Source organism: Nothoprocta perdicaria, unplaced genomic scaffold (genome assembly GCF_003342845.1).
Source record: "Nothoprocta perdicaria isolate Ctin4 unplaced genomic scaffold, notPer1 scaffold_312, whole genome shotgun sequence".
NCBI classification, from domain to species: Eukaryota; Metazoa; Chordata; class Aves; order Tinamiformes; family Tinamidae; genus Nothoprocta; species Nothoprocta perdicaria.
In genome coordinates, this window is record NW_020455547.1 from 614,830 (window position 1) to 686,003 (window position 71,174).

The window sequence follows — 71,174 nt, forward strand, 5'->3', positions numbered from 1 at the left end:
TTACTGTTTTATGAGATTACTTTACACTTATTTCCATTTAGCCATAGCAGTTCAGTAGTAACGTCAACTCTCTCTGTTGTGTTTCTGTATGTGTGGAAGAATCACCAAATTGACTGGCTTGCTGTCAGATTCTTCCATGTGATAATAAGAACTAGACCTTTTCAGGRCTGAAGGTCTCAGTAGTTACTCCCAGTGTTTTAATACAGAAAATCTGGAATATAGAAGCCAAATTTGCAATAGGTTTAAGGGGTATATCTGGGATATTTAACTGTTTGCACAGTTATGTTTCATGGTATGTTTCTAAATRGCCTGTAAGCTTCTCAAGATAAATTTTGCTTTAGGGTGCAATGATAATAGGGGAACAGGAATTTCATTTAGCTTCTTAAGTGCTGCCAGTAGGTAGTTTATTGTCTGACACTTGTCCAGCTTGGATTTTGGAGTACTCCTCATACGCAGGCTGACTGATAAAGGAGCATCATGCTGTGCATTCCTGACAGGATGGGGGCTGTTGAATTAACAGCTCTTCAATGTCTTTATCCTTTTTTTTTTTTTTTTTTTTTTTTTTTTCCGAGGAATGGGAAGGTTTAGTTGTAAGCAGTGGTATCTGCTAGGAGACAAGCTGATAGAAGTGGATGAACCTTTCAGCAGTCCTTCCAGCAGCGTTTTGTCCACCTGAAGCTGCCTGTATTTCAAGCAGACACAGATGATGCTTTATTTAATCAGTCCAATCATCTGTGCCCTGTATGTGGTAAAGAATGAACGCAGGCTGCTCTGCAGCTTTCTCCACTTACAGAGTGAATTGACAGTCAAGGCAGCATGAGCATGAGGAGAAGAGTGAAACTGGGTCTAGTGAACTGGTATTTTCAGTAAAATTTTCAAGTCAACCATGGAATACAGTAGATAAAAGTAGATGTAGTTTTCATGAATTCGTCTACAGTCGATGTGGTTTTCATGAACTTACGAGAAAATCTTCATAATGAAATGATTTTTTAAGATGCTATCAATGTGATTGAATTGATAGACTGGCATGGTTTCAGATGACATTGTGAAGAACTACTACTACTTTGGACATGCAGGTAGAAACTTCTATACCGTCAAAAATTAAGGCTATGTGAACACCTAAACCCTCTCGTTACCTAATCACTCAGCTGTGTTTTTGCAAATGTACCAAGAGGATATGCAACCTKTGAGTTTATTTCGGAACAGATGGACCTCAGTTTTATAATCCCTTTTTTACCAGGTGTGATTTTGCTCTGTGGTCCCTCTTGGCTGTAGACACTTTTTTACACCAATAATCATTTATTTTGATACTTCTTTCCTTGATGCCTTTTTGACCTAACTTAGGGTTAAAAGCATTATCCTAAGACCATTAGAAAGTCTTCCCAAGTGCTTAACCATTACCACAAATGTATAGCTTTTTTCCTACTTCCCCTTTAGAATAAGAGTAGTCATTATGTTCCATAAAGCTCCTGGGAAAATAGGAACTTGGACTTGTGCGTATAGCCTGAAAAGGTCTGCATGATGGGTTTGATTTGTTAAGTATCTGAGCAGGTGTTTCTAAAGAGTGCCTCTGTTAGGAGGCAAGGCTTTCTGCTGCCGCTTCATTAGAGAGAGAGTTTGTTTGATTCGCACACCTTTCCACAGGCCTATTAGTCTCATTCTGGCATCTTCTCTGCAGTGAAATACAGAGTGTATTTTTCCTTTGATTTTTGTGGGCTTTGACAGTTTTCCACTTCCCACCAGCGTAGCAAGAGGAATCTGTGTCACTAGGACAGCATAAAGAGCAGTAGTGGAGCATATGTTTCTGAGATTAGAGAAAAAATGTGTGTGTGTATATATGTACACATAATATGTAATTACTGTGCAGGCTTGGAGAAGAGCTTTGGGGCTGAGCTGGAGCAGAAGGTGGGACTCCTGGTTGTGAAAAGTTAACAGAAAACTTCTACGTGATTCACCTAATGAGGTTAGCAGTATCTAGCATATGSTGTGCACCAAATCCTGTGGAAGGGTAGAAAATACGTAGAAAACTTGCCCTGAAATAGGTGCCTCAACAGAAAATAGGGATTATACATGGCGGTAGAGCAACAGCTAGTCTCGTAGTTGGAGTCTGTGGTAGCAGGGGAGCGCGCGTGTCCCTGGGTCTGCCCATGGGCCTCAGCCACGTCATGACCTCCCTGAAGGAGGAGCTCGACGTGCGTCACCTTCCCTCCTGAGCCTTGGGTTTCTCAGAAAGGAAATGCACTCGTGTGGGCTGGAAGGGAGATGCTCTGCACTCTAGTTAGGTGGCGGTCTGGACCGTTAGTGTAGCACTCACATGGGCTGCCTCCCATCCCTTGGGCTAAATGCAGAAATGAAAAACGAAACCATCTTTAATGGCTAAAGAGCATCATGAAGTGCCCTGAAAAACTGTTGGATCTTGATGGAAGCGTGTTTTCCCAAGATTTGTGATGGGCTTGAGGGGCCAGTTCCTATGGTTTTATGCAAGTTATTATCCCCATTTGGGCACTAGGAACACTGAATATCAAACCAATGGAGAGCCCTTTCTTGGGCAGAGTGTCAGAAGAATATGAAATATTTCCGACCGAGACCATGCTGTTTGTTTAAATGCTTGTAAGCATTATTATTTTGTTCATGTTATGGTGATGCTTAGGCACAAGTGAAATCCAAATCCACTGTTTTTGCTGGAGGTTCGTGAGATCTGATTTTCTATTTCTGCAACTCTAAAAGTGATTTGCAAAGAGACAAGACGGAGAGCATAGCAGCAGGAAGAATATAACTGCTTTTTCTCTGGGGCAAGTAGAACTACACTCTTGTGAAGGAAAAGACAAATGTCTCAGAAATTTATTTGGGTTTGAAATTATTTGATCCATAAGTTCTTCCTATTTGTGTATGACCATTTCTTTTTACTCATCAGTAAAAAGTTCAGGAAATTGAAACAACTTGTGATCGTGTAGTCAGAGGTTTCTGAAAGGACCACAATGATCTGATTAGAGTTTATTTTCTTGGTATATTTTTACRATCTTGATAGAAAGTAGTAAGTCTATTAAACCACAGAGTCATAGTTTAAACTGCATGCAAGTTTTGCACAAAGTGTGTACCTATTTTGGATGATTTGCTTTTTCAGTAGCTAGAGATGAAGATCAGTAGACTGATGTCTACTTTTGTGGAAAGTGAAGCTGAAATCTTAAGTGCCAAGTTCTTACCTGCTGTCTGGAGTTTCTTATTGACAAATTTGGCAGTGGAAGCAAAAGCGATGGAGAAATTTGCTTGTGTATTGGTCTTCCCACCATTATTCAAATTACTGTACTTTTTACTTTCCGTATCTTACTGAAGGAAAGATTGACAGTGATTTATTGGTGGCAAATGCATCACAGCAGCTGAAGTCATATATTCCATAGCTGAATGCATGAGAGACCGAGCTCAGTTTTGTCCCCCAGTTCAGATCTGAGCTTGAAGATTTTAGTAATATAAAGGTTTTGATATAAATAAATAGGAGCACAGAGACCCTTAAACATGCCATTTCTTTGCTGTTGGAATTCAGAGCTTTTAAGGAAAGAAAGATCTTTTAGATTTGTTCCTTAGTGGCTGCACAGCGGCTGCACAGCTTCTGTGAAAGCCCGGCTTCCGTGAGATAAAGTGGGGAGCCATRAATGTTTGATCAGCAAAAAGTTCCCTTTCTAACCGCAGAGGATGCCATTCACTGCAGCAAGTATAAAAATGACTCGAGCTTGTGAGGTTACTTGATYGAGACTTAGTCTATGGGATGAGCTGTCAATGGAATGGACCTGACATTTGCATCCAAGTGTTAAGGCATTGCAATCCTGCGGCAGAAATGAAACCTTAAAGTGGGGGGAAAACTGAACAAAAAACGCTATGTATACAGATAACAAGGCACTCTGTTCCTTTGGAAAAAGGAAAAGCAAAGACATGGGATATTCCATGGAATATGGCCCGCTAATACTGCAAACRTACATAGGACACAGCTTTGTTGAGACACATGAGGATTTTGTGTAAGGGAGACTGCACTTCAGATGCTCAATGCATGAAACCACTGCCACACATAATTACAGTAATGACAAGGACAATAATGTCTTCAGTGCATTAACTCTAGAACATGGCTAGAGAAAGGAGTAAACACGTAATATTGTCATTGTGCTGACTATTGGAAGCAATTCACTATTATTTTTCTGCTGAATTTATATAATCTTTTAATTGCACCATCATTCTTTAATGATTTTTGTTTTCAGATTTGAATGAACCTAAAACAAAGCATATATTCCTAAAGTGATGTTTTAAAATTTGAGCCAGATGTTAAAATCAAGTAGCTGACTCTTGCCACTGGCTTATAGTCTAATAYATACTTTGCTAAATCTTCTTATACGTTTTCTGAAAAATGGAAGGCTTTGATCAAGTTTTTGAGTGGCCAGGGAAAATTCTTGGTATTTTCAAATGGAAATTACATCTGTGAAATAGAGAGATTTAGTGTCTAGATGTGCTGTGGTATGACTTAACTTATAACGATATCTTAGTTAATTTATAGTTATCTTATAGTTATCTTAAAAAAAAAATCTTAAGGAAAATAAGACACATTGAATGGATCTGAGCAACTAATTTCGGAGGCAAAGGAGCTTATGCAAGAAGCATAAGCAGTGGGATACATAAGGGCATTCCCTGCAGGCTGTTATTTCTTAGGCTGCAACAGCTAGAGGAAAGTGAGAGGCAGCTTTACTTTTTTTTAACTTCTAAAACTCCATCCTTTGCTTTATAGGAGGTGCAGAACTGGGCTAAGGATTTTTAGGATTTGTCCAAATTGTTTACCACTTTTTTTCCGCATGTGTAGGAATTGTGGCAAGATTTTACTTCAGTCACTGCTGAGCACCATTCCCACCACCGAATGTTAGTTTGTAAGGGGGACAGCTTACCAAATGTGAGGCAAATGCTGCAGAAGATACTGGGTAGTAAAATACTTGGATCTTCAGCAAGCTTTTTTTAAAAAATGTTTGCTGTGTAACATCCATGCAAGTTACAGAAACTCACAATAGAATTTTTTGGGGAAGCATTCCTAAATAAAAGCATTTTGCTCCTCTGAAAATACCAGTTTAGGAAGGATTTAAGATTTTAAGAAAAGTTAAGAAGCCCCTCTGCTTTTTAAGCTATGTCACCATCCAGTCAGCTTTGTCACCAGGGCATTGAAGACCCCTGTTGAGAAATTTAAGTTCRTATCACACAGGATATAGAAATGCAGAACTTTGGTATGTAGCAAAAATTTGAATCAAATTTCAGCTGGAGATTCTTAACTGGAATCTTTTTTGTGCTTGAAACAGTACATTTCTCCACACATTAAGATGTTCCTTCATGCTATTAATAATAATACTCTTAGGAAGCCCATTTAGAAGGCCAATCAGCATATAAGTAGTGTGGGAATGGAATGCAACTTCAAGGTGAATTGTTTTAACAAGATAATAGAGATTAAATTTTTATAGACYATGTTTTTGAAAGACAAAATCACCCATCTTAAATCACAGCCTGTACAATGAGAAGTAGAGATTAGCCTAGCAGTGTTTGTGATGAACAGGCTTGCCGGGGTACGCTATATCTTAAGCATTTGTTATTCTTAAATAAAGATAGTGGTATGTGGTCATAGGCCCTGTGTCCCAGGGCCTTCACAGGGATGGACAGGTGAATGGGAGGGAGATCACGGACTTCCGGATCTGGTAATATAAGTACTTCTAGTACAAAGAAAGCTTTGTTGCTTTTTCCCTGTGTATTTTAAGTCCCACATCTTTCCCGGACTTAAGTTGAAGATTTTGKTTAGTTTGGAAGACTTTTATGATTAGGACATGTCAGAGATTGTCTCACAAACCTAATACACACTGTCACTGTGCTTGTAGATTTCTTGTAGAGTGTGAGAAGCAGTAACCATTTTGACCCCATTTCTTACCTTCTTAATCAAAAAAAAAGTTTGTCAGTATGAACACAGAACACCCTTTGTGGTTTTGGTTATAATTTCATTATTAACAAGGGTGATTCATGTGTAGAATGTAGGGGGTTCCCCTTACGGTGTATAGTGTATCCCTGCTTGTGGTAATTCAGGGTTTTTCCTCTCATGCCTGTGTCATTGGGCATATAGTCTAATTCTTCCTCGTCTCCTAGATGTCTCTAGAATAATTTCTTCCTTTCTGTCCAATCCTGACAGGTTTGTGCAGGATTACCTGGCGGGGAGACATGAGATCCTCAGCAGAGATGTGGTTTAGAGACCAAGATGATGTCACTCTGGTAATGACATTGCCTCCGCCTGTTACCTGAGCAAGTTGCTGACTTCTGCTTTAATCTTCCTCATGACTAAATGAGAATGAAATTTCACCTCTCTTTTTTGCAGGAACTTTGTGCCTGCTTCTGAATAATCCAGTTGTAATCCTGATCTCATTGAAACCAAGAGGTGCTTTGCATTGATGATTTGTTTCGTTTTGACATTCAGCTTTGGAAAGCTTATTTTACTGGTATCTCCAAACCTTGGCTCTATTTTTTTTCCCTGAGATTCAGTAGTAAAATCCACTTTGATTAATGGCAGTACTAAGGGTGATGCACCTGAAAATAGGTACTCCTCATCTCTGAAGAAAGTCTGTCTTCATTCCCCATGTAATTTTATTACTGTTTTACATTTAATTTCTGGATTGCCACAGTAAAACTGTGTCTTAGACACTAGAATCTAATATTAACCTGGTTGCATTTTATTATTCCAGCAACCAGGCACTGGTCTGATTCCCCAGCACTGGGTAGTTTGCGTAACCCTATAAAGAGTTCTTTTAGAGTAGAAATCTCTGAAGTGTATGTCAGGATCCAAGGCTAAAGTCCAGCTGATAGCCCAAGAGGAGGAGAGGGTGTATGATATTTTACTGAAGGCTATTGCAATGTGTAAGGGTGGAAAAATGAGTATTGTGCAGAATAGTCTTTATAATGGCATTTCTCATATTTGAGATTAGGCTTTTAGCTTAAGGGTTGGAGGCTTGGCAGTCTGTTTTTCTGTTGATCTCTGTCTCTCTCCCCATAGCTTTTCTTGATATTCAGGATTCTGTTTTGAAAGCTCCTGGTCTGATGTCTACAYTTTATTCAAACAAATGCCCTGAGCTTTGTGGTGAAGGTGGAGGGAAGGTGGGTTTCCTAGGCTGGCTGCTGAGCCTCTTGCTCTGCAGCGTTTTACTGAGGGTGAGAAAACTCTTCACCGCTAGGAGTGCTCACACAGTTGCACGTGTTTGTGGCACCGCTCTGTGCTGACTGTGCCACAAGCCTCTCATGTGGTGAGACCACTCATACTGTCCTGGTTCAGCGAGCTGGGTATCTCCATCTTCACACTGTGAGCGGGCTCTTTTCAAGTGAGAGCTTAATACCACACTCGGGGCACACTGGTTGGGGATGGCACAGCTGCTGCTTCCCGCTCGAGGTCTTGTGCCATTGGCAAGGGCACTGCTTTCAGAGGTAGCCTGTTAAAATCATGGCCCTTGCAGCCAGTCCTATGAGGCTTCCTTGCAAGGGAGGATTTTTTTTCGAGTCCTGTTGGTTCAGTCAGAACTGACATTATAGAGCATAGCACCTGTGTCATTAATTACATTTATCTATAGTGTATGTGGTTACTGCTTAGGGAAAGAATGGGGAAATCCACTTGATCAATATTTCTGCAAGGCCTAATTCTCCAGTTACTGCCTGACACCTAAGGAGACCTTGTGTCTATGAAAACCATTCAGAAATGTTTTTTATGAGAATTCTCCTTGCAGAGTAACTGGAATAATATCTTACAAGACATGGTATATTTCTGTGACATATCTCAGAGAGCAGTTTTATTACTGTGCCTTCAATAGTCCTAGCTGCATCTGTYTAAACAAAAATGTCAAAAGATTCCATTTAAATGCCTAAGAAAAAGACYGAGATTGAAACTGAGATCTGGGGGAGACAAATTTCCGATGTTAAACAGGAAGTATTTGCATTCAGCACAAGTGTTAGCCAAAGCATCATAAATAACTCTGTAGATGTGTGTGTGTTGATCTCCAGGCGTTTTCCCAACCATTGCCCATTTGTTTATGGGCATCTTAAGGATAATCATGACTGAAGTCTTATTTTAAAACTTCAAACTGCAGAGCTAAAAATAATTAAATAATGCTTTTTTCCCCTCTCTGTTTCTTGGAGGGAAACAAAGGTTAATTCACTGTCCAGTGAGGCAGACATTTAGTTTAGTCAGTGTAGCTACTGCTAAGAGAAAAAAAATAAAAGGGGGGGATGGTATTTACTCATGGCCTGGTTCAGCACTAATAATATGTCATGTTTGCATTGCACAAATAGCTTCTTGTAGCATCTTTTTGCTCTGGTACTAACGCACTAATACCCAACTCTTGAATGGCAGTTTTGACTAKTAAATCCGAAAGCATTTTACCACTGAGATCAGTAGCAGTTTTTATCTTTTCYGTATGTAAAAATTTGAGAGGTGAAATAACTTTCTGAAATGCCAGCAACAAAATTGGGACTCRCCGTTCTGTGTAGTCTGCTGCTGTACCTCTGATGTGCTGTTGTGTCCTTTRTATGGAAGCAGGGGATTTTGTGTATCCTGTAGAAATGTAAGCTGTTGGTAACTTCTTATACTTGAGAATATTCCCTCTTAAACTGACCACTTCTATGGAGGGGAACATCAGTGAATTTTAGTATTGAATGATTGAGATTGGAACAAYGTGACAGTAAATGCATGGGAATCTGGAATAGGAAGATGTAATACAGTTGAAACAAAAAAAAGTTATGGCATCAGAATTTGTTGGCAGTTTTGCCATGGAAAACCCTGTTTAAGTCTCTAGAATGCYCTTGTCTTAGTGGAGCTGTACCTGAAGTGGAAATGGTAATTCTCTTCGCTATTTAGGCAGTGTGAGGCAAATCTCAAGTAACTGAAGTTAACAATATTTTTACTTGCTAGAGCTGTTGTGAGGCCTTGGTCTTGTTAGTTGTAATTTTGCTACCTATAAATTGCTTGGCCTGGAGAGCTAAACAAGGCTCATGTATTATAAAAGCGGAGTTGCTAATGGAGAGATTCTGTGTGATTCATTGAACCTGCAGGCCCTACAGGATCAATACGGTGTGAGAAATCTGTGCAGACTTTGAGAGGGCAAGCAAAAATAAGGCTGCCATTTGTCAAAGATAGGGCCACGGCAAAGTATTGCACTGTCTTGCGACTATGCTAATAGATGAACTTTTTTTTTTATAAGCCATAAAGCAGAAATTCCTAAATTAAAATCCAGACACAAAATAAAACAGGCAGCCCACTCCCTCCAAAAATTGCTTAGCACCAACAAGAAGTTGTTTTCAATGTTTTTAAGGCCAGTGAATTGAAAAATAAGCTGCTGTTTCATGCTGTTTCATGTGCCTCCTGAGGCCTGCTGAGATGCAGGAGGTTGCAGAGCAGAACAGACAAGGTCAGAGACTGGGTAGCGAAGGGCTCGGAGAAGGCGAGACTGGAGGAGGAAGCGGTGCTAGAGCAGAGGGTGCAGAACGAGGAGGGCAGCGGCGCGGGCCTGGTGCCAGCACCGGGATGCTCCCCGGCCCCTACAGCCCCTAGGAGACGCACAGAGCTGAAGCAGCTTGTTAGGGTCTAGTGGATGTAGCCATTTCTCTGGCTCCTCCATTTCTCTGGAACCTCAGGGAATTAAAGCCCTTAAAATAGGTCTGCGCAAGAAAGGATTTCAGGCAGTCAGTAATATTTTGAGTTCTCTCACATCTTTAATCATTTTAATACTCTTTAATGTTCTTTTTTTTTTCTATGCACTTCATTACTTGTAAAATACCATGGAATCCCCGAGAAGCTGAGGAAATGGAAATTATTAATTTTTAACACTTTAAAATACATTAAAATGTATCTCAGATAACTTGTTGTATCTATAGTTTGAAACTCAAAGGCCAGGTCCTTTGCATATTAGTTTTAAAATAGTTTGCTTTTTTTCTTGCTGGTGCAGTACACACAGAGAGCCAAACATGCATTTTAAACTTGTATGAAACCAGTTGTTCTCTGTAAATTGATAAAAGTAGAGAGAAAACAGACATGGCAAGAAGAAGCTCGTTGGATTTGGGAGAGCTCCAGATGTACCACATGGTGCACAGAGAAGCGTTTCTTCTGCAGCTATAGGTGGTGCCCTGTGCGCAGCGTCTCGCGTTGCAGTGCCTGTGAGAGTCCTGATTTCGAAGTAGAAGTGAAAGGGCTTACTTTTACTTGTGTAAGAAACTGATCTGATGTTTTTTTTCCATCCAGAAAATGATTGAAAGTTTGTAAAGAGAAAAGAACAAAAGAAGGAGAAATCGGAGGAAGAAAATGAGTAGGACTTGACTCAAGCTTTTATAATATTTAAAAAGTACAGGTACATTAGTCATATTCTCTAAAGGATTTCTTGTAAAGCAGCTTTACTGTTTGTAAGCTTTTCCTGTAATTATTTTTTTAATAAAAATACTTTCTCAAATTAAATGAATTGGTACTTTGGAAATTGATAACCATGGAAACTGAAATGATGTGCTCCTGACTTTCAGGGACACTCGCTGCTAAGCGAGCTCGCAGAGAGCCGTGCAGAGGAAGCTGGTTTTGCTGGGGTGGAACCAGCACGGGGCCGGCAGACTTGGAGATGACAAAAGTACCTGTTCTGGGGCACCATCTGCTGGTGCCTTGTTGTGTGACTGCCCCATGTGGATACACAACATATGCAGGATATAGTCTATATGATAAAGTATCTGTTTAGCAGAGAGTACCTWCGATTCTGGAAGGGGTCACAATTGGGGTAAGAAGCCAGGTARGACTTTTAACCATAGTGATGCAGATAGAGACAGAAAGGAAAAGACGTTGCTGCCTAAGAACAATTATAATGAGCTTGTAGTACCAGGCAGTGGAGTTTGAAATGGTAGATTTGGAATCTCACATTGTAAAATCTTTGTATTCTTGCTTTGTGACAGCCTGCAGGACTCGAGAAGCGTACGCTGCTTTTATGCCAGGACAGCAGTCTGTTGAGCTCTTGTGCTCCCTGAAATCTAAGGAAACCCTGAATCTGAGACCGTGCACATTCCTAACACTTCACCCACAGCTGTAGATGGGAACAAGCTTCCTTGGGCAGTAGGATGCTCTACCTCCTTGACTGAAAGGTAAGCTGCTTCAATCTTCAGGGTAGAGGCGTATGTGAGAGCAGGCAGCCTGCACTTTCCTTACAGTTCTATTGTCTACAGTGAATATAAGCTCTTTGGCTCTTTGGACCTTATACACTTTTCCTGGAAGAATCTGTTACCTCCTTGGTTGGCCAGGTGTCACTGCCTGTGTTCATTTAATATCTAGGATGGAAATGAAGGTTGCTGTAGTAGACCAGTCTAAGCTGTGTTTTCTGGGCAGCTGAGATTAGGCCAGTKTGCTCTACTTCTTTCACTGGTGGCCAGTGCAAGTTTCTTTTCTGAAATGCTGGCAGGATGCRTCTGGTTGGCCAGTGAAGGCTGATTCCGGTCTGTCTTCAAGTCTCACATGGTAAGGTAGAAATTACAGACCTTATGGTGCAAAGGAAGGCTRAATGTAGAGTAGTTCTTAAAGTTGGTTTATGTAGGCTAGATGATAACAACAGTGAGTTTTCTTATCTGTTAGTACTCATGTAACAGTGAAGTTGATTGAAAGGTGGTTTATCCTTCACTGAAGGTATAAGGGGACATTCACAGATGGAGTCTAAACACGCCTGACACCCTACCACACTGCAGGCTTAGGCAGCTCCAGCGTGTATGCACGCAGTGAGAGAAAGGCAGTTGGACATTTCTTCTGACTCTCAGTCCTAGGTGTTGTAAAAAACTGCTGATAGATATGGTGCMCTTGCTGAGATGCCAAGGTATAGCAGGGATGCAGGATGCATAAAACATCCATTATTTCTTTGCRTCCGTGCCTGTTATTCCAAGACTGTCTGCATCTGTATTTACGCAGTCTCAGGCTCACGTGTTTTTCTATAATTAGTCTAGATTGGTGGAAACATTGCTCCTTTGCTGATTAGAATACAAGTACAGCACAGGACTGTGATAAATGGCTGAAAGCATCAAGCTTCCTCCGTCTCTGAACTGCTGCTAGTTGGTAACCTGTACTTTTGATAAAGAAAAATAAAATCACTTAAAACTTTTCTGGAAATAACACACATTTTTCATCAGTTGACAGACTTCTCTGTTAAATGTGAACATTCCTTTATCAGCTTGGTGTGCAGCGATAGCAGTAATGCAGTCCTTTMATATACGTACTGCTAGAGGAGACAAAGGAGTAAGACAGCCTTGGTCTCTCAGTGGATACCTGGTGCTGTTTGGTGGTGTTCTTATGTAAGGTATGGCAGGAACCACGCTAGTTTTAGTGTTCTCTTCTGTTCTTTAGTGTCTTCGTGCAGCTAGTGATATGCATGCTGTTACTTTTGTGTTGTGATGACTCATCACACATCCCTGGGTAATTTTTGATACATGAGCAACATTCAGATAGAAAGAACCATATGGTCATCATTAAAATGTAAAATACTTAGTATATGCATGAAGTTAAAGATTTGTCTGAAACTTACGTTACTTGAAATATGCATATTATGGTTTTTGAAACATAAATTATTGTTCCTTTGTCTGGAAAACTGAGCCTGAGTTATTCAAAGTCATGTGGTTGCTGATAGCTGGCTATTAGTGTAATTTCATTGAAGTGAATTAATTGCATTGGTGCTTCATCTTGGTGGAAAATAAGGAGATCTGTGTGGGCTGGGAAAACACCGCCGGGGCTTTGATGGTGAGATGGGTTATTGATGGATCAATATTCATACAGAAACTTCCATAGAGGGAGAAGGCCTAAATGAGATTACTCTCCATTTTTGTTCTCCCATGACTTTTCAACTTAGAATTTCTCTTATTGCATGAAGGTGTTTGCAGTTTGCAGTAATACGTCTGCAGCTCTCCTCCGTCTGACCTTTGTCTCTGTACCACCCACTGATTTTTGCTTAAAGGGTAAATAAGGTTCAAGCATCAGGCTGGGAAATTTGCCCAAGAATTGTCTCAAGCACTCAGACAACATATAGGAGAGCTAAGGAGAGCAAGCCTGAAAATATTTTCCCATCTTATCGAAATGTCCACTTTTGAATATTCGTCACCATCTCTTCTTTCCCCTCTACACCCCAGCATAGTCAGATGGAACTGGAGACTTTCAGTTTTTTTTCTGGATTGTTTCTCATGGAAGAGAAAGGCTAATTCTGAACAGTTGAGAGCCTCCTGTGGCCGCCCCAGCAACCTGCTGGCTGCTCTGCTCTTGTGTTCTTGCTTTTAGCAGAAATTCCACCCTGGACCTGAGAAACGGCTTTTAGTGAAAGTTTTGTCAAACTGTTTCAGTGAAAGTTGCAAAGAAAAGTTTCAGTTTCAGTAAATTATTATTTTCCAATGGAAAAAACATTTCACTGAAAAATTCCCAGACAGTCTGCTTCTGAGTTTACCCTGTATATCATCTGTTTTTTTTTTTGAAATTCTTACTAAGTTGCTGAACATTCATGCTTGAGGAAGACTGGTATTAATGCCAGCTCTTGGTTAATCATCAGTGAATCCAGGTGAGGTACTTGCCTGTGTGTGCTGAGTGCCACGGCCAGCAGCCTGAGGTGGCCTAGGCGCTGCGGGCACCGGCCCTGGCTGGGGTCTCACAGCTAGTGATCATCCTCCTGGCTGGCTTGAAAGAATAAGGAAACAAACAAACCAACCTAAGGAAAAAAACAGTCTTTCTCCTGTTGTAAGATGGCACTGTGGGTGCCATCTTTTTAATGTGAGTTATTTCAGAAGTGTGATTTGAAGAGCAATACCCTAGGTATAGATGCTTAGCTAAGACATCAGTGAAGGTTTGGGACTGAGCGATTAGAAAGGGTGGAGGACAGGGAAAGAAACAGGAATTTCTGAAGCTAGTTTCAGCAAGCAAAACATTATTTCATGTGTTTATCTGAAAATATTCCTGTAAAAGTAAGGGATGAAAAGTAACACTAGAGTTCCTGTTAGGAGGTGGAGTGCAGCAGCCATCTACCAGGACATAGCACACCTGAAGAGACCAGAAATCAACACCAAAATGTTGCCTCCATGGAGAAGGAGGCAGCAAGCTGGTAAGGAACAATAGTAGTTTTTATCCACAAGTGATAGGTTGGTACTGCAGAAAGGGGACCCAGCTCGCAGGCCAGGAGAGCAGCGTGGGGTGCGTGGGGAGCGTGGCCGTGGGGAGCGCCTGGGGGACGGGCTTGGTGCCCAAGGGAGGAGCGTGGGGTCTCCCCACCTTCCTGCCAGCTCCCCCGGGCGGCTGCTGCAGGGAGACTCTGCTAGAAGCAAGGAAGGAGAGTGTAACTCTCCCAGAAATAACCAAGAGACAGTGAGGTTTTCTCTGCTTACTCCATGGTTTTTATGCATTTTTATTTTAAGGGCTGGAAGGGATATTTCTCCTACAGGGTGGCACTGATGTGTTTGAACTTTCACCAGTAGATTTCAAAATATGAATGGCTTTTGCCTTTTTATGATTACTGACTGGACTGTATTTGCTGAGATTCTAGCAGCAGTTCTGATTTTCTTCTAACTGATCTGCCATCCTTTCAGATAACAGTTCAGATGTACCTGCTTTACTTTCTGCCTGAATTTAAGAATTACTCAGTGCATGTTATTTGAGCAGGGTGTCTCATTCCTTTGTCAAAACATCAGTAAGATGCTGCGTGAGCTACTAGGAGATTGGTAAATGCTTTGCGTCATGCCAAAGACCTCATACACGTCTAGCAAAGCCATTGGATCAGATTTGACATGCTTCTGATACAGAGTTCGTATACATCTTTGCAAAAGCTGTTGAACTACTTGCATTATTAACCTGTTTATTAAGTAAAGCATTATACTACTGAGGAGGAGGTAAATAATTCATGAGGCTCTCAAGCATGATGATAGTAGGACTTACAAAAATGTGATACGTAGAAGTTCTTTTCTAATAGTTGGCTTTGTCCCTGTTTTTAACATATTGCAGTTAGTTTTCTCTGTGCAGACGTTATCCTCTTAATCACAGAGAATTCTCTTCAGGACTGATCAGATGTTACCGCATTTAGACCATTGTCAGTTAAATGTTGGAGTTTCTTCCTAAGCAAGAGGTTGTTGAACTCTAAAATTGTGTTTCTTTTCAGTTGAAAAAATCATAATACAATGAACAATTTTGTAATTTTGATCATGAAGCCTTTTTCAGAAATGGGGGTGTTATAGGTTTTGTTTTTGTTCTTTTTAAGCTTCGGAGGGGTGGAATGTTTCTCAGTTGTTTGCTGCCCTCTTGTGCCGTGATTTGGTCTTTCCATCAATTATTTTGCCATCTGTAAATCTTGCTACCCAATTTGGTGTGTCAACCTGACACACTTGTCCGTATTTCCCTCTTGTGCAGACACTGTGCTCCATTTGCTCCTCTTCTAATGCAAACCTATTCTGCTGCGATGCAGCTGAAAATGCCTTAGCAGTGATTTATCCACAGGTTTCCCGTTGTCTGCTGGGGTGTTGAACTGAGGGAGCTGATGCTGGTGCAGAAGAGGTTGTTGTCCATATGTGGAAGCTGCCTGCTCTCCACTGCTGCAGACCTTGTGCTTAACTGGTTTGGTGTGGGCAGGTGCCCTGGTGACAGAGGAGGTTTGTGGCTCCTCAGTTGCATCGTGTAGGGGGTGAGCGTGGGGAATAGGCTTGCGGTGACCGTAGCTGTGGAGGAAATGGGCTTCCCAGTCTGGCTGCTGGTGAAACCAGTGTTTATAGGTTGTGCCAGTGACTTCTGTCTGGTGCTGTATGAAGAATTCCAGGCAAGGTTTCTGGACACAGACTTGACCAAGGGCCTAAAGGCAGGGTATGAAAAATATCTGGTATCTATATTGCTGTACAAGCTGGAATCTGCCTTGTAAACCCTTCATCCTGTACGAGGTACCCCTGCCACTTGGATACTGGCAGAAGAGGTGTGGAAGATGATGCTGAGCTGATGGTGCTCCATAATACATAAATAAGTGTAAATGTGGGAGGCAAATATGAGTTTCATTTTAGATCAGAGGGAAAAAGAGAGTTCTGTGAGAAATAAGCAAATTCTCCTCGAGAGTCATGGCTCTGTCTGGGGTTTTCAGGATCCCTGAAGCCTAGGAAATGGGAACTTCTTAGCAATAATATTTCAGTTGCTTTTGTTCTAGATCTTTTAAGCATAACAATCTTAGAGCAGTAACACGGAAGGGTATTAGGAATGTCTACAGCAGTGTAAATAGAAAAAGTGAAAACAAAATGGGAAGCAAAGGATTTAGTTATTAACCATGCAGTGTACCTCAAAGAATCCTGTCCTGCAAATGATTTTTTTTTTTTTCCCCCCTTACTAAGAACCATTTTGAATTTCTATATAGTTATCAATAGATGGCAGTGCAGCAATTCAAATCATTAGTTTGGGCAAAGAAGATGTGTGAGTAGGAAGAGCTGGCTTTCAACTTGCCTCTTTTTCCAGCCAGAATTCGTCTGTCCTAGTGAAAAGCAGGAACGCAGTAGGACAGCCTTTGCTGCCGCAGGTGTTGGGACAGTACACAGGGGAAGAGGGAGGAAGAGCATGGAAAACTTGTACGATAGGAACGTTGTATTTGACCTGTACCAGTTGTGAGGCAGTGCAGCACGCGGCACGTGCAGCCGCATCGGCGCACAGAGCTCTGGGTCAGTGTGGGCATAAGCGTGCCGAGACTTCTCAGCAGCCCTGTGGGTTTGAGTTATTCTCGTGTTAGCGGAGTTGTCCTTGGTTTGGCGAGCTCTGTGTTGTGCTCTGTTGCCCCTGCAGATATCCATGCAATACATAGTGTATCTGTTKTGCTGCAGCAGATACATGGGAATATCCCAGCAGCTGAGAGCCCCGTGTTGAAGCTTGTGGGAGATGGATCCACCTCAGCTTGTCTGACATCCATAGTGTTGTCATTGGTGTTGCAAGAGTGTGTTTGCAYGGTGCTCTGTCCTGGTGCCTGGCCACACCACTTCTAGGTCTGTCCCTTGGTTGCCTGCAGTGTGCTATCAAGGTACTTGTTCACATGCTGATAGTTGCAGACAGAAGAAAGGCTGTTGGATCATCCCCTAGTCATACCTTCAAAATCATAATCATAAATATTTGCATTTTTTTCTGATTTGCTAAGACTTTAGCAGCACAGAACTGATATATCCGAATATATGCTGTATTTTCTAATGTRTCTGTAGGTGGAATTCTGGGGAGAGATGAAAGTATGACATAAAAGCAGTGTATGTGTATTTTGTGAAGGGTATGTATGTGTATTTAGTACATATGTGCTTGGAACAATGGGTCAGCTGCAGAATGTTTTCCAGGCACTTAGACTGACACCTAAATCTTGGATAGTTTGATAGCAGGCAGAGCAGGGCAGCCTGCCTGTCTTCTAGACCAAAAACCATAGCAGTCATGTCCTGTGTGCTGCCTCTGCCCTAGGCGTTGGATCAACTTATGCATGAAGTGTCATGGGCTTATGATGTTTTCTTTTCTTTAATTTTAATCTGCTTTCTAAGGAAGCAGATCCAAAGAAATATAGGAGATATTTGAAGACAGGAAAAATGTTGCAAGCAGATACTATTTGAGTGCATGTTATTGAAACAGGTGAAAAAGGAGGTTATTGAAGTTACTGTGTTCTTCAGTAATCTATAGTGTTGGTCATTGAAGAACAGTGGTCATTGTGTTCATTGAGAGTTTCTATGTGCTGTTTTCAAAGAGTAGAAAGGGTTAAAAAGTTGGAGTTTTTTTTAAGTAAAGAAAAAGCATATTGTCTATAAAGTGTTTAATATCACAGGCTTATAAATAATTTATACCACATACGTTCCATTCACAGAAATGAAATAAATAATTAAATTAAAATAGTTGATTATAAAAATAATCTCAGGAAATGTAAATCTTACAGAATTATATATATATCATGCTAAAACGCATACTGAAGTGCCTGCAGAGGACACTTATGACCAAAATCATAAATATATTGTTAAACCTCCCTGGGAAGTAATGAGCTTTTATGGCTTACTCTATGTACTCATCAGACAGCTAAAGAATCATACATTTGTTTCTGCAAAGAGTGCATTTAGTACAAGAAAAGATACGTCAAGATGGTGTGCACGTTTGGAAACATCGTTAATCGGTCCTTTGCAGATCCCAGCTTCCTCCTGGGATATCTTCATTTTTCGCCAGAGAATATTGCTGAAGAACAAGGTGATGTCCTCTTGAAGACTGATCTGTTCTTCACTGATTTTCTGCTCCTCGTTTAGGAGGCAAATAATACACTCTTGAAAATGCACTCAGTTTTTCATTACTCTGATGATAAGGTTGCACATAATAAAAACTCATTCTATAATTTCATTGACCCTGTCTCCAGAAATCTCAGTTTTGATATTTTAGTTGCTGTTTTGTTGTATGTTCAGTGGCTTTAGAGGTGAGAATTTTTCCAATGAAAAGTAAGCCTTGATGAGTAAAGCACAGAAAAAAATAAATAAAATACACTATAGGAGATGAGTAAAGCTACACAATCTGACAAAAACTTAAATTCATAAATAAAATCTGCAACTAGCCATTGAAAGGAATCTAGTAAGCTAGTAAGCTGAAGGAAGAAATTTGAGAACTCTGTGAAAAAGGTAATACGAGGCCTCAGGATCATGTTAAGTGAACATGTATTGTAGGAAAATTACCACGCTGTCTAAGAGTTCCCAAAAGGGACCTGTCAACTAAAATGAGTTGTCATAATTTAGTAATAATTTTTACCTGGCACCACTGTGTTAGATATGAATATTTTTTTTTTCTCCAAGACCTCAGAACAGGTAAGCTTCTAAGTTACATTTGTTGTAATTTCCTACTGTTTCTGTGAATTGTAACTGTAGGTTGCATGAATTAAGCTGTTCTTAGGTATTGGAAATTAGTCTGTAAAACAACCTCAATTTACAGATGAGTGTATAAACATTAAAAAGCCCCGACCCTTTGGCATTACACTTGGTATGATAAGACCCTTAGTTTAATCAAACAGTGGAGCAAATCACTCCAAAGAAAAATAGCTACATTGCTTATTACACTACATGATATCTCATGTAAGAAAATCAAATGGTTTCAGTGTACACAGGAGTCARTAGGTAGCTTATGGCATTCCTGTAGGAATTTGCTTTTCTGCCAGAAAATTTCTCTGCTAGGCACAAAGCTTCCTTCTCAGTGGCTTCTAATGATGACTTCTAAATACTGAATGTACCAATGCCCTCTTTGGACAGGGCATGTAATCACGTTTCAATACCACTTCACCTGTGAAGGATTTTTATCAGACTTTTTTAGACTTTTGATTTGAATAAACAGAATGGATGACTGGAAAAGACATTTACAAATTAATATGCTGTATGCTTTGTTCAAAAACAGAGTTCTTTCCCCCAAACTGTGCACAAGTGAAGGTCCAATGGAAATGAATTATTTGGTGGTCTTCTAGGACTCTGCAAAAGCAGCACTTCATGATGAATAAATTCAGTATTTTTAACCTGAGATACAAGATAGATTAATACTCTGGGGAGCAACAATTTCAAAATTAAAAAAAAAAAAATCAAATCAAGATGATCATCAGCCAGAAACGGGGATGATCCAAGCACTGCCCTGAGGATCTTCATTGCTGCTCTGATGCAGTATTTTGTAATAGCTCCCGCTTGCTGTATGGAGGTAATTAAGCTTATTTCCATCATAATACTAGATGTACAGTATCATCGCAAGCAGAATATGGTGATAAATAAGTAAGCTGCTAAAAGCTACAATACAGGGTTTTATTTTAAAAAAAAAAAAAAAAAAAAAAAAGCTTCAGTGCTATCTCTAGCCAAGCTTCCACAGAAATGGCTTTCAGAATTCAGAACTGTACGGTGAAGCTTCACGTAACAGAAAATTGACAGCAAAGGGAAAAATGCAGTTAAAACTTAGAATATAAAAATTAATTGAAAGTAAGAAGATGAAATAGTGTTATGGAATAAGAATATGAAAAAAGAAGTCTTCTAACAAACCACTGTCATTTTGAGCTGCTTTGTTCTGAATAATCAGCTCCTGTGTTGGTTGGACCTTTTGCAGGGGCCAGTCTTAGCAARTGTCCCTGCTGTATCTGTGATGTTAAATTGGAGGAATCTAAGATGGAAATTCCTCTCCTGAAGCACTTTCCTTTCCTACAGAAGGAGTTTAGATGCCGCTTGTAGCTTTTGGGTTATGATATTTTCCCTATTGAAGCCCAAGACAAATCCTGTTGACTTCAACATGGAAGCAGATCAGACCCGTACCATAGAACATAACTTGTAAATGTTTTTCCAGTATTTTTGTTTTTAGAAGGAAGATGATACAGTCTTTATACAATATAAATATTCAAAGCTGCATTTTTAAGAAACTTAAATGCAGGATATTTATCCATGGTTGAGTAAGAGACAGTCTGAGAAATTATAAATAAAATGGTGTGTGTGGTAATATTGTAGCTAGAGAAGTTGATCCAGATAGAACTTTTCAGGCTTCAAAGTTCATGTCTGTTTCTCAGTTTCACCTGAGATCAGAGCAGAAATGCTACAACWGTAGCCATTCTCACATACTTCTAATTAGCAGAAGGTGATAGCTAGGTCTCATAAGAGAAACTATTTTTGTGAAATTACATTTTAATTTTCATACTATAGTGAGGCTCAGGTGTTTCCTGAAACCTTCTGTTATAAATAGCCATTCATCTGAGCCTCCTTCATGTTTTGGGGAGAACCTTTCACTTACCACACACACAGCATAGCACAGTCATTTAAAAATAGAAGTATTTTAAATTGCTTTCTTAAATAACATAGTGTCTGCTTTAAATAATGGGTTTTCCATAGTCTTCAGCTCCAGCGTGTGTTTAATTCTTGAATAGCTGTGAAAACAACACAATGTTAGAAATAACAAAAATAAGGGCAACTAATTTGGTTTTGCAACATGTCAAAAACGRCCATGAGAAATGAACTCTACCTGTTTCATCAGTTTTGCAAAGCCCTTCAGAAAGTCTTTGGGGCTTTTTTTCTCGTAAGATTCACATGAAGACTCACAGGGCTGAAAAATGAGGAAAATCGTGTCACTTCTAAAAGCACAGCACAATCATGGCTAATGCTTTGAGACTTGCTACTGCAGCAGCAAGAGGGCTGCAGTCAAAGCCTTTTACAAATGGAAGAGTATGAGGCTCAGGCAATTCAGGCAGGCAAAGAAAATAGTAACTGCACCTTGGATTCACGTTTTTTCTCCGATTCAGAGAGCTGGGACTGCTGGAGCTCATCTGGTCTAACCCCCTGCTCCAGTGGAGTCACGTAGAGCCCCTTGCCCAGGACCCTTGGAGTGTCTCCAAGGCTGGAGCCTCCACAGCCTGGGCCAGTGCCCTGTCACACTGTCACTGCCTAAGGGTAAGTAATTCATGGTGCTGGTTCACGGTCAGCTTGTTGCCCACCAGGACCCAAGGTCATTTTCTGCCGAGCTGCTTTCTAGCAGGTTGGCGCCCAGCCTGCACTGGTGCTTTTTACTCATGTTTTACTGATCTTTCTTTTGCTTTTTTGTAATGCTGGTACTTTTTACTGCTGTTTTATTGATGTTGTTTTGTACCAGCAGCATCTTGGAGTAATCCCTAGCCCCTTTTCTTGAATGTCGGGCATTTGTTGTTACAAAGTACATGCACACGATTGATTAATAGGGTCAGACTGAATGTCTTTCTGAAATTCTGAAATGCAGAGAAAAAGAATGGTTGTCTTACTTCCCTAAGGTAGAAAAACTAACCCTTTTTCATTAGAATTTTGGTTTCTAGGACTCTACCATTGTAGGTGATGTCTGCTACAGAAAATAAAGAGTAATGATCAGGCTCATAAGCATTGCCAGGAAGTCCTACCGTGTCAGAGCTTCTCAGGAGGGGGCTTCTCAAGATCTTGACTTGTTTGAAAAATGCAGAATTTTCCTGGCTGATCTTTGGCTGTAATTTCCAAGTTTCATTCTGGAAGCAGGTCATAGCTGTGAACAGGCATCCATCCTAGAGCAGGAGCAGCAAGAAGGCACTAAGTTATGGCTGAGCACTTYTAATATTTCAGCCCTTTTGTACATGTGTTTTGCGTAATGCTCAGTGCACAGAATTCAATATGCAAGATACTCCTTGAGAAGAACGAGCCTATTTTTAGTTAGTTTTGCATATGAGCAAGGTTTTTAACCTTTTCTAGAATTTTGTCGTGGTAGTTGGTTAGGTATCTCCTCACAAAAATAAGTAAACTCTCCCTTCAGATATTAAACATTGCAAAAATTAGAACGAAACACTATTTAAGACCRGATCATGTTACATTTAGTAGATTTTTGACCAGCACAGGCATAAGTATTTTCTTTTTTAAAAGAGGAAGAATATCATCCTGGCCCTTTCCTCAATGCTTCATGTGGGAATATACTTTTTAAAAAGTTCTTTGTGCTGTTTCTAATGTCATCTACTTAATAATACTTGGAATACATTTAAACTGTTCACCAAATGCTATTTAAATGTCCTTATGCAATAAGAGGGGAAGTGGAGGTGCTGAAGTTRGTTGCCTTGCTAAAGGAAAAAAGAGGGAGTTAGGGTGAGAAGTAAGCAAAGAACCAGGCTTGTAGCTTAAATTGTCTTACGGTGATTGAAATTGAGTTGCACCTTAGATCTTAGTAAAGGCCAGCAAGCACCRTCTCTATCTAAGTAGAAAAAGAAGTTATGCTGTATTCTAGAGATGCAATTTTTCTGTTTCTGTTGCTTATCTAGMATAAAAGCAACCTGTTTAGTTTTTTCCCTTTATGCTGCAGTCAGCTACTAATTTCAACAATGCTAACAGAAAATCTTCCAGGGGTGCAGACTCTGGTTTGCTGGGCAGCGGCGGAAAACAGCACCAAGGCTTAGCCTGTAGTCAGCAGAGAACAAAGAGCGCAGTTTACTGAGCCCAATTTCTAACTCGCTTTCCGTTTTCCAGAGAAACATTTAGAAATGCTGATTGTGCACCTTAGCAAGGCCCTCAAGCCATCATCGTGTTTTGCATATTAACTGCTGCCAGAGCCGGATCTCTTCCAGCTTGTTAGATGTCACTGCAGTTTGCTGCTTTCGCAGGGAGAACGCAAAATCCTTTGGGTTGCTTATAGCCTGTTTTAGTAGCAGCCTTTTATATTGGTCAGATGCAACATTTTATTTTCCTTAAAAACCACACATTTATGTTTGTTTCAAGCTTCTTACCGTAACCAGTCTTGCTTACTGGAAAGAAAGCATTCGTTTTTAAGAGATCATTTTTCCAGCTGAAACTGAAAACATTTTCTGCCTCATCCGTGAAGAGCTGAGAAACCAGCATTTCTCATATGTGCTTTTTTTTTTTTTTTCTCCTCCTTGCTGAGTTAACTGTKAGGCTCAGAGCAGGCCAACAGCCCCAGGACCACAAGGAGTAGTGAGTCTTGACAAACTAAATGAACAGACATTGAAGAACCTGCGCCGCTAGTGATGCGTGTGAGTGACCGGGCAGGCATGTAGAATTGCCCTGCCAAAACCACTCAGCATCAGTTTGAAGCAACTGTGCAGGTTCCCCTGGAAAGCCCTCACTTCCTGACTCGGTGAGCAGCGGGGCCAGATGCTGCTCTGACGTAAGTGAGCGCCGTGACATTGGCTTCCACTGCCCTCTCTCGTCACCCGCAGCRGAGTGAACTTGCTCTCATTTCAGTCTTAGCTGCTTTCACCATCAGCATGTTTTCTCTGACTCCATGTGCTCTCATCCCTCAAACGACTTCTCACTGCTTTATATATTCATGTGTATTTCCGAGCTGAGCATGCAGAGAAATAGCATGGCACTGAGTTGGAGCTGGCGCTCCAGTCCACTCACAGGAAGCTCCGAGGAAGTCAAAATCAGTAGTGAGAAACCACTGCATTTTGGACCTTATAGAAAGAAGTTTTCCATCCACAAATTCAAGGCCACATTCACATTTGGAGCAACCAYGTGAACATTTAAGCAATATCATGATGTTTCGAAGCAGATATATGAAAGACGTCTATTAAATCCAGTTTTGTATGTTATTAGTGTCATTGCACTTCATCATGGTGTGTGCAACTTTGCCCCATTGTAATTCATAGGTAAGTATTCGAGCAATTCAGTAAATATAAGGATGAATTGCTTGTTATGTTACAATGAAATGCTTGCTATGCTGTAACCCAGTAATGTAGTTGCTGGTACTGATTATTGGTAGCACATGGTAGTGTTAAAAACATTTCCAAAGGTTGAACTCCTGTCGAATTTAGAACCTTCCAGTAAATGAATTCCTTAGCTCCTCTTGTTGYTGAGAGAGGCATTCAGCACCTCCAAGCATGAGACTATGAAGCMCTAAGCTGCWCGCAAACTGCTTTCTTCCTTCCTGAGGTGACCATATTTTTTTTAAAGGCTCTGATTAAGTGATTACTCACTAGTTGTATTTGCTTTCTTTCGGAGCTGGTGGCAGACATTGCAGTAAAATGACTGCTAATCATCTGATTCTTTTCACTTTGACAGAAGAAGTTGGAAAGAGCGTTAAGGACAAAAAACTAGCAGTTAGCAAGGGTGCATCAAGTTCTTGYACATGTTTCTAGCAATGAGGTGGAATAGATCTCTTTTGGTCATGCTTGTATGTTTTCAGCAAGTTAAAAAAAAAAAAAAAATGCACCTAACGGTAAAGCCTAGGAAGAGACTAACAAAAGCTGTGCCAAACCTGGTGAGTTTTTTTCCTTTCTTTTTATTATTTTGCAAGATAGTTTATGGTACTGAGTGAATAGCTTTACACTTGCTGTATTTCTCAAAAAAAACTATACGTAATGACTGTTTTTATTTGTAAGTCAAAAGTCTGTGCTTTCTGAAACAGCTCTCAGGGCTCAAAGCTCGTTATTACGATTAATTTAAGATGACAGAAAAAGTGTTACATTACATGAGTCATGACTAACCCTAGACCTTTGTACCGTATTAAGGAATATCAAAGGGATGCAGAAAAAGAGAATCATCCAAGATGTTAAGATCTTTGTTTGTTTTTAGCACTTGRCTTTCCTTTAAGTCTGGCATGCATAAGCTTTCTGCGACTCTACCATAGCTTCTTAGGTACAGTAAGTTCCAGGCTTAGGGTGACACATAATACCAACATTAAATGAGATTTTAAATAAATAACCATGTAGTATATCTATAAATATCTAAATAAAAATCTATGTGCAAAGATGATTTGTGTTATTGTAACTAGCTGCTATGCAAAGAGAGATACAGCGTGCGAGCAGAATGCAGCTTTATCTTCTTAGTTTATCTATTAGTGCAGCGAGCAGCCTTGCAGAAACCAGAGTGACTCCGAATGAGAGGAAGCGCTCTCTGATACGGCCTTGCTGTCCTGCTGTGGGCACTGAGCTGTAGAGGGGAGCGCAAGGGGCTCCCCGTGGCCATTGCAGGATTATTCCTGCTCCTCTTCCCAAATCCCGGAAAGCTTTGCTGCCCCTGYAGCTCTCTCATGAAACGCAATTACTAGCTGTCTTTCTCAAGTGAAGGTACTAGATATAAATGCGGAGTCTGTGCGTGTGTCAGCCTACATGCACCATAGTAAAATAGGAGTTAATATAAATGCTATTCTGACATGGAAAATCCAGTAAAAAAGAAGGCCCCTATTTTTTCTTTTTTTCAGTCTAGCTTGTTGCATTAGAAGTACTAGATCACAGATATGGAAAGGAAGGCATTTGTTGTTTGTCAATAAAATAAACTAATATGAAATAAATTTGATATGATTAGAAGAAAATGTTCAAGTCATCTCTCTCACCTCAGGATTTTCGGGTGTATGCAGCCGTTCAGCATCCTGCAATAGAACAGTTAGAATATTAGCATTTGCAGATGATGATGTCCCTCACAAGATGTATTCTGAGCAATATATAATTCTTGAAAATAATTTAAACTATTATGAAAGATTGTTTGCTTACCTCATTTTTCACTGCAATTTCTAATCGCTCAATAGTTTTTATAATCTGCCTGTATTTTAATTTTTGTGGAGTTGCAGTCAGCAGCATACTGGAAGAGAAGAAGAGCATGCAGAAAATGATCCTCCTCTCCATACTGATGAGTTCTGTTTTCAAATGTGTCAGGAGCAAAGTTACACTATCCAAGATGAGCACTTCAGTCAGAACTGTTCTCAGGTATGGTACGTACCTACCTATTTATTGCTCCTTGCTGGAGATGTAAAACCCACCCATTTCAGTTTGGAAAGCTTTGTAGAATGGATTAATGAGTAACCCTTTTTTCTTTTCCACTGGCTAGGTGTATGTATGTGAGCTTGTGCGTAGGGGGGCAGGGATTGATGGAGTGAATGAAAATCTGCCCCATCTGCACATTGGGCAGGAAAAAGAGAGAAAAGGGTGAATTCCCATTTTCACTTTGAGTCAAAAAATCAACATAGTAAAAAGTAGATACTTAGAAACTATAGACCCAGGTAAACAGAGATTCTACCTTTTTTTTTTTGGTCTCCTGTTTCTTACAGCATCTTACCTCTCTAATGTAATTGAAGACTTTCTGTAGCAGTGCTGCAGCAGTATAGAGAACTTCTTTTCAGAATTTTTAAAAWATGTATTATCCTACTTTATATCTTTAAAGGACCTTTGCTAGTCCCCCAGTGGAGAAATGACCTGCCGCTTTTGCATTCATGGCTTGGTTTCTGTGGCCATTGGGAGCAAAAACACATTTTAGTACTTAAGCCAGGTGAAGTTTATTCTGTGAACTTTCAAAAGTATGCCAGGGGTTTTAACAGCACCTTAGAGGCTGTGTCCTCTGAGCTCAGTGGACCAGAGGTGGAGGCCCCTGCCTTTGTGCAGGCGGCAGCGCTGGGGGTTTGGGAGTAGCGTGTTACTGAAAGGAATTTTCTCCAAAAAATGCTAGTGAGGAATGCTGCTTCACAGAGTCTTCCATGGCTGTCTGCCTTCTAAGTGACTACCACTAAATGTAAAGATATTTGAAGGTATCGTTCTCAAACTGATTTCTTTTTTTCCTATATTAGTTGCATCCAGCCTAAGTCCAATTTCTGTTACCTGCAGTGAGATTCACCAGCCTCAGAGAGGTTCTGTGGCAACACTAAAATTTTATCAAAAAAAGAAAAAAAAAAAAAAAAGGAAAAAGGCTTGTCAGGCTTTATAATGAAATTACTATTATGTATTGTTGATGACTGAACAGGAATCAGCTCTGTGGTTGCATTGTTAAATGGTTGCTCTAAAGAGCAATTAAGGTCACTTGGAAACCTTACCTGTGCCAAATAAAAAGGTGCTTGGGTGTATTTCAGTTTACATCCTTGCCTTTAGAGGTATAAAGAGTCTTTACTATGTAGATTTTATAAAACTGAACTTCAGTTTGGTGTCTTCTTTGTCCAGAACAACAACCTGTACAATAAGCTACCGTGTAAAATGCCCGTGTGTGTGTATGTGTGAGCAGACCTGGGCAGACGCACTTCCAGGTGCTTTTGATGGTTCATTTCAAAATCAGCATCTAAGCTGGTGCGGCAGCTCTATCTGGCATCTTCGAGTGTGTTTCTTTTCTGTGTATGATTATTCAGGGTGCACTGAAYAATCACTCAGCCCTTTTTAACCTTTTGGAAACTGGTTAGTTTAAAAGACAAAATTTTATGTATGCCTGTGTGTCTGCACAGATGCCCTGCTGTATGCACACACACAAAATCTCTCCCAGTAAAAGGGATTGTCACACCTGGTAGAGCAGAAGTCCTGAAAAATGATGGCAGAAATAAGAGAAACAGAAGAATATTTAAAAAAAAAAAAAAAAAAAAAAAACCTTAATTTCTTGAAAGAAAAAACAATATGGTCATTTTTCTTTTCTTTTGGTGGATGGGTTTTGAAATCATTTTAAATGAGCATTATGCTGTGATGCAGGCAGCAAGCTGCTAGAGGAGGATTTGTTGTTGAATCTTAGTAGATTTTATTTGGAATTTATCTTATTTTATAGCTAAGATTCCTTAATGAATGTTAACAGTGGTAGAGAATATTTTGTTTCAGAAACTGTGTGGTGTCCTGGGCCTGTTTTTGTCTCCTCTTCCTTCCCTAGCTCTTCCTTTCATGTGAAGTTTTGCAGAAATTGGTTTGTCACCTGTTGTTCAACACCTCTTTGGAGGTGTTAGGAGATGGAGAGATCACTTATGATAGCATTCTTTACATGAAGGTGACACTTAACTCTGCTTCTCTTTACCTTTGTTTCCTTGGYACTCTGAGTAGTGGTTGGGTTTGATAAGCATTGGCTTCTTAACCCGGTTTTGGATTACACCGTTGGAAGTGGCGACAGTTTGAGTGCAGGCAGCTGTTGCTGTTGGCTTCTGCCTTGTGCTGTCACGATGTCAGCTTGGAGCTCCTTTTGCTGAGCTCCTTCATGCTCGGCTTGTGTAGGCAGTTGCTTTCATTCACCTTTATCTGTTTAATAGGGTGGAAGCTTTTCCACTTGGGCGTGCAGCATATCCCTCTGGTAAGTATGTCCTGGTTGGGTGGTTGGCAGTTGCTCTTCCAAAGATGCTGGTCTGGGGACACTGATGGCTGGGCTGTCGCTTTTGGTGTTGTAGTGTTGCTGCCCTTCATCTTAGGGCACCCTTCCCACCCGCCGCATGCTTTATTTGATGAGCCGGTGGAGAGCAGCCCGCCCTGCGTGGCACTGAGCTGGGCAGCGAGCCCCTCTGCAAGCACCCAGTCCCTTCTGCTCGGCTCAGCCCCAGCCCTGCTTCCTCGGCCAGCGTGGTGCGCGTGTAATACTCAGGGTGAGGTCCTCGTTGCTCCTTATGCAGCCACTTGAATGTTTCATTGCATCAGCTAGGAACACCCTGCCTGTTACAGCCAGAGGCTGCGCTCGTCTTTGTCCTTCGTGCTTTGCTGGACTAGAATTCACATGTCTGCGTTGTGTATGTTGACGTGTCTCAGGCATTTCCAGATAGTGGTCCTGGCCTGTAGAGCACCGTGGCAGAGTCACACCTGCAAAGCCAACTATGGCACTTTTCATCTTACATTTTTTCCTAAGCTTTTAATAGTTATAGGTCTAATAACGCAGTAGTTGGGTTCTAAAACTATGCAATCTCTRGGGGTACCATCTGATTAGTAAAACAGAAAAATAATCACATCTCAGCACGTTACTAACCTGGGGGTCCTGAGATCCTGATGCTTTAGGAAGGAAAGAAATYATCATGGCAAACAGAGGCAACTTTAAATTCTCTGAACTAAGCTCAAGCATGATGTGCACAGTTTAAAATAAGTTAAAATAAGATATATGGTGGAGAGATGTGTCAATCTGAGGTATTCCAAAGTTATGACATCTTATACTAGTTATTAAGTTGAGGAATTAGAATGGGAAGCTAAATTAGWCAATGTAGTAGCTGGTGGTTGTGTATCATTTCTATAAAAGAAGTGTTTGCCCTTTCTGTTTTGTATCATAGGATACATGGACACAATAATTGAAGAAATGACAGAGAAAGTGAAAAATAAGGACAAAGAGGAACTTCCTTTATGTCTAGGCAGTGGAGAAAACTCCTTGATATCCCTCTCATCAGATAAGCGTGCGCGACATGCTTTTTGTRTACGTCACTTCTGTCTTGTGGCTTAGGAACATGCTGAGTCAAATAATGACACTCTCTCTCGCGCTGCCGCCCGCCTGGCTGCGGGGCGATGGCTGCAGAATGGAAAGCTGCAGAACCTCCCGTCGCTGGCCCGTGAGGCCAGATCTTCCTCTTTCCTCCTTGCCATAGTGTCACTCAGATGCTCAGTGGCTTCGACCCCAAAAGCCCAATTCCCCCCACCCACATTTTCCTTTACAGTGTGGCTGAATGGAGGCTTTTCCCATAGCTTAGTCATTGCTAYGGCTCAGCCAAAAACGCCTGTAATGTGGAGGGCTGCTTTCAAAGAATTTTTGTGGCCTCATGTGTGTGGAGTTTCATGCGTATACTSTGACTTAAGGAGGTTGTAGGAAAAGCAAGGGGAGAAAAGGGTCTGCAAAGGGAGACCTGTAACAGAGGGCACTTGGGTAGCAGACTTAGGAAGACTRGTCTTTAAAATATTATTGACACTATGTATGTTCATTACATCCTGTCGAGATCTTGTTTTTTCTTACTGTAAGATTTTGCATATTTCTGTTTTCTAACTTGGCTTAAAAAGAGAAAAGCCATCAAAATTAGAGAGAAATCTCTCTCTAATTTGAAACTGTTTACTCCAAAAATCAKAATAAATCCTTGAATGTAACAGCATACAGCAGTATAAAATTATCCAGAGTCTCTGCAGTGTTCCTCCAGAGTTATGTCATAGCCAGTTTCTAATCCATAGTAAAGTGGATATAACATTTACCRAAGGAAAAGGTTCCAGACAGTAGATGAATGAATAAAAAGAATAAGTGAAACAAATCTTATAGGAGACTGTACAGTTCCATCCTGAAAATATTAAAGATAAAAGGGATGCAAGGCAARGAGTTGTATCATAGAAGATTCTTCTTATATCATGTAAGGACAATTGTATTGAKCAAAGACATCAAGATAATTTTAAGTTGCTGACAGAGAGGGGAAAGTATCTAGCAAGTATTCACCTGTTTGGGTTGCAGASTAAAATATTATGTGTCTGTTCACTGTTACTGGCAAGTCAAATTGAAATACCTCTGTATTGTAACCCATCTCTTCCTTGCTTCTAGAGTGTAACAGGACAGAGCAGGAACTCATCTTCCTGTTCAAAAGAATGTCAGGCAACYCCACCATAAAGAGAAATGCAGGGTAGCTTCCATTACCATTTGCCCCACCAGACGAAGCTCGTAAATGAAAAAGTCCCCAAATACCTGTAAAAATATCTTCCATATGTGAGAAACACAACTACATGACACTGCTTGTCCAGTAAATGGCTTTAAGGTACAAGGACAGGCAATTGGAACAAAAGTGATTCCCAGTCCTGAAGCAGGAAAAGGGTCAAATTGGAATCTACTCGTATTTGAAAGCTGAAAGGCATGGGAAAAAAAACCAAGTACTTGATACAGAAAAATGACTGAGCAGATTTCTCCTGACATCAAAGAACTTCTATAAATGTGGAAAGACTCCCCCAGCCCCTACCAGGAGTTGACAGGATGGACTGGGCTGGTACCTAGGTACTGTAGGTGCTGTGGGCATCCCTGCAACTCCCCTCGCCAGAAAGTTCCATCATCATTTGTCTCCTCMACTCAACAAGATGTTAATTCTTCAATTTTGTTCTCCTTTTTTTTTTCTGCCATACTGTTAAGAACGTAAGTGGGGATCACACAGCAGCTGCCTTTTGCTGTGACTAATCCCTCCAACTTTGTTCTGGTTTTTCAGTCTGCTCTCTATTACCAGATCTAAAAATCATCATGTGTTTCTGTTAGTGAACATCGCTGGTGTTTAACATTATTATCGGTGATTCTCAGTTGTAATTAAAGTTGTGATGGAGTGCCACATAACAGACAAAAAAAAGAGGAGATTGAAAGAGACAGATTTGATGAATGGAAAATAGAATCTGCTTTCCAGGGCAGGCCAAATCTTTCTGAATCCATAACAAGTTATTTTATCTGAACTTTGAAAACTATTTCAGCTAGTGAAGATGTCTGAGGAATGTAATGTAAAGCCATTTGCAAATGTTCTTGTATTGCGTCATTTCCTTTGTACCAAGCATTATATTATCATYTTAATTCTCCCCTGTTTAGCAGAAGTGCACAACTGACTAGGTTTTTAAAACAAACATAGAGCAGATTAGTTTCTGCTCCATGCGCTTAATTAAACCCCAAGATGTTTGTGATGCTTAGTTTAATTGGTGTCTTTGGATCTTTTTCAATTAATAATAGCAAAACATACTGACATTTTGTGTCTTTTCAAAGTGCAGAGTCTGAGACAAGTCTGGGCCTGCTACGTAAGACGTATTCAGAAGAATAGTCCTCTTCTGGCCCCATCTTTACATCTTCCCATTAATACTGGAGCTGCCTCCCACTCCGGGGTCGCACAGGGTGGGAGAAGCCCAGCGGGGTCACCGAGTCCAGCCTCCTGCCACTGCTGCGGGCATCCACATCACGTAAGTCCTTTCGCACCTCGTCTGAAAGCGCCTGCCATGGGCCTCATCTTCTCAATCTCTGTGACAGTAACAGCCCTGACCCTTTTCTCTGCCCAAGCTGCTTTCTGGCTTTTCTGGGGGAACTTCAGTGTGATATATTGTGCTACTGATGATCTTTCCCAGTGACTAAAGGCTGGCCAGCTGCTGAAGGCGAGACAGCAGCTGTCAGGAAGTCAACTATGTTGTCCTCAGCTGCACAAGTGACCTCTGAAAGCCATGCCTGTTTCCTGGTGATGCCCCTACGAGATAGTATGGCCTAAGGCGTAAAAGACAGTGAGGGGTAGYCCTGAAAACCAACAGTAAAGGTCACGTCCGTTCAAAACACTCCAAAAGAAAAGCCAAAAGACACATACACACGTCGGATACTGGATGGAGGGATGACTTAAATACAAAATGCTGCCTTTGCTTCGCTCGCTAGCATTAATGAGCAGAAGTAGCAAGATTTGGAAGAAAGTCTGTTYTCCGTGTGGATGTCAGCAGTGTGAAACAAACACAAAGCAGGCCAGTGCAGGCTGCAGATGGGCAAGGCTCATGCCAAGTCTGCTGCAGCCTCTGGAAGTGTTTTTGCTGACTCTAGTGGTTTCCATTCGTGAGCAGCACTGCAGACATCATTGCTCCACCAGCTAGTGGGCCTCTCTGTATCCTGCTTTGGGTTGCTATTGTGGATGCCTTTGGACATCTCTTGGAGGGTTGGTGCAGCTGCTGTGGGAGCSTGGGATCTGTGTGGTGGTGGTAAAGCTGTTGGATCATCACTTAGTCTTCCACAATATATGGAATAAGGCTAGTGAGTTGCTACAGCCCTCTTTCCATTCTCTCCAGCAAACCCATCCTGGTTTTACCTGCTTTGCAGATGTACTTGACATTAAATCATCTGTAAAATCAAACATGCTTTTTCACTTTTTATTATGCATTATGTTTTTGCATGTCTTGGTAGAAGTAGGTGACCGAATATTGCTTTTATTCCTAACTAGTTTCACTTTCTGATTCTCATGTATTACCAAAATAGATAGTATTATCATGTATTACCAAAATAGTSTATAGATTGTACCACTCCTCATAGATATGTATATTTGTATGTTTGTGTGCAGATACCATTTCTGTTGGAATCAATTTTTCAGTGACTGAGTATGTGTTGATTTCAAGCTCTGTAAACTCTTCCTCTTCACATTTTGCTCCTGCCAGCTTTTCTCTCCCCAGGCCCAAGCGCAGTGTCCCTGGGGCACTGCTTTGGCAAGGCAAGAAACAGTGGGGCCGGAGGAGCAGCACGAGCTTGCAGCGGGGCCGTTGGTCAGCGAGGGGCTGCATCAGCCACTGCTTGTTCTTGGAGCTCCTGCAGTAGGGAAGAGGCTCTGGTGTCAGGCTGTGAAAGGATGGATGTCAACTCAGCATCATCGTGCCGGGAGCAGGAATTTTGTGCAGGTACTAACACCATTAGGCCCTGTAACTGTGGCCAAAACGCAGCTTCTTGCAGCATTGCTTAAAGAAAGTCCTCTGTAAGGTGTGAGGGAAGTCTGGTCTGCAGCCTGGTCTGAAGTGYACAGCTCTTACAGGTGTAATTGTATCTCTTGGGCAACCTTTGTTAAGGTTTTGCAGGCCAATATAATTTCTGATTTGTGTAGTTACAGCAGAAAGAATTGTCTGCAGATGGAATACGGATTATTCTGTTTCCCATATATGAATTGCTTTGTAAGCATAATGCACTTTGTTGTCACTTTATACTTAAACTTGCCATTTCGTTGTTTGCAGCAGATAAGGGAATACTGTGAGATGGCTATCAAAATTTCCTTAAAAAGATAAAACTTAAATGGGACAGCTATGAAAAAACTTTTTCCATTATTATTTTTTATGCTGCTTTTTCTCCATCCTTATCTGTAGCCGTATGTATATAATATATGTGAATGTGTGCATGTGTGTCTATAGATATATCAAATGTATATGCACACACATAGATTTAAAAAGTCATATGGCACAGTTACTTTGCATAATGAGTTTCATTTCTTTTCACAGGTCAGCATGTTAAGCGAACCTTGGAAAAACTATTGTGTGATCAGACACCGCACTGAAGCAGCAGCAGCCATTTGGTAAAGGTGCTCTTAGATAAAAAGCTGAATGCTGTGGTTTCAATGACTTATCGTTGAAACYTTGTGGTTTCTATGTAGGCGGCTGTACAGGCTGGACACGTTTGACATCCTTGTTTCTGAGCTGTGAAATCTGTACATCTAATTTATGAAAATTATCTCTGGCTTAATTTTATTCTTTTTTTAATGAAGTCAACATGCTATTTCCCATGCATTCAGTGGAAACAAGAATGGAAATGTTTTAAGATGTTCTGTAAACCTGCTTTGACCTCAAAAGGGAAAAGAATCAAGATATTCTTATGATTAAGGGTTAAGAAGAAAATTAGAATTAAATATAGGGGCTTAAAGATGGAGGGTAGAAAACGGGGTGGTAAAAAAGCGTCTCTTCAGTGTGGAGACAAATTGGGAAATTAACTTTGGGAAGTGACACACAAAATCAGAATTTTTTAAGTGAGAATTTGATATATATTAAAATATATATATGTCTACTTAAGGAAATTTAGCATGAAYGAAGGTACTGATACCATTTAAGAGACCCTGCAGTATCTATAGTCTTTTACATTGCCTGAGTAAACTGTTAACTTTACATATGGGATAAAAGYAAGACCAGTGGAACTATGTTAGAAGTTGGATCAGAGTGGGAGTGAGGGCAGGAGCAATTGCAAACCCAAGAGTCATTAATGAGCCACCCAGTCAGTAACATGCTCTTTTGTTCCCATTTAATGTTACCATAGTTCAGGGAATTGATCCCGTCCCTCAAGGGGCTAAAATGTGCTAGTGTTGCTGCTTACGATACAGCAGGCGTGCACAGCTGGGACTGGAAGAGGAGCAAAGCAGATTTCTTCCCGTCCCCTCTACTGCGTAGCTGTGGGAGAGGGCTGGACATGGGGGCGTCGTGGACCCACGTGCCCCCTCTCACCCTGCTCTTGCTCTCCCTTGAGCTCTGAGGAGCCTCTGCCACCTGCGCGGTGTCCCCGGAGAGCTCAGCTGCTGGCAGCACTGGAGACCTGATCGGCTGCTGCCGGCAAATTGTGTTCCCTCCCCTGRCGTGAGCAGCTGCACTGACCGCCCGAACACGGGCACTTTCAGCCACAGCTTTCAGCCACAGGGTCACAGTGTGACCATGGAAGGTAAATGCCAGAAGCACCTGCACCTTTCCCTGTGGCCGAACTTTGTAAGTGAATCTATAAACATGTACTAGAAAGGAGCTGAGACTTCTGAACACCAAGCAGAGGAAATGAGAAAGAATATCCAAGGTTCGCAGGAGACCTGCAGAGTTTCTTGCTCATGTATAAATGCAATTAGTATGTGTGTGAAAAATAACGACAGAATGCTAAAGGGGCAATCCAAAAGCATTAGCCAAGGACTGTGTAATACTTCTGTGTGAGTAGAAATTCAGAGTGTGATCACCCAGYATCAATTCATTTCCCAGGAATGCCTGCAAGATTCATACTAATATTTTTCAGTAGTTTCTATATCAAAATATTGGCATAATACTGTGAATTTTTCTTTTCTTGAAATCTCATTGTTCCTGATCAAGAAATTGCTCCTTTTGAAGGGGAGAAAAAAAGTACTTTAATGTTGTGTCTTTGACTGGAAAATGAAGATATCTTGTACTGCTTCTGTTTCTGTTTCCAGAAACGTAAGCCTGTAAGTGCAACTGCAGATGAATATGCTAGTAAAATTGCTGCATACAACCGTATGTTAGTCTTGTGGACGGTGATATTTTTCTTGCCTGTTAATCATGTGCTTGTTGCAGGCTTTACATTTGATGTCCCATTCCTTGAGCAGCGTTTTTGATCTCTTAAATGACTTGTGGGAACTGAGAGAAAAACAAGGATGCTCAGAAGATGCCAATCCTAATCAATGTAGACTTCTGAAAATCGTTTTTCCCAATAATCATTGCAAACATGTGGGAAATGTGAATAATCGAGGAACAATCTATGTTTTTAGGACCCAGAATTCTGCTAGAACGACCGCCATAAGGTTAGCATTCCTCTCCATATTGCTGAATTGCTGGGCTGAATTCCCAGGGCTGAATTTCCAGAGTCATCCTTCTCTGATATCATCAGGATTACACAACTCAGCCTACAGATCCCTGGCTTGTCTAAGTGGTTCTCATGCCCATTGCATTTATATTTCTTATTTTTATGCTTTTAAGTAAAGGCAAAAGCCATTTAAATATAGCAGGCACAAGAAGGCGAAGGTGAGTGTGAAAACCTGTTACGCAGACATCACTTCAAAGCAGAGCACAACCTGCTGGTGCTGCCCACTGCACCACAGCTGGCAACCATGTATGTACTCAATGGACCACTCGCTCAGAAAATTCCATTTTATGTGTCGTTTGGGCTGGTTGAGAGATGCATCAGTACTTCTAGCCACAACAGTTCTTTCGTCTGCACTGCAGTTGCAACTGTCCATATCATGCACCATACATAAGGAGTTGCTGGTGGGACTCCAGAGATTTAAAATAATTATATTTGGTGATGTTGCTGCACGAGGGGTTTGTGCGTGAAGGGAAGTGGAAACAGTAAAGCTCAAGAGCAGGAAAACTCTTTGCTTGTGTTCAGACAAGAAAGTCAGAAACAGCCTAAAGGAAAAAACGGAGACAAAGAAGTAATTTCCAAAACAKAACCAAAGATCAAATGAGGCAAACGTGTTCTCTCAGCTTGCTACGTGTAGCAGATCTGCAGAAGGTTAAAAACGAACATTGTTCTGTTTTGAAAGGGGCCATGAAAAAAATCTATAGAATATTGCAGAGAGGCAGCGGGCCCTGTAGCTTACCTCCTGCCTCTCTCCGGCCATCGCTCTCTGCATTCCTCTGTTGGCCGTGCTCACTTTTATTTTTCTGAGAGAAATTCCACCATTCACTTCTCTTATAATTGTCTTTGAGTAGGGATTAAGCAATTTTAGCCTTTGATGTAATCATGCGCCATGATAACTATCCTTATTCATTCTCTGTTTTATTTTCTCCGCTATTGCTAGATACAGTTCAGTGTTTTTAAAGTTTGAACTGCATTTGTTTTCCCTTAAGCCCTATTTTTCATCAATCCATATTAGATTTTAAGTTCTACGTTTGTGGAAGTTCTACTTTTATTCCTCTGACCTCYTCCTTTTAGACCTTTAGACCATCTCTGACACCATCTGGCTTCAGACTCCTCCATTCCTGCAACACCTCCTGTATCAGCACCGTGATGTTTCAAGTCCAACATCATTACATTTTCTCTGCGCTGAAAAGATCTCGGGCGATGTTTTTCTGCCTACGAGAGAAGTAATAGAACTTAACTTGAAAGCATTGCAATTCGAGTGGGGAGCTTCACTTGAAAGCTTTTTTTTTTTTTTTTTTTGAGAGAAGTAATAGAACTTAACTTGAAAGCATTGCAATTCGAGTGGGGAGCTTCACTTGAAAGCTTTTTTTTTTTTTTTTTTTAAATAAACCTGACTATAATTGCAGTATTTGTAAAATTATCATTTCTTTTTTTCAATTTCTGTTAAAACTGTTAAATAACTAAAGTAGCAAAATCTTGCTGACTTGTTTGCATTTCAGTTCCAAGTTTATAACATTTCATTCTGAAATGTTTTATTTAAAATAATTTTTAAAAGCTGGGAGGGGGAAAAAAACCCCAAACTTTCATGGTTCACTGCAGAAGATTCAACCTGAAGTGAGCTTTTTTGCTTGACCATCTTAAAAATTGCAGTGTGTTTTGGGCCACTTCATCCTCTAAATAGAATGGAAAAACATTTATTCACTTCACTTTGAGAGTAGATTCGCAGTCATTCTCTGAGTAATCTTGGATCTTTGTGAATCAGTACACATCCTRATAGCTCTGAAACGCTTCTATGTTTATTCTTTCTTTTTTAACAGGTGGGGAACGCCACCAGAGTCGTATAGAATGGGTGACAGGTATTCCAGAAAATGAAGGCCAGTGAAGCATCTGTTAAAACACACGTGACAAAAATGGCCTTCAGCGCATACAAACTCTGAGATGAATCCTTGTTTTCTGGACGTTAGGCACAGGGTTAAATGGGTTAATAAAAGAGCAAGGGAGGTCAGCATGCCTGTGTGCCCCTAGCAGAACTACACAATCGCTTTACCTTAGCAAACCAGATTGGATAATTTAGATTTACTGGGTGTTACGACAGGTAGTAGTTCTGTTTTTTTTTCTCTTGGCAGGTAAGTCCTGAGGATTTTGGAGTTTATATTCCGCCTTTATTTTAGTCTGATCCTTGATGGGCTGGTTTGTTTGTTTTCAAACATTAAGAGAATGGTTAGGAGGAAGCAATATTTACCACTCTAAAACGTTGTCTTCTCATTTACGTAAAATATTGTCAAGTGTGACTGTAACATCTTCTGTAGTTCAGTGGAAACTGGTCTCATCTGACTTGATGGGGGCTGCCTTGTCTTACCAGCTCCTTAGACCTGCACAGTGCTGCTTTGCCCATAGTAGAAATGGAGTAAAAGGAAGAGGATGGGGCCAAACTCTTCTGGGTGGTGGCCAGTGACAGGACAACAATAATAATAGCTATAAACTAAAACATAAGAAGTTTAATGAGGAAGAACTTTTCTGTGAGGATGACAGAGCCCTGGAACAGGCTGCCTACGGAGGTTGTGGAGTCTCCTTCACTGGAGATCTTCCAAACCCATGTGGATGCCACCTTGTGCCATATGCTCTGGGTGTCCCTGCTGGAGCCAGGGGGGTTGGACTGGATGGTCTCTAGAGGTCCCTTCCAACTTCAACCAGTCTGTGAGCTGTATGTAGCCGTTCTCAGTTCCCATTTTAACGATGGATTGGAAAGACTAGACTAAGCATGGGAAGCACATGAGCCCGGTGACTCCATCTCACTTAAGACATCATCTGAAAACTCTTAATCCTAGGCTTTCCTGTGAGAGTGAAAAGGTGGACATGATATGGGCCGCTTGAGGCTTGATTAAGGAAAAACCTCAAGTTCAGCTTTGTGTTTCTTGAATTTAAGTGCGGTCTGATATCCCGAACTAGAACACAAATCAAGATTTCTGTGAGAATAATGTAACATGAACAGGGTGAGATCAGTACATTGCTGTGAATGAGAGTGCGTGAACCCGCCCTTACCTCAGTGCTGAGCCTGAACTAAAGACTGAGGCAGTCCCTGAGTCTGAGCAATCTGGTTGCCCAGTCGGCACCGAAAGAGATTTTCGGGTCTGATTAGTCATTTGAGATAAGTACAATAAAGGCCAAGGAAATTAATACAGAGCTAAACCACAGTAAATGTGAGACATAGCTGCTCCCTAGTGGAGTTGTGAATAGTGTCAGCAGTGTAATAAGATGAACAGCCCCAGAGGAGGGTACTCGTGTAGATGATTTGCTGGGAGGAAGAGTCAAGCTACACTTCTGAGCTCAACTGTTGCTCTGTTTTCTTGCTCTCTCTCATCTCTTTAAATAGCTGCCTTATACTGGGATTGCAGAGAAGTGTCAAAATGCAGGAGTGACTTAAAAAGAAATCTCCTGCCCTGCAATGTGCTGAGCAGTATTTTGTTATGCATATGCTCTATTTTTATTTGCAGGGGATAGTGCTCTTACTTAGTGTCATACAAGAAAAGCAACATGCCTCAGAGCTGAGGAAGACCTTTTCTTTTAAAAAATAAAAAAATAAATAAAAGGCTGAAGGTTGTTCATTCCTTGTGTTAATGTTGTGCAGAAAGGAAGCAGAAAAACAAACTTGCGCTGCATGTGGCACTTGCCTGTCAGAGTCAGGTCTGGTTATGGTAGAGAGCAGTGTTGGGGTACAGATGTGGCCAGGGACAGGGAGTGAAAAGGGGCATTTCTGCTCCTGCCTCCTCTACCAGCTTTACTGTCTCAGTGCTTAGCTAACTTCCTAATACGTTTCAGAAGATGATTCCATATCCACCCCACTGTCCCCTCCCCCCAAATAAATGTACTGCTAGTATTAATTTTGTGTTTGGTGATGCCTACATAGTGATGCCTACAAGAATTTCGGAACAAACCCATCAGTTACATTCATTTACTCCAGTAAATTAAGCAAAATTTACTGTTAGATTTTATAAGCAGCCCTGCCCTGTCTTAGGGACCAAATAACTTTGAATTCAAACTGATGATGGTTTATGTGAGTGCCTGAAAAAGTTATCTTTAATATCATGAAAAAATATGTACAACAAATAAGTTATCTTTAATATCATGAAAAAATATGTACAACAAATAAGCTGTACTTAACCTAGAATCATTTGTATATATTTTTAAGATGTGCTAAAGTCATGGCCAATATTTCAAAAATAGGTTTAGAAATATCTGATCGTATCATTTATTAGATTTCTAGTTAGATTATTGAGAAAAGTATAAAGAAGTCTGGCAAAACACTGAAGAAACAGGAAGGGTATCTTGTATTATAAACTCTTAAATAACTTTGGTCGTTAATATGACTGCCAACCTTAGCTACAATAATAGGATATTGTGGTGCAATGGTAAGGATACTGTATTTGGGATATTCTTTTCTCCAATTACACAGAAAAAAAAAAAAAAAAAAGAATGATGAACACAAGATGAACACAAGATGAACACAATTGGCAAATTGGACTTTTTGCTCACTGCCTCATCCCCTTCAGGGAGGGTGTTTTGTGCTGCCTGGATCAAGTCCCTTAGCAAGGACCTTGTTCTGAGCTGTTTTCTAGAATAAGTAATAGCTGTAGAGGTAGGTACCTGCTGAGATGGAAAATGAGTGTTACAGTAAATGTGTGTAGGCTGGATTGTAATCATAAAGCAAACTGAGGAAGACAGAAGGAAGGGGTGCAGGCTGCTTTGCACAGATTTATTACCATGTTTTATGTTCATCAAGAGAGGAAAAAGAAATCACTGTCAGTAGACACAGCACACTGCATCGATGTAATTACATCAAAAAAAATCCTTCATCAATATAGTTTATTCTAGATATGAAAGAGGTTTAATACTTGCTGGTGAAAGAATTTAACTATAGATCAACATAGCTATAAGGACAGATTAGTTTTAGTTTTTTTTTCTTTTTTTTTTTTTAACTTAACAGAAAACACAAGGGAAAAAATGTCACTGTGCACCTTTCTTAGACTGTGCAAAAGTAGCTGAAGTGTAGGTTATGCAGGGTCACCAACCACCCAGAACATATGCAGGACTAACTCCAGCCTTTTTTAAAGCACCAAGCTCTTTGCCATAAGGATCATTGATGATCTGATCATATAAAGCATATTATGGCAGGGAGAGAGTCTGGAATATTTGGTAGCCAATGCATTGTTGTTAAGAAAAGGTTTTATCACCCACTAGCAAAGGGTTTATCAAGTTCTTGTCCCATCACATACCTAGGAAGAGGCTGGTATTTAGCTCTATATCTGTAAGTTATGAATCCAGAAGGATTTTCACTACTTGGATCTTAACAGAGGAATTRAGGATTTCCTTTTAGTCAGACTGAGAAAAGGGCTTCTTGCCGTATTAGGAGTATCAGATTTGGATGTTAGAGTCAGCATCCCCGAGTATGTATGATTCATTTCACTTAATTGAAGCCCTTTTTTTGCCCAGTTGCCAGAGCTGTTAATTGCATCATTTTGTGCCTTAGTCTATTGCGACTGCTTGTTCAGACTACAAAAATGGTCCTGGGGTTTGTTTTGCTGTTCTTCTGCATTGACCCTTCCATTAGGGGCACGTCTGAAGAAGAGGTGTGTGTTTGGGGCACAAAGGACCGGTCTTAAGTGCCACACAAACACCTGTACCATAATTTTACAGTATATGTCCCATGTCCAGTAGTTATGTGGTCTTTTCTCTTGCCTAGAGGGCAAGTTGTGGCCTTTGCGACACGGGCAGTATCGCAGCTCCCCGTGCTGGCAGGGCAATGTGCAGAATGAGCTGCCCCAAGGTGCTCCGGGGAGCCACCAGGGTTTTCCTCGAGGTGCCTCCGAGCTGTGGATGTCCCTCTTCCCTGGGGCACCGAGACGTCTCTGTGCCAGGGGAGGGCCGGGTGAAGACCTCTGCCTGCCCCACCACTCGCTGTCAGCCGGTGGCAAAGTGTTGGCACACGGCGAGCGCGGGCTCACTGAAAATGAAAGGCAGTTCATGGCCCATTCCGACCTTGTAAAGCTCATGTAATCTCTGCAATCATCACGACAGTGTTGCCAAGCATAGAAAAATGTGTGAGCARAGATACGCTCATGTTGGTATGGGCTGGATGACTCTGGATAGCTCATTTTGCAAGAATGGAGAGTAAGTCTGGCTTCTGTTACCCTTGTTAACCACCAGATTTGTCTGTTAGTGGAATTAAGGTAACAAAAGTGGTTTATATTAAAAGGACTAAGGCAAGAGAAATAAAAGTAAGAAAGGCCGTTGGTGTCCTTAGTGAACATAATAGCCCCTTCTTCTAAAGAAGAACCTTGATCTGGGAAAATATGTCAGTCTGAACTGAGCAGAGGTCAAAATATATATTTGAAAACYAATATTTTCTATTTCCTTTGTATTCAACTTCCTGTATGCTGAGCCCAGGTTGTTTATACTTCTGAATGATGCAATGGGTTAACGGATAGTAAGTGGGTTATCGGTAAGGAAATCTGAAGGTACAAGGACCATAACAGTACCTTATGTTTCACTTTGATTAAACTGGTGGAATTCTGTGTAAATGGAAAATTATGAAGGCGTATAGCCTTCATTTAATCAAGAGGATACGGTGGGAAGTAGCTTAAAACRTAAAGCACCATCTTCTTTCTTACTTTGAAATAGTCAAATACTTTGAAGTCTTTCTATACCAAATCTGTGCAGCCTTTGTACAAAAAATAAAATATTTGCCTAGTCCTTCCTAGCAAAGGCTGAAATTGGTGGGAGCTCATGGGATGYCATGGATTTATTTAGGAACTGAGAAAAGACAGCATGAGGTGACCATCCCCTAATTCAGTGGCTGTGGCTGAGATTCCTTCTGGGGAAAGCTTTCTACAACAAGTAACCTTCTGCGTGTGAAGGCATTCCACTTGCTTGAGAAATCCAAATAAATTAGGAATGTTTTATATCAAGTAGTTTATTTATGAAGTAACTCTTTCATCTTTACAGCAAGCGTGCAGCCCTGCAAGTGCAGCTCAGTTGCCCTCAGAAGGGAGAGCGCTGATGCCCAGGGAAGCTGCCCTCTCCTCCCCGCGCCGGCTGTGGGCACACGCGGGCGCAGCTGAGCGTCCCTTGGGAGCACCAGCACCGCGCCAGGCGTCCTCCAAACCTCGGCTGCTCCGCTGCCCTCCAGGTGAGCTGCAGCCGGCCCTGGGAGCAGCTCGCAGGCCCCTTGTGCGGCCTGGCCGGGAGGCGCTCCCGCCCTTGGACCACTCTGCCGGTGACCCTCACTATCCTGCAGCCTCGTGACTCTGGAATAGGTACTGGTGTCAGGAACGCGTCCTTCCTGTTGTACACATACATAGTTGTTACTGCATGTGGACTGCAAGCAGGAGATGTTTTCTGAGGTGGGTCTGGTAAGCAGTGTGGTTAGTTCAGCTGCTGTTGCCCAAGTAAAGATCAATAGTGAAATTTCAAAAAAAAATAAATGCAGCAGGGAGGGTATGTATTTGGTTTACCCCACCTTAGAGCTGTCTGTTGGTGTTTTGAAACTAGGGTGGAGCGGTTTATATTTTGATAGACAGTTATCTAGGAGGGAAGATAAAAAAACTGAGATTTCTGCTTTTCAAATACCGGTGATGCGAGCAGTGTTTTGTTCCTCACCAGCGATGCTGTTGCTTACGTGCAGCACTACYGTGTGTGAGCGCAGCCCGGAGCCAAGGAGGGCGTCTGAGCTGGTGTGACTCRGAATGGAGGCACCGCGTATGGAGCAGTGCCCAAGCATTATCCGTTCAGTTGTTTTCTCCATGTGCTCTGTACTTCTGATTATGTCAGCAAGCAGTCCTATTAAATGCTGTAAACGAGCAGCAGGAAGTTTGAAAAATAGGTAGCAGGTAGCCATCAGTTACAGAGGGCTTTTGTGCCCCTTACCTGTGCTGCCAGAGAGGTAAATGAGGTCTCTTACCTGTGAACCCTGTGAAGAGCCCACAATGAAAAGAATTACAGAAGAGTCCCAGTTTTACTACTCATATAGGCAGTCTTTTATAAGACCACGGACAAGACCTAAATGGACTACGCTTAGTCTAGGTCATGGAAAGAGGGCAGAGTACCCGCCAGGTTCCTTTCCAGAAGCTCTGGCACTGAGACAGGCTGAGCCCAGTTTTGGGAGTACCGTACAGCGGAATGAGCAGGGCTCTGAATTAATTAGGAACAGCCTAATTAATTTAGTATTTAGCAATTAGGAACAGTGYAGAGCAAGAGTGGCGCCCAGCCTGCCCTGACTGCCCAACAGCTCCCACGCTTCCCTGTGCTGCCTGCACATCATGCACAGATCTGTCTCCAGGCTCTTTGCCTGGCGAGAATTAAATTGCCAAGCTCGCAAATGGCCGCTCTCCAAAATTCTCTTGTCATTAAGTTGGCTGCCAACACGTGGTGTGAAAATGGAAACGCTAAATCCCACACACTCTATTTTGATACTGCTGTGCCTGTTTAGAGTAAGGATACATCACTGGAGGTACTTGGGCTGTAGGATCAGACTGGAGAGGATCTTGGGAGGTCACTTCCACTTCCCCAGATCTGTATTTGGTGTAGCGTTACTCTGTTTATTCTTAATAAACAGCAAGAACAGACRATCTATAGGGAAAAGCAGGGCTCATAGCTGTCTGGGAGATGTGTTAATTGTTGAGCGCTAACAGAAGAAACGGGCTGCCCTATGCCTTTCCCCTGAACCCTGATTCCAAAGTGCARGGTGCACTGCTTGGAAGGTGGTCACATTGTCAATGGCTGGAGAGAACTAAAAGAGCTACAAATTATGATGTAAGGGACCTTTACTGACAGGAAGAAGAGGTATCTTGACTTTTTGGCTTGTTGTCCTTCTGGGGAGCCACTCTTCCCCCCTCTCCCCCCCCCCCAATCTTTTTACCCTTTCCCACAGCACCCCTCCATCCCCTTCTGCGCTCCCTCGTGTGAAGAAGACATCTCTCCTTCTTGCTTCTGCTTTCTTATTCTTGCAGAGGCAGTGCCCTGGGTGCTTTCCCCCGACAAACCAAGCAGATGAATGCTCATCTTTGAGATATGTGAGGAGGCAATCCATTATTGTAGCTAGGATGACATCTTCCATGATCACAAACATCATCTTCTCCATGCTGGCTCTCAGCAGCCAAGATAAAAACAGCAGCTGAGGGTCTGAGGTTGATGCTGCATGTCTGAGGTGCTTTATCACCTCCACGTGTGGTTGAGAGGGGGTGAAGATGTGGTTATGATGGGTGTCTTAGAGAAGAAGAGGTGAAACCAGAGAGGCAAATCAGTGTGTCACGTCCTTTGTGCCTGGAAAAACATTGTCGTCACTTGGGAAACCATTCCCAATGAAAACCAACCATGAGGCTTGATGACCAAAGAGATTCTTCAAAATGTGGTCTCTTCCTCAGTAAGATCTGTGAGCTGACAGGCGAAGGCCGGCCTGGGGCTCAGGCGACCCTAGTGCRGGGAGAGGGGTTGAGAGGCCAGTGGCTGCGGCACTTAGTGCCCTAGGTAGGCAGCCCCTGCCTCCCTGCCCTGGCAGCTCYTGTGTCCCTGCCCTGTGTCTTGCCTGTTCAGGAGGTGCTCACCTCGCTCCTGCTGTCCATGCCTCCCCCTGCACCTCTGTGAGGAAGCATGGGTGCTTTTGGGGACAGCCGCTGTGCCAGAGGTATCCACCTGCCTTCATATCTGTCTTCTTCAGGCCCTATGGTTCCATAAGCAAGCTTAGTTCCCTGGAGCGAACGCACTGAATGAGTCRCTTTGCTCAGGGCTCTGACAGACAAACTCAGAGGCAACGTTTTCCTCCTGAGCTCTCACGTGGGAGGCATGTGGGCAGTGACTCCCGTGCCGGGCGCGTACCTCCTGTTGCACGAAGCAGGAGCTGCGGGCGCTTGGCACGGGTGGCAATCTTGGTGGCATTAGTCACAGCGGGCGGCTGCCTGCACCGACTGCTCCAGCTGTCTGAGCAAGAGAGGCTGTGGTTTTATTTCAGCTTCCTCGCTCAGAAACTCGAAGCCCAGTGTCCCCACTTGGGGCAAGGCGTGCGCTCCCAGGCCGGACTTGCTCCCAYGCCAGACTTGCCCCTTCCGTTAGCCCTTCCGTTTTGAGCCTGGCTCTGYGTTGCTGTCCCGGTTGGCCATGGCTGCATCCTGCCCTCCCGCGCCGGCTTCGCGCCCCTCTGCTGCTGTAAGGGCTCCCCTTGCCTTCCTTTGGAGGGAGGCTGGTCCTCCGCTTTTGCCTGAATCTTATGTGGAAAATGTTTCTTCTTTTCCCCAGTCTGGTGTTTTATTTTGTATTGTTCCCTTCTGCCTGGACTGCTTTAACTTGATACTRTTCTACACTCCCAGCCTTGCTCAAAAGGTGTTACAGAAAACAAAGCTGTATTGTACTGAAACAGAAATTTCAGAAGAGGATGAATCACCCTCTCTTCATTCAGCCCCCAGCTAAAAATAAATAAATAAAAAAGATGATTCACTACAGAAGGTCTATATGGGGATTCTCAAATTCACATCCTGATTTATAATCTGTGAGACAATTCTGTGGTTGTCATTCTGGCRATGTGGTATCATTTTCCATTAAAATGGCCTGGCAGTTTTATTGATTTGCTCTGGGAGATGGCTTTATTTTGTTGGTCAAGTTGAAGGTTATTTTGTCTTATTTCATCAAGAAGTCTGAGCATGTCTTATAATTTAGACTACAGAGTATATTAGAAAGTATAAGTAAATGCATAAAAAATATAGCAAGTAGCACAGTAGAAATGTAACACTCGGAAAATCAGTGAGAGAAAATCTACAGATTACACAGTCAACCTGTGGAAGATTTGCCTCAGTTTCACCAAGGGCAAGACCGTTGTGAGGTAGAAAATAATCAGGAATTCTGATCAGGTCATCTGTGGTTAAATCAGGAGAGAAAAAGACGTCATTCAAACTGAGGGGGCAGTGATGGGGCTGCACATGCTCCCTCTGCTGGGCTCTGGGCTAGTTTTCACTTCCATCAGCCCAGATCTAGGCTTGCATTTCCTTTGGCGTGAGCAAATTCTGTGTATGTGTATGTATTTATGTCTGCATAAATATGTATACATAAATATACATTATATGTAAATATATATACACATATATTACATATRTAGGTAGCTAGATTGTGTATATATACATTATATTTATGTGTAGTATTTGATATATGTATATTGTGTTTCTGAATATATCACAAAACAGAGTTTGTYGGAGTTTGTAAGTCTGGTGGACCAGACTGAAGGAATAATCAGCAGCAGTCAGCAGGGCAATAAGCTCACACAATAAATTGTGCCTAATTTAAATAAAAGCTGTAAATACAATATTTAAGTACTCTTTGTYTTGCATTTCTCTAGCCATTTTTTTTTCAAAATTGTCCCCAGAAAACTGCCAGGTGACTACGTATTGCTACAAGGCCCGAGCAGAGGAGCTGCCGAGCGGCGTTTGCCTCCCCGCCAGCGCCGCGGCCACRTGGCGTTTCCTGCAGGCCGAGTCCCCCGCGCGGCTCCTCCGCCAGCCACGAGGGTTGCTGCAGCATCGGGTGACAGCACGAGGAGGAGYGACCGAGAGGGCCACAAAGGTGAGTGTACTGAGGACCACGTGTCTCTTACGAGGTGCGACAGGCCACGCGTGTGCACAGATTGCTGCAAAGAGGCACATGGCCTAGCTCATCGACAGGCTGTCACGTAGAGATTCAGCTGCTTTGTGGGGACTCCTTTCTATGAATGACTTGTGATTAATGCTTGTGAAGTTGGTGGGAGGAGGAGGAGGCAGCACTGAGTGTGGCCAGGAACATGGCAGAGCTTCCCTGTTGGGAAGGACACAACAGCAGCAACGGAGCGCAGGGACAGCTACACGTGCACATAAAACATGTATTTCTGCCGTTTCCCCAGGTGGTCTTTGTTAGGACTACCAGTCAATATAGCTGCCTTCTAGCCCAATTTTCACAGTCTGTAGACTTTGATTTACTTGTGAAGTACTTATCAACCAAATTCCAGGCTTAGACTTTTAGCTCTTGGGGTGATAGCTGAGGGTTGGCAAGTCGTGTGGGAAATTGGTCAGAAAGGTTGTGTCAGCTGAGATTTCTATCTGGGAACCAACACCCCTAAAGACACCATTTCTGTTTAGATAGCTACAGATAGTGCATCTTATCATCAACTGCCATCATTTGCCAAATACCATGGCCAAATTATGAAACTTCTGTTCCCCGAGTAATTTTGTGTACGTGTCTGTTGCAGCATGATTTAATGTCTAAACTAAGTGCATTTGTGTTACTCCTGCAATGACTATTTTGAAGTACCCTTAGGAGGTGGCATGCATACGCTGTGGAGGGCAACAGAGCCTAGAAAAGAATAACATGCTAAAGGGTCCTAGAGAGGAAACTTCACATCTCTTTGCTCTTGAAACAGAAAAAGGGGTAGATGCGATCTGTTATACAGAAGGGTCAATGTTTGTTCTGGGCCATTGCTGTCTGGGGATGGATACGCTGCAGAGAGTTCAAAACTAGCAACAACATCTGTAATTATTCATCCCAACTTGAAATAGGGTGTTGTCTCATAGAGGCTTGTGCCCAGGCTCAGTCAGACGGACAAGTTAAGAATCCCACCGAACAAACCATGATTGACTAGCGTCCCAGCTAGGTCATCCCAGCTAGTGACAGAGCACGGCATTTTTGCCTGGGTGGCAGCAGTGTCCCACGCRCACGTCTGTGCCCCCTTATAAATGTGAGCAGGCCTGGGAGTATTTGATGTAGGTGCCTTTACTTACACATGGCAAAATCAGCGTGTTCAGGAGCCGCGCTGGGGTTTGTGGTGCCGCGTGCTGGCACCTGCGCAGGCGCTGGCGTTGCTTTGGTGCCTGTGAGCGAGCTGGAGGCGCAGGGCTCAGCRCGGGAGCTCGGCGGCGCTGCGCAGCGGGAGCGCCGGAGCAATCCCACGTCTCATCCTTACAGGTGCCCAGGTCGCGCCGTGCGCTCGGATCCACCCTGTGAGCAATGAGTGGTGCATCGGCCAAGACGCTGTATCCACTATCAGGAATACTTAGCAGGAGAACAGCAATGCAGCGGTGATTTAAAAGGAACGTATTAATGACCGAGACAATAAAATGAGGGATTTCATTAAGGACATTTCATCTTAATTAAATATAAAGGTCTAGGCTGTTTGACCTCCATTTTACAGTCTCACATGCAAGAAACGGCATCTTTTTATTCTAACTCTGATTTGCTCACAAATTTGAATTTCTCAGGATAAAATTTGCTCACCAATCTGTGAATGGACATTTTGTAAATTTGGCCTTTAGTCCGAGCAAAGATAAACCTGCCCAGAAAAGCAGTGTTCAGGCACCAGGTTGTTTTCCCAGAAGCAAGTAAATACTCTGTACCAAAGAAATCCAAAGACACTAAGGATTCTTATTAAAGATTGCCTTAAGAAAATTGTTACAAATTTTAAAAATTATTACAAATTGGAAATATATATATACTGAAGTGAACTTTGTCAAAATGATTGCTTAGTTATTATTTCCACAACTGGAATAAGAAAAGTTTTTTACTTGGTTAGCATAATAGAAGGATAGGTTTCAGTAGAAGACTAAGAGATTTTCTCCACTGAATTAAGGCAATTTAAATAAATGTAAAGCTTATATAAAGTCAACATTTCTGTGGATTTAAGGCCTAGATAAAGAATATTACATTTACTAAGTAAAAAGAATAGCAATATTCACCATAATATTTGGAAAGTTGCCTCGTTCTCTGCTATCACCAAATGAATTCCTTTTCTTTACATACACAGTCAAGCTTAGGGTAAAAGGCTTCATTTCAGGCTAACTATTTCTATTAAAAGGTTTCTGATAGTTCAGTCTTGACTTGATCTTTGTTGTTTGTGTGATGCTGCTGTTCTTATTACAGCGCTTTTCCGTTTGTTGTTACAGCGCTATCCATTGCTGCAAATGTTGCCTATTGCTCAGCCAGCTCTTGCAGCAGTTGTAAAGATTTCTGCAGTTAGTTTTGGTATTCAGGATCTAAGCAGTTGGACACAATATTAGAAAAGACTGGCATGTGATTTATAGATAGTAGGAAAATGAGAGGGAAAATAGAAGATGGTCAGATGTTAAGTAAGGATAAACCATGTTATTTGCCATAATGAATGATCCAGACAACAGATTTGTAAATACTGCAGAAAAGCGTTGAAGAAAAATATCTTTATCCGCGTACTTGTGGAGTAGCATTAAAATATGGCTAAACTTACCAAGTTTCACAATGAATAGTAAGTGGGAACTGAAAAAAAACAAACTGTTGCCCAAACATTGTTACCGTAAATGTAAAGGAAAAGAAACACTGTAGGTGGGGATAGTAGTTCTGAGCCATTCCTTTGGTGTCTCATGTGTAACTGTCCCAAAAAAACCCCAAAAGGGCTTCACCGACACAAATCTCCCGTTCTACAGACTGCCTGTCTGTTCCTGCCTCGTTGGCCACAACCCCTAAGCACCTCTAATGACAAAATAAGAATTATCATTTGACGTATTTCACATTTCCATTTCTGTTTAGTGATCTTTTTTCCTCCTGTCTGCGGTTGCTTAACCTTGATCCAGTCATTCAGGTGAGAACAGAGAAAAGCGGAAACAAGTCACTGTTTTTCCCCGCTGCATGTTAAGACGCAACATGGGCTACTGTCTTAGCCTGGTCAGAGGCCTYGAAGCTGTAATGATTTTTAGAAAACAAAAAAGATATTCGGAATTTGGCTCAGCGATCATGAAGCCTTCAGCCAAAGGCGGTTTGTTCACAGCAGGCCACTGAGAACAGTGACTGTTGGATTTTCCCCTAGGTGTGGATTTGGAGCAATGGAGGAGAACAGCAGGAAGCACTTTTGACGCCAAAGCCCAGAAGCTGCAGAACAGCCAACGATGGGCCCTACATCTGCTCCGTGCACCTTGGGCACTGTCAGCCCTTTTTGTTCACACGTTGTCCATCTGCAGCAGGAGCGGGCTCGGTCGGAGCRAGCTGAGCGAGCAGAGGGGCAGTCTCTGCACTGAGCCCTGGCTGCTGCTTCCAGCCCTTGGGCTGCCTGTCTAGCACGGACAGCTCTGAAGTGGGTGACCCAGCGCGGCTGCAGTTAGTCAGAGAGCAGCGGTGCTGGCTGGGTGCGAGGTGCTGTGGCCTCCCYGTCCCGGGCAACGAGTCAGTGCTTGAACCGACCACTGCGCTTTGCCTTAGSTGTCACGACACCCAGACCAGGGCAGCTTCTGGTCAGGAGGGGTGATGATGGTCTCCAAGGCAGTCTTTCAAAAAGCAGTCCTRGAAACTACACGAAAAAATCATCTGCCTCATTTAGACACCCACATTAATTACCTACCTCGAGGAACACAGCTCTAAAAGCCTTGGACTCGAGTGACTTTTATGCTGAAATCTGTTGTCTGGGAGGTTCTGTGGGTGACCTAGAGTAAGAAGAGCTGAACTCTTATTTCTAAAAATGGGGAAAAATGTCCTTTAGGGAGTACTCCACCATCAGAAATAGCCAGGCAGCACCCAGGTATGGCGAGGCCATTGGCCTTGGCTTTGAGGGCCGTTTCCTCAGAGCTGCCCAGTGGCAATAGCCAGGCAGCAGAACCACAGGGAGATGCCCCAGGATGTTTTCCYATGCAGTGCTGGTGGCCTGAGGCGGGCGCGCCGGGGAGGCCGGATAGGCCGCGCTGCTCACGTCTGCGGCAGGAGCAACAGCAGCGCTGCGAGTGCCGCAGCGGGAGAACAGAAACGCACTTCGCTCACAGATCTCCATGTTGTTTCTTATAGCGTCCGTTCAGCCRAAGAACCAGCTGTCCGGCTTGGTTTTGGCTCTGCTCTGGAAGAGCCAGAGCAGATTTCTGTGTGTCTGCAGACTTCCCCGGGCTGTGCAGGGCCTTGGGACGGGGGTCCTGCTTCCCACCTGGGAGGAACCTGCGTGGGCAGCTCGGGACGTCAGACGGGCTTGGGCTGCGCGTCTCTGCTGCTCCGTGTTGCGCAGAGTCCGACTGCGGGTTTATCTTGGTCAGGAACGTGATTCATCGAGCGTAAAAACACCACATAACCATTTGTGATTATCTTTGTTGTTATAGACTCACTGCCCCAAAGGCTCCGTGTGCTAGTTCATAGGAAGAACGGACCCTGCCTTACCTCTACTAGGTAACTGAGCTGCTTGGCTCCAATGAAGAACACTTCTTTTTTCACAGGGAGGGYAGTGCCTAAGAGCTAATGCTGTAGTCCTTACTAGAAGGAATATTATCTTTGAAATTACTGGGTATGGAGAGTTGCTAAAGGATTAAGTCTTTGTCTAATGGTTGGTTGAAGTCAGTGAAAGAAGGGGTTCCCAGCTGAAATTTTTATCTTTAGGCATAATCTTGCAGTTTCTCAAATATAACCCCTTTTCTAACCRATAATAAAATTACATGAGGGAAAGAAAGATATAGGAGACTGAACTATTTATTTTTTAAACAGAAATATGTAGAAAGAATTTTCTTACTGGGGAAAATCTGCCTGTAAAGCCTAGAAATTAAATATTTGGAAGAAGAAACTATTATCAGCACAATATCTTCTTCTCTTTTGGCAATCTACATGAGGAGAATAAAAAGAGAAAAAGCTACATGGAGACCCAACACTTCTAATCCAAAATCTGCATGTCTGCACATTTCTACTCTTAGAAATACATAGAAGAACTAGCCACTTAACCGAGGGCTAGAGTTTTCCCCAAACTAAACAGACACTGTTTTGTAATCTTACCTTTTTAGTGTGCACACTTTCTCCAGATTACTTATCCTTGAAAATGCAAAATGTCAATACAGAAATGAAAACTTTGTAAAGGAGAAAAAAAAAAAAAAAAACACTTTTGCCCATATCAATGATTTAAAGAAAAAAAAAGCCCTTCTCTGCAGTGCTGCATTTCTTTGGTGTAGGAAGCACATGGGTCTGCAAAGAGGCTTCCTAAAATAAAATACTTTCAGCCTACCCACTGGTTCTGCCTGTATRTTAGTACATCTGTTGGCTTGTGGGGGCTTCTCTTACTCAGAATTGAACTGAGATTGACATTAACGTTTGTTTACTATGTTTACTATCTGATCAACCATATCTAACCTAGATGTAACTAGTAGCTAGATGATTAGGAAAAAAGAGCAATGCATTTATCACATAAGAACAGGATTTGTAAAGATAATTTTAAAGAAAAAGATGAAAAACATTTACAAGCTATGAGCGCACATGATTATTGTAATGATATTTCATAGGAATCATAAAATGCTTACTTTTCCAAGGCTGAAGTTGATAAAAGTAACACATTATACAACACCAAATAAAAGGAAAATAAAGAGCATCAGTACAGCAAGATACTAAYTCAGAAGTCACCACCTAGACCAGATACTTTACCACTTAAATAGATTGTGTTTGATTCCTTTAAGTTCAAATTTGTGATAGTGGTCTTAAAATTCCTGAATTCTCATAAAATGGAAGATACACAGCAGAGAGCTCACAACATACCATACAAAGTGAAGAGGAGTTCATTGTTGAAGAGAYAGGGAGAAAACCTAGCATCACCTTCAAGGAATGTTTTTCTTAAAGCCCCTATGCCTGTTTTGGAGTGATTTATTTTAAACAAAGAAGTAGGGAGTGGTGATTATCACTCTTACTCAACATCAGTTACCATGATAGAACCATTCCAGAGCACAGGAATAGTATGTGCATGTTTTTGGTCACTACAGCTCCTCTACAGAGAGCTGCGGATGCTTCCCACGGCAGCAGCCAGGCTATCGTGTTTGCAGGAGTGGGAAAGCTGCTCTTSGGCTTGGGTCCTGGAAATGTCCTCAGTCACGGCCAGGTTATGACTTGGCAGCACGGCCTCATCCCGGGGAGCCAGCTGGGCCTTTGCASTCACGGCTTCCTCTGATGTCCTGTAATAATCTTTCCTTTGGTACCCTTCGCAGAGAGAGGAATTTCTGAGGTGGGCACCCCTTTTTGTTCAAATAAATCAAGAAATCAACCTCTTCTACCTTACCCTGAAATAAATGCTGGTAAAAGCTTGTTCAAAATTCCAAGTCCTGTTCTCAAAGTCCAGAAATGCTCTGGCAGCAACATAACAGTGCCTKACGAGGGGTGTTCACCTCCATCTCCTAGCCTTTTGCCCTTGCATCAGAAGAAGGTGGTGGCTATGACTTGTCCTGTGAAAAGGGCTTCTCTAAGTCCCCCAAAACTTGCAAATCCTCAGTCAGAGTCCCTCAAAAGAGTACATGTTTGGGAAGAGGGGACCATACTTCTGGCTGTGAAACCCTCACTTAGGAGCTGTGTTTGTGTACGTGTGTATAAGACACACCAGTGTCAGCTTCTTGTCCTGCTCCTTAGAGCTGTGGCTCTTTCAGCTTCTCCCTAGATGACCAAATCCTAAGGGAGCCTGTGTCCACTCACCCCTTCCCACCTGTTCCTCGTCCCACAATTAATTCTGTCCCTAATTTGCTTATGCACCCTCACCCATCTCCAACCATCCTCAGGTGCTTCATGAGTCCCTCACTCTCTGCTTTTTCTTCCTGGTGGGTTGTTACTTGTCTGTTCTGTCAGGGTACTTAAAACAGCCTTTTTTATTTTGCCTGAACAGATCTCCTGCTCCTGGCCTGCATGTGGTGCTTAACAAGCTGTAAGGACCAAGATTTATCAACTGGGAAGTGAATGTTGCACATTTTCTGCATGTTCAGCTATGAAGGAGTGGAGCCTTCATGACTAGGTGAGCATTAGCAGTGTTAAAAAGCTGTGTCCTATGTTAAGTACTAGCAAAAAAATCCTGGATTCTCAAAGCATATAAAGTTTGCTGATACTCTTGATTATCTTCTGTATATTCTTTTGCTGTGCTTCATGTCATGAATGAAAAACTGCTCTGCGTTTTGGCTGTTTGAGGGTAAATGTGTTAAGGGTTTTTTTTTTTTTAAATATAACAAGAAAACATGTTGGATTTCTGTGGTACAACAAAAAAGAATGAAGAATGTCAGTAAACTAAGCATTTTTCCTGTCAGTCAGAGATCCTATGGACAGGTGTTTAAGGTCATGTAATTTAAAAAATAACAACTGAACTCAGTAAGGGGCTGAATTAAGATTGGCAAAAACATATTTTTCCTTTTTTTGCTGCTCTTGTGTGTCCAAAGAACTTGTCTACTCCCTTGAAATCAGATCAGTTGTCTATCTGGTTCTCAAATTTGGGGGATTTTTTTTTTTTTTTTTTTTTATTTTTTTTTTTTGTTCTAAACATGTTGTTTTCTTATATAACATCTATGCTAAGCCATAGCATGGAGACATCTGTCAAAATTGGAAGTATATTACTAAAACTCTGTGGTCTTTCATTCATGACCTTCTCAAGGCCTGTCCCAATATCACAAAAAGGGAGGAGAGCTTCAAGAAACCAATTACAGTGATCAACTTCTGCTATTCCTGTCAAAGAGTTTTTGGTTCTTATTAACAGCTCCTTTGAGCTGGCTGAAGTGAAACCCAAAGCTCTGTGCTGACTTCTGAGTCTTCCTGGGTCTGGAAGCTCTAAAACAAAAGTTGTTCTGTTCAAAGGCAGAAAAAAATCTTACACTCACGGCTTCCATTCATTGCAAAAACAAAGCATCCAGATGCCTTGCTCCAGAAATGGCTTTTTGATGAACCAAATGGATTCTCTGCTCATATTSAAGTTTTCTGTTGCACATCTGGATTTTTTTGTTTTGTTTTGCAGGCCATCAGATGTGAAAAGACTAACCTCAGTGACAGCCCTGAAAAGCCATAGGCAGACTTGCAGTGTATACGTGCACAGTCCTTTTCTCTACAAGCTCTGTTCCTTTGGATTAGTCTTTCACCATTAATCTGTTTTCTGCCCATCTTCTCGTTTCATACAAGAGTAACYGTTGACTCTTACGACAAGCAGGAGGTCCTGAAATGATTTCTGAGAGCTTCTCTATGCAAAGGCTCTTCTCAGCCACTTATATAATCTGTTGGCTGAAGAAGCTTTTTGTCTTTTCTGAAATAGTACCTCATATGCACTTCTGCAGCCACAACTTGTGACTAAAATAAGTAGCTAATGATGACTGAGATGTGGTAGCTCCAGAATAGTCTGGAGTCTCTTCTATTGCATTTGCCATTATGCCATATAAGTGGCATTTGACCACAAGTGCTATGATGTATGTGTATTGGGCATCCATTCAACAGTCACACAAACTGTTGAATTTTCAGCCTATACGTAGTCAACGTTCATTGGAAAAGCCTTGTGAACAATACAAGTGTTGATAASGGAAGAACATACAGTCATGGGCTGCCATGCCTCATCTTAGCCCCATGGTTTACATACTGTAATTAAGTAGCATACCTTCTCTGATAAGGAAATTACCATGCATTTCCATCTTTTGCTTATTAATAAGAGACTATGTACACTTAAAAGGAAGTAAAGAGCATCAGTGGAAAATTGACACCCAAACCCACATGATCCTGTATGCCAGTGATCTTTGCTAGATATCCAATGAGATTCTGAGTCATGAATGCCATAGATGTCGGGGGTCGGGCTCAGAAAGAACTGAGGCTGCATGTCAGGGTTTAAATGTCAAATGGAAAGCTTAACAGCTGAATGAATTTACCCTGTGAGCGTGTGTTGCTGGCCTGAGCCAATAAATGAGATGAYCACATGCAGTAGCTTTGTGCGTTGTCGTTAAAACTGCATTGAGCAAAAACCCGCTCCCCGTCCACAGCTGCAGTCGGGAGCAGAGGGGCTGTGACTAAGCAGGAGCTGCCGGCAGCCCTGCCAGAAGCGCCTCTCCAGCTCCCTGCTGGCCGCAGCGCAGCCTCCCAAGGCAGAGGAGAACAGCAGTGCCCTTCCCAGCCTRCCTGCCAGGTAGCGCTGTGCTTGGAGCAGGATCTGGAGGCTCTCACGAGCACAGTGTGCTCCGTCGAGCTAGTCAGAGCGCTGCGGTTGCCACAGCTCCGCACGGCTAAGCCCAGGAGGGCGCAGGAAGTGCCGTGGGGTACATGACCYGGTGAGAGAGTGACTGGGCACTTGCACTGTGGCCCTACCAAACACCTGCCAGGTCAGTGGTGCATCAGATAAGCCTTAAAGGCAGGAAAATAAACAACAAACAAACACTTTGTGGCTCTTAGTCCAAGAATGACTAAATACAGTATCTTGTAAGCTCAGGTTCAGCCTAGCTAATGCATCTTACCGTTTACCCCATGCCTTTTTGCACTGCAGCTCACAAGTAAAGGAAGGAGTGTGAGGCTTGTGCTGTGAGGAAAGCTGAGTAGCAGAGAGTGCACTGGAGTGTTGAGCACCTGGGCTGTTCAGCAGAGAGCAGGAGCAAGCCTGGCTCAGCTGCACCATGATGGTTGGGTTGGCCCTGCAGCAGCCCCTTGGGTGCTTTGGTAACCATTGCCCCAGCTCCCGTGAAGGCTTTTACACCACCAGGCCCATGCTGGTTCCTCCTGGCTCCAAAGCCTTTGCTTGCTTTTGTCCAAGTGCTCCTGGAACTCAAAACTTCGAGCAGCCACAGGCAAAAACACCCAGGTCGCTTCACGTGGCAACTAACCTGCGGGAGCCAGTTGGGGTCTGCCTCCAAGTATAGGATCTGAGTTTGGACCTCTGCAGGCCTGGAGGATCCTACAGCTTCACTTGCATGTCCTGTGTCTGGATGGGAACGCTCTGTGCAGGGACTACTCCAATCTCCATGTGCACCATGGCTAATAGACAGCTTGGATTAGACACACACAGACACTTGAAAGTTGACTGTACCTGTCTCTTTTTTCCCTACATTTTATGTATAAATATATATTCTGTAATACAATTTAATACTTATATATGTATATTAACAAAAACAGCTAACCACCCAAACCCCAGCATCTTGCTTCTTGCTCATCTTGGACTGTTACCTAAACATAAAATGTTCAAATCTGAATGTGTTTTCAACAAGACGAACATCTTGCTCATAACTATCATAGTGCTGCATCACAGCTACTGATCGATCCAGCTGCTGCAGGCGTCTTCTCCCTGACTTTCAGGTAATTGCTAAGCTTTCTACTGCAAAGCTATGTTTCCAAGCCTATCTCTCTGCTTCAGTGGTATCTCTTTGCCATGCTGCATCAGATATATGTAAAATGTGTGTCCACCCAGTGCGTATTAGGTGATCTCAGCTTAGCTGCCATTCGTCRCTAAGTGTCACTGTATTTCCTCTTGCCTCTTACTGACCACTGTCCTGAGGCTCTACTACCTTTCTGTTAGTATTGAAGAGTATGTATTTTTTTCCTGGTCTTTTCAAAGCTACTTCTCCTATACCTTGATTTCATTCTTCACCTGCCCATAGAAAACATCCCTTTTCTAAGAAGTAACTGTCAAGATGATGCTAACTTGGCTTACACTTCTGGTCAGTGCTACGTATTCTTCCATCTACTGTATTATCTGCTGCTGTTTGTCTTCTGCATGGTGTGTAAGCTTTCTAGGGCATGAGGCTGTTGCTATTCTACTCGGATAGTCCCTGAAATCCCACATACAAATAACAAACAGTGTTAATTGCTAGGAACTTGTAAGCTTTTATCAAGTAAAATCTACTGAGGTGAAGAGAGAGTGCCTTGAAGAAGCCAGTTTCTCAGTGGAAACTGCTGAAATAAGTGTCAAACAACTTCATTCTTGTCAAAGACTTATGCCATCTTTTTGAACTAAAGAAGTTTCAGGCTAGCAACAGTGCTACAAAAACCACTGTCCTAGACTTTATTTTCCATTAAACACACAGATTCAGTTTCAATCAGTGCTTCACTCTTCTTGAAAACAAACTAATTCAAGGTTAAAGGGAATTCATCTGCTCTTTGCGTTTTCAGGTGGCATTCGAAAACCATCTTAAACTTTTGAACTTCAGGAAAATCAGCTAGCAACTAACATGCTATTCATTTATATAAATGTATTCTAACTTAAACCTGTAAAATGAAATCATGCTAAGAGTGCAACTCTTATAGCCACTCTCAGGGGTGTTTCTAAATGTTTTTCAGCAATGACTGAGTAGTTGCTTTCCACCGTAGACATTTTGCCTAACAGAGGTAAAAGACCTATGGCAAACCCAAGGAAAGGGAAACCTGTGGTGTGAGCAGGTCTTCCCTGAGAGGTGACTTCCTCCTTAGGCTGATGGCAGAGCCAGCAGCAGTTATACCTCTTTGGAAGAAAATGTCAGCATCAAATGACAGTGCTAACGCACCTAAGTGGTGACCCAGCCACGGTAAAGTACTTCCTGGGCCTCGTTTCTCCCATGTTGACATAGATGACGGAGGAGATGGCTATGGCAGCTGGATTGAAGAGCTGGCTGGGAAGTCCATACCAGGTGGGAGCTATTTGGGCTTCATAAACTATGGGAGACTTTGTGGGGAGGCTGGTGGTGCGGAGAAGCTGCAAAGGGCGTTTGACTGCTCCCTTTCTGAGGCGATGTGTCCTGGCACCAGCTCCAGCTTCCCTGTCTCGCTGAGTCCACGGTCAGCAGTGATGTCTGTCTCCTTGTCAATCTCGCAGGAGCAGCTTCTCAAAGGAGCTCTTGTCTGCAGCCATGTCCCAGACACTTGGGCCAACTCTTGTCTGTCCTGCCCTGTTTTCCTTCCTAGGAGCAGTCCTTGTCACCAGACAGGGAAATGGGGCTCTGGCGGCTTCACCCAGGCTGCTTGCACTCACCTCAGAGCAGCAACCACTTCCCCAGGAGGCTGGGAAGCGCCACAGGGAGCTCCAGGAGAGCCTTTCTCCATGAGCAGGGCTGCACTAGCACTGCATCAGTCCAGTCCTGGGCTGCCAGCCTGGCTGGCTCCGAGGCAGCAGCCTTGGCAGCAGCGATGCATCCAGAGGCTGGAGCTGTTTTGTACGCCCACTGGAAGGATGTGGGATTTTCCTGGCTGYGAGGCGGAGGAAGGCTGAGAAGTGCGCCAGTGAGAAGCCCTGCCAGCTGGGCCAGTGACTCAGCTGCTGGCGATGGAGGTGAGCCATTACAAGTGAGCGCCGCTCTCCGTGCGCGTGCAGAGCCCAGGCCAACAGCAGAACCTTTGGGAATCTCGCTCCTTTTGCCATGCTTGCAGTTCTGYCACAGAGAGGCCAACAAATAAATCTCACCAGCAGGAGATATTCTTGTTGGTTTGGCGAAAACAAACACCATTTTTTTATTTGAAAATCGTTCATTCTTTTAATCATAGTCATTTCTGCAGAAGCACAGTCAGAAGTTGCTGTGTAGGTGTATGGATTTCTGGTAACAAGGCCACCTACACAAATCCACTGCAGGAAAGAGSAAGCCCATACCTAAAGCCTTGGTTGTCTAGGGCCCAGTTTTGCAGAAGAGCTAAGCACCAGCTGGTCCTGCTGAAGGCAATGGGAATAGACGATACCGAGCCCTTAGCAGGAGGTGGTCAGAGCTGAATCATCTGAGGTCTTAACTTAATGACTCATCGTGTTGCATGCCATTTTACATCGGGAGAATTCTGAATATTTGTGCAAAAATCCCCACGTAATAAATAATATCCTGTTTAATGCATCTAGTCAGTTTAGCTTCTTGTATTAGAAAGAATAAAGAATGCTCCTTCCCACTGCYACCCCCTCTAAAAGTTCTCATTTCTGGGAAAAGCGCCTATAATGCTGATACAAAACATCTTTAACTCGTTATCTCTTATACTTCATATGCATAATTGCTTCATTTACACTTAGTAATTGTAGTACTGTAAGAAAGCAGCTTTCTGCAGGGGGGTCCTGGGGCCGCGTGCGGCCGTGGCCGCCTCGTCCGCCAGGCCGGGGCCGGGGCCGTGTAGTGAGAGCGGCGCTGTCGGCCATCTTGTGACACGCTCCCTCACCCCCGGACGAGCGGAGAAGATGGATACGGCCGAGGGAAGCGCCCGTCAAACGCCCTTTCCCAACCACAGAAACCTTGGGCTCAGAGAAAGCAACTGTACGCCGGAATTTTGGGGGGGGAGGGGTCTCCAAATAGTGGAGCTAATTCCACCAATGTGGAATTTTTTTATCTGGAAAAAGCTCATTTTGTTTCTACAAATAYGGGCCCGCAGCTGTTGCAAGCAGCAGACTCGACTGCTAGAACTGAAAATGCTGTTGGAAAATCTCCCTTTGCTGTGTTTGYTTGGAAGAGCTTTATTGAAAGTTGCTTTCTGTTTCCTCCTGTAACTAATGAGCTATTGAGAAGTGACTAAYGGAAAGAGAGCTTTGAAAATAAGAGCGACAAAGAGAAACACTTCCAAAATTACAAATTTTAAAATTTAACTTCAAGGCCAATGCTACTCAAGCTTGCAACAGGAGGCTTACCAGAAATCTGGAACTGAATGAGTAAGGTCAATTGCGTTTCCCACTTTGGCTGGATACCTTTTTAAGATGAATATCATAGTTCAGTGTGATGCATTTTTGAACTTCTCTATGTGTTTTGTAGTAATTTTTAGTTAACTTGATAGAGACACGGTTAAAAACATGCAGCTCCCTCTCTAAAATGAACTCTTTTGTAGCAAACATATTTCATCTTGTGTAACTTAGTGCATCATATGAACTCATTTAAAGAAAATACTCCAAAGGTGAATGCAAATTTTGTTTTTCTTCTTTGGCTGAATCGTGGTATAACCTGTCTGAAAAGGAAACATCCGGACCTCTTCCCTTAGGTTTTGCTTTTAACAAGGGAAACAAATCTTTAAAAACTGAAATTGAAATTGTCTGATACTAAGTTTTTAGAAATCAGTATTAATGTGGTGTGTTTGTATTGAAATACTTTCTTGTGGCGTTTATATACCTGATGTGCAATGTTTGTACTTGTTTTTTCCTCTGTGTTCAGATCTTTCACACTACTACATCTGAAGAATTTACAAGGCAGCATTTGTCGGTTTTCTCTTTATGCTGCAAGATTTTGAGCAGAGGCAGGTGAAGATGAGAACATAGAAGGAAAGAGCTTCATACAACAGCGCAGATGTGGAAATTCTGCTAGTTTTGTTTGAGCTAAGCTATGTCTTTCGGCAGACGGTGCTTTAAAATACCTTTGGAGATCAGCCAGGTTAGCTGTTGCCTTTGTTTGCTAAGGAACCTATTCTGTTTGTTTGTTGATGGTGGTGCTTTTAGTAGTGAGATACCTTCCCTCCCCTTAGACTTCACCTGCTCGGATTTTCACTTCAGGAAAACAATGACTAAATTTCCGCTCTACGATAGTTCTGAGGTGCTCTGCCGCTATCCKATCTGGGACTATAATACTGCAGCAATTCCACTCTCCTCCCAGGTGAAGTTTCTGAATATGTGCTCCCATTTGCACTTTCTGCACCCCAAAAGTACCCAGCACCAGAGTGGTGGCAGCACAGCTGGATGATTTACATGCGCACACAGGCGCTGTCTGTGCATGTGTACACATCAAACGTGCGGTGCAGGAGAAGGTGACAAGTACATGCAAACCTGCCAGAGTTGTGCCCAGCATTTCCACAAACTTGCATTCAGGTTTGATGATTTTGCTTAATAATGTTCTTTTTTGAGCAGCAGTTGTGCTTTGTTCTTAGTCAGGATGTCAAATCTCATTCAGAACAAAAAGAAATGACTTAAGTGATTTCAAGTTTAGTAACTGATGGCAGCCAAACCTCCGAAGCGGCTGAGATCTGTATCTTTAGGTCCCTAATGCCACTGCAGCGAACATCAAAGAGCAGGTTCATAAAAGGACTGAGGTGCCTGAAGGTAGATGTTGTCACAGAATGGTTGAGGTTGGAAGCCAGGTACCACAACCTGCCCTTTGGGATGGAGCCTGAACGCCTCGCGCGTGGCCTGCAGCACGGGACCGTGTTTCTTATCAGCCCATTTGCTGGCTCCCAGCTCAGCAACAGTTAAATCCTGCTCTGTGGCCCTTGTGCTTCCCTGCTCCCTGTGCTGCATAAGAGTTTGCACACGTGTAAGTTAGCTTTTGGACTAGTGGTAGTGTCACATCCTTTCTCTTGCACTAGACCTAACACCATGTCTCTTCCTGCCAGGTCGCCTGTATTTTTCTAGCAGTAGATGTGTAAAAGCTGTCAAGCGCCAGCTGTTTTGGAGCTGCCCCTAGGCCAAGGCGGGTGTCTCTCTATCTTTCTTAGGAGTTCAGGCCAGCCAGTTTCCTGAAAACGTGTCTTTTGGATCACTGCCCACCCCAGAAGGCCATTACAATGAGATACATTAATTCCACATAGGCAGTCCCCTGAAGGTTGGGATACTCACCTGGGAAACAAGAGCCTCCTTCTCAAATCTTCCTTCCCTTGGTTCGAAGCAAGGCCGTGGTTCCAGTTCCCACATCCTGAGTGCCACAAGAGTCCTGCAGTGGCTTTGGCCCGGGCCTCTGCATGAAGAGCTTCCATTAGAGAGAAATAATCCCGGAGAGAGAGAAAAGGAGTCTCTCGAGCAGTGGTCAGAGCACTCGGTGGGGCTATATGAAAGGCAAGTTCAGTTCTCTGCTCCCCTGTGAGCTTGTTTGTCACTACTGATACAGAGTGGGAGTTTCAGAAAGTGTGGTTTGGGGGTTTAGCTTTAAACAGCCAACTAATAATTATAGCATTTTGCACTGGAGTTGTGTGAAAAGGTTTTTGTTTTTAATTTCTGTATCTAACCGCATATTTCAAGCCCCAGTTGCATGGGGTTTGTTAGCCTATTTTTGCTTGTCATTAAAAACCACAGAGGAGGGAAACAAGCGTGATGGATCTTGCACGTTAGTAACTGGATGCCCTCTAGCGAAACCCTGTCACGCTCTCAGCTCTATTCATTCTTTATTCCTGCAGATGAGGGAGATAGGAAAGGAGTTGTACATCTTTGTTAACAGGAAAAAAATAGAAGTGTATCCTGTAGTTGAGCAGAGTGTGAAACATCCACTGAAATTAATATTTTGGGCCTACGCAGCTGAGGAAGACCATGAACATCTGCAAAAATGACCATCTCGAGGCACCRTAACATGCCAGTGTGCAGGGGGAGCTTGCCAAAAGCACCAGCCTGTGCATGAAGTAAAGGCAAGTACTAGGTCAAACATCAAACTTTGCATTAGCCTCACAGGAGGATGTAAGGGATGTAAGCTGTGACAGAAAATGTGTTTCCACATAYCGAATGTGGCGGTGGAGAGTCCTGGCCTGGAGCACTTTTGACTGCCTGGTGCTTTCTCAAAATCCATGAGAGGTGTTTAGTGCACGTTGACTGCGGCAGGGTGTGATTTGTAGGAACTCAGTAAGGAGGCTGCTAGGCAAGGAATTCCTAGCATTTCAAAAATGTGTGATTTCACCAGCTTGTGGGACACTTGAGTTATTCACAAAGCTCTCAATGATTTTCATCTCAAATATCTCATTAAATTACTCAAATGTTAAGGCTCCCATTGTAATTAYTGCTGGGAATCTTGGCATGTGAAAGCATCTAAAAGGTTTTTTTTTTCCTTTTCCTTGCTCCCATCCTACTCTAAATACCAATGTAGATTAGGCTTTAACTAAAAAGAAGCTGCTGTTTATTTTCCAGGAGCGCTAGAAACTGATCCCATGGTTTTTGGTCTGAAATCTCGCTCCTGAATGCCTCCTGGAATGAGAGCATAGCACTCACTGCCAGTTAACTAAAAGAGCCCCTCGTAATGAGAAGCAGTGCTCCTGTCTTTTGCAGTCGCATGTGCCTGGCCAGCGTACTACTTTCCATGTGTTTGGCACAGGTGCAGCTGCAAAGAGTGAGCAGCCTTCAAAGGTGCTGCCTTCATGCCACCACCGCACAGGGAAGGCAGCGCCGTCGGGGGGTCTCAGGCTGCCGCTCAGGGTCAGCAGCAGCATCTACCCAAACCAGAGTAACCCTTCAGTTGTTCCTTCAAAGCTGACTGAAGATTGTGGGGCTGGCAGATCAAGAAGGCTGTGTGAGGTGGGGGGGAATAAAAGGGAAGAATTTTAAGTTGCACAGTGGAAATGACAGCAAAGGTTAATTTAAAGTTGTCACATGATCGATGTTTTGGAATACATAAAATAAAAACAAATGCTCTCAAATTAGGTGCTTAAAAGCCTAGTGAATTGTCCCTTGGTAAGACTTTGGTATTTAGTAAATTGCAGCTCCTCTTTGCCTTTGTACAGTGGCTGAGCAGCATGAACCCCCAAACCTGGCTTTGCTGCTGTCATGGGAGGAGGAGCCCCCCTTTGCAATGCGTTTTGGGCATCTGAGCTGGAATTGCCATTGTCAGGTAAGCAACAGCCTCCCCGATGGCGTGGGTGGGAAAGGGGCTGAGGTGGCCCCACGCCATGCCTGGGGACCCTGTGACAGGGGCAGGGCCTGGTCCCCATGGCATGAGTGGAAGCAGTAGGAGAGGGGTGCGGGGAATCGCTCTGCGCTGCTGGAACTGCCCCACATAGGGTGAACTATTTGAGTAGYCTCTAGAACAGAGGGCAGAAAAAAAAGTCTCCTGGGCAAGTTGCTAATTCATGGAGACGAGTTCCTGTTCGTAGCCCAGTGAGAAGGTGACATTCCCTCAGGGGCAGCTCTGCCCGTTCACCCCACAAACCAAACTCTCAAGCTTGCCTTCGTCAGGCTGCAGTATTTTTCTACCAGGTTCAGGAATGGAAATGCTAAAATTCTTAATGGAGTAGGTTGGACTCACAAAGATGCTGAACATATTTTGTGTAGAACCATGCCACTGCTGCTTTAGGCTGCTGGTGCATTTGTTAGTCACCAGAGGCAGTCTGTGCGGTTGAAGAGGGGGCAAAACATGCCTTGAGCTGGAGCATGAGCTAAAGCAGCATGCGGTGCTGGTTCCCTGATACGGACATGCCCAAGTTCTGCCCTAATTCAGCTGCTGCCTGGAATTCCAGAATTAATGGGCAAGGCAGACATAAAATGTAATCATCAGTAGGTAGGACTGGGTATCTTTTTCCTACCTTCAGATGTTAAGTAATGGCATTAGAACAGGAAGAGAAGRCACATGCATCATAGGTAAACGACAGTCATTAAGCTCTTCCTGTGGCAACATTAAAAAAAAGAAAAAAAAAAAGTACAGTCACTCTAATAGGCTCTGGGATTCCCCATAACTATAATTTCAAATTTCCCTTTCTGAATCTAAGTGGTTAGTACTAGAAATTTTTAATCAGCATAGTGGGAGAGGAATTATGTGCTAGACTGGTGCACCTAGGAATTTCTCTCTTAGAAAGAAAAGATGAATGAAAGATAAAAAGGTACTTGGTGAACCATGAACAGTTTTAAACGGTTCTTTGAAAATAAGGGTGACTGGTCATAAACAGGCACTGAGTCATAAACTTGCAAAACAGTTTTATTTCACACTATACAAAGATAATACACATTTTAAAAAGCTTACAATATTCTGGGTTATGTCTGCTGCCACTAAGGATGTTAATAATGGGCTTCCCAGATTGCCGAGTTTCTCAGGAAACTTGGGGTGGCTCCTGTTCTCCCACAAGTTGGAGGTACTTCTGTGCCAGTTAGAGGGGGTCTATTCGAAGAGAAAAGTTCAGGGTGCAAAATGAAGAGGGCTCGAGCTGGATATGCCCGCCTTGTTTCAGTGTCAGTGGTAATAAACTCACCAGAGGGAACACGGGTTAGGCTCAGCCCYGCAGGTCAAAGCTGACTGCCTGATCCTGAACCAGGGCCCTGTGCTAGGGAAGGCAGTGTGGCTATCCACACATCCATGATGGACTGTATACATGAGAAAGAGCCAAGAAATGAAACACTGTTCCCAAAATCAAACAGCTGTAATGGTTAAAATGAATTTGGATTTGATGCATCTTTATACATTCAGTGTTTCACTGCTGTCCAAGGTAGCAAATTATTTTTCCATTTCAATTGCAGGTTGTCCTTTGCCACTTAGCTGTAAATAGTCGAGGACMGAAATTAACCCAGGGAACCACAGCACTGAGCTTTCCTTATGTACTTAAAATAATAACATGGTGTAAAATATTTTAATGTCCTGGGAGTAAGTACAGTGGCACCATACCACATTGCCCAGCTACACAGTAAACTTTGATAAATGCAGCAGACCAGATGAACCAGGTTTCAGACAATCACAGAACTATTAAATAACTGAGCATGTAAAGATGGCAAAAGGCTCTCAGTGAAGGAGTGTATCTGGTTACCCACATTTGCTTCCCATCAGGTCCAAAAGAAGTTGCCAYGAGAATTCAGTGTTTCATACAGAAATAACTACAGGTATGCAACTGATTTTCAGAGTTATTTGTGGAAATAGAAAAAAGCRACATACCAAAAGATGACCTAAAAGACTTAAAAAGAACAGAAACTGTGCTTGTACTTTTAAGACTATACTGTATATAAGATACTTTAAGCTGATCTCCTTATTGATCTTCAGCAGCTTTAGGAAACTCAWAGCCAGCCTTTCCCTGAAACAGTGGGAGTCAGTGGGCTCTGAAATAACTTAATTGAATAGTTTTTACTCTAAATGGCAATCACTTAAATTGTCGTTAAAAGAAAGACCCTATCTTTCAGGTTCATCCTTATTCTTCATTTGTGCAATATCTCATTTCTTCTCAGTACTGAAGTGSCTCTTTCCTCAAAACATTTTTGAAACAGAAGAGTGAACCAAAAATCTGTCCTTTTAGACTTTTTTTTAATTTCATAAAATATTTTRGAGACATTAGTCTTGTTTTTTAAGTCTTTTTCAGGTCACCTTTTGAAGCAGCTCTAAAGCGAGGTAACAGACACTAATATAAGCTAGTTTTCTTCATGATTCTCAAAAATTCTTGCTCATTTACTTCTCCATCTCCATCTCGATCAGCTTCATCAATCATTTCCTAGAAGAAGTATTGTAAATTTGATCAGGCTCTGAGCTTGACTCAAAACATAAGACCTTCCATTTGTGAAAAAACAACAAATCAGAACCCCTTCATTTGCAGGTGTAATTATGTATTCTCTTGCTCTTCACACTTGTTACCCCTTAGCCCTTTTGTGTAGGCCCAGGTTTTCCCTGGAGCTACAGGATTTGACCCTGTGCCAYGTGCTGTGTGTGTCCTTGCTTGAGCAGGGTGGGTTGGGCTAGATGATCCCTTCCAACCTCGACCATTCTGTGATTCTGTGATGGTCCATGCCCACTAGGACGTGTCTAGGAAGCATTTACCTGAAGTTCTTCATCGGTTAAATTTTCTCCCAGCTCCTTGGCAACCCGCTTCAAGTTTTTGAAAGAAATCTTTCCTGTGCCATCATCATCAAATAATCTGAAAGCTTTCAGTATTTCTTCTTTGGAGTCCTTCTCACTCTAAAACAAGAATAAAAAATAATAGTTATAAYATATGTGCTACTGAGATACTGAAATGGAGTATCTTTTGATACTGATGGATACATGATTCTTTTAATTACTACCATCTTTTGTGTCATCATTGCCAAGAAGTCTTCAAAGTCAATGGTGCCACTTCCTTCTTTGTCAATATCCGCTATCATTTTCTTAATTTCCTCCTTCTTCGGCTCAAAGCCTAAAGCACGCATTGCAACCTGCACCAAAAAGCAATTCTGTTAGGATGCCAGCAGAATTCCAGGGATCCCACTTGCTACTAAAACTTACTTAATTTCCTTTCCCAAAAGGATAGCACTGACTTAAGGCAAGGAAAGTAGTCCCAAGGCTCTTACTTGCCTATTTCATCTTTCCCCCCAGCAGTAGCAGAGGTTTGATATTCTTATTACTCAGTCCTGTTTTCTCTTTAATTCCATAGGAAACATGGAGTTTTTCTTTTTGAGAATGAGAACCTTTTGTGCCTCAGGCAGAGGTTCTAATCTGTGTTTCTGGACTTACAGCTACAGGAACAGGCTTCCTAAAGGGACTGGGTTACTAAAATGGGACTTCAAGGGAGGTTGGAGAGGTGATCTCTCCCCTTTTGAAATTTAGGGGAGAAGGCCTGTTACTTTTGATTGGTCTAGAATTACATGCAGATAATTTACACACTCTGGTAGATACAAAGAGGCAAAATCCACAGCCCTAGCCCTTGGCACTCCTGTGTAATGTGTTGGGGAGAAAGAAGGACAGTACTTGAAATCAAAGACTGATTGTGTTGCTAGCCCAAGAAAAGCAAAGCAAATCTCAGCCTCATAGAACAAAAGTGCTAATGTATTAAATGTACTATACTCAAAGGGAAAGCAGTATTTAATATGGGGCAGAAGTTTTCTTCACAAAACATTTCTTCTTCTAATTCATCAAAAAATTAATATGTAGCCAAAGTTTGGTGTCTGATCAAGGCATTGTGACAGGATGACTGAAAATGTTACACTCCTTTTTTCAAAGGGGAACACTTGAGTTGTAAAATATCCACATTTTGGAAAGAATTTTTTTTTTTAAAAAATGTAGCACTAAGTGGCTGATGCTACAAAATTTTATGTCATCTTAAAAGAACTATATATTTTCACATACATACTGCATTCTAATGACAAACACTCCTTAATCAGCTCTAAGTACTTCCACAGAAATCCTCTGGGGACCCCAGACTTTTATGTAACATGCACAGAAGTGAATGCAGAGAATGTATATATGAGAAATCAAAGGCACAAAGACAATTATGGTAAAATGTCCAGGCTCTGAAAAACAAACAGAAAAGTCAAAGACATAGCTCAGTAGAAAGAGACCTGGGAATAGCTGATCCTTGCACTTGAGGGCACTTCCCCACACACATTACTTCAACCTGGATCACTGTTTTGTTCTTTTATAAATAACAAGTAGTTGGGGGATTATTATATGAAAATATGGTTGTATCATGTCTGAATATGTTCAAAATCAATGTGTTTAGTTACTGGAACAAGTATTTTGATACTGCGCAATTCATCCCAAAAGAACAGAAATCCAGTTCCCAGAAATAATGACCTTCCAGTCATGAGGATAGTTAAGAAATGGGTACTGGGAAACTGGAACAGGTTTCTTTAGAACCTSTTTCATCTCTACCCTTTGGGGTATTACGAGCTCTCTGACCTACTATCAATGTGTCAGGGAAGCCTRCTCTGAAGCAAAGCATCTCAGCTTAACCATGTTTTAAACCTCACATCCAGTCAAGACTACGAGATGTTAGTGTCGCTCATACAACAAAATCCTTTCAAATCGAGCAAGCTAGGGCTGCACAAACAGCTAACAGCTGCTAACAGCTACAACGTAGAAACTGCAGCTATTTCCAGCCAACGAAACGAAACACTTAAAAACCTTCAGTTCTTTTACGTCAATGCTCCCAGATCCATCAGTATCAAACAAATCAAAAGCTTCTCTGATCTCCTGCTTTTGCTCTTCAGTAAGTTCAGGTTTCAAGCTACTTTTCTTCCGTGGGGCTGTACCTAAGCCAGGCTTTCTGTAGTTGGATGCCTTCAGTAAGAGAAGGAGAGAAAAGATAAGCAGCTTCCTCGTAGAAAAGAACTATATATACACACACACATTAAAAACAATAACTAAAGTAACGGTAACAACACCAAAGCTGTTGTATAAGTGAGAGACGCCCTTTGCTGCAGCAGCAGGTACACAGCGGGTCGCTCCGCGTGCTTTTACAGCTTATCCTCGAAGGGSACGGGAGCCGTAGCCCTGGGGAATGGGCGGGTGAGGTTCAGGCCGGCTGCTCTGAGCGGGAGGCCGGGCGGGCGGCGCGCGGGGCTGGCAGGGCCCCGGCCCCTCCTCCCGAGGGAGGGCAGCGCGCCCTGCGCTCGGGCCGGCCGTGGCGGAGGCCTCTCCGGCCCCAGGGCACCCCGCAGGAGGGGCCTGCTCCCCTACAGCGGTTCCCCTCTGCGCTCCTTCCCGCGCCGCTTCCAGTGGAGACCCAGACGTTGGGCTGCGTTTGGCAGCAACAGGGGGCCACTCCCGCAGCCTCTCCCGTCGCCTCGGCTCCAAAAGGCGGCAGGCGCCTCGCGGTGCTGCCCGGTGTGCCCGGGGAAGCGTTGCCGCCGCCCGCGGCTTGAGCCGAGAGGCCGCGGAGCAAAGTAAGCAAAGCAAACAAAGTAAGCAAAGTAAACGGCGGGC

The 71,174-nt window shown here is 42.6% G+C and overlaps 1 protein-coding gene and 2 long non-coding RNA genes across 4 annotated transcripts in view; 2 read left to right on the plus strand and 1 right to left on the minus strand.

Moving 5' to 3' along the window:
• The first annotated feature begins 10,353 nt into the window (after positions 1-10,353).
• LOC112950238 lies at positions 10,354-26,075 on the plus strand. 2 transcript variants are annotated; one of them, XR_003249988.1, is made up of 3 exons: positions 10,354-10,385; positions 10,969-11,154; positions 26,054-26,075. It is a non-coding gene; the product is annotated as an uncharacterized LOC112950238 (long non-coding RNA). The 2 variants fall into 2 exon arrangements; XR_003249987.1 differs by lacking the exon at positions 26,054-26,075 and adding an exon at positions 24,547-24,677.
• A 7,404-nt stretch (positions 26,076-33,479) lies between these two features.
• Positions 33,480-34,475, plus strand: LOC112950237. Its single transcript, XR_003249986.1, has 2 exons — positions 33,480-33,533; positions 34,122-34,475. It is a non-coding gene; the product is annotated as an uncharacterized LOC112950237 (long non-coding RNA).
• A 32,252-nt stretch (positions 34,476-66,727) lies between these two features.
• LOC112950239 (caltractin) overlaps positions 66,728-71,174 on the minus strand; it is a 4,513-nt gene continuing 66 nt past the window's right edge. Inside the window, exons 2-5 of the mRNA XM_026042725.1 lie at positions 70,374-70,529; positions 68,558-68,686; positions 68,316-68,453; positions 66,728-67,992 (exon numbers count right to left, since the gene is read on the minus strand). Coding sequence (XP_025898510.1) covers positions 67,903-67,992; positions 68,316-68,453; positions 68,558-68,686; positions 70,374-70,529 — 513 coding nt within the window. The 3' untranslated portion in view covers positions 66,728-67,902. The remainder of the gene's footprint in view (positions 67,993-68,315; positions 68,454-68,557; positions 68,687-70,373; positions 70,530-71,174) is intronic.